The sequence below is a fragment of the Aethalodelphis obliquidens genome, unplaced genomic scaffold, assembly GCF_003676395.1.
Source record: "Aethalodelphis obliquidens isolate GAN/ISIS:26980383/991018 unplaced genomic scaffold, ASM367639v1 scaffold25, whole genome shotgun sequence".
In the NCBI taxonomy this organism is placed as follows: domain Eukaryota; kingdom Metazoa; phylum Chordata; class Mammalia; order Artiodactyla; family Delphinidae; genus Aethalodelphis; species Aethalodelphis obliquidens.
This window is the reverse complement of record NW_020837969.1, coordinates 23,098,507-23,151,648: the sequence shown is the minus strand read 5'-3', so window position 1 is coordinate 23,151,648 and position 53,142 is coordinate 23,098,507. Positions and strand designations below refer to the sequence as shown.

General features: G+C 44.4%; 2 long non-coding RNA genes across 2 annotated transcripts; one reads left to right on the top strand and one right to left on the bottom strand.

Moving 5' to 3' along the window:
• The first annotated feature begins 21,349 nt into the window (after window positions 1–21,349).
• Window positions 21,350–36,733, top strand: LOC113628827 (uncharacterized). Its single transcript, XR_003436269.1, has 3 exons — window positions 21,350–21,712; window positions 32,572–32,704; window positions 32,877–36,733. It is a non-coding gene; the product is annotated as an uncharacterized LOC113628827 (long non-coding RNA).
• Window positions 36,734–41,227: 4,494 nt separating this feature from the next.
• Window positions 41,228–50,986, bottom strand: LOC113628826 (uncharacterized). Its single transcript, XR_003436268.1, has 4 exons — window positions 49,443–50,986; window positions 45,873–46,071; window positions 44,306–44,527; window positions 41,228–41,566 (listed from the first exon to the last, which is right to left on the bottom strand). It is a non-coding gene; the product is annotated as an uncharacterized LOC113628826 (long non-coding RNA).
• Between the last annotated feature and the right edge of the window lie 2,156 nt (window positions 50,987–53,142).

Here is a 53,142-nt window from a genome sequence, read left to right as displayed (position 1 = left end):
TGGACCAAATGAGCTCTCAGATTTTTCTCCATCTCTTGCCATTTTATGGTTTTATGCAACACATTCTTGGAGAGTATACAGATACAAGGATATGGTGTGTACGAACTTTTTGTCCCAGGAACAGCGGTGTATTTTATAACTGTGATCCAAGTTGTTCCAAAAGTTCTGGGTAGTAAGCAGGGATGAAACAGTCCTGGTTTCCAATGAGCTATTTTTCTGATGGCCTCCAGTTTAACTTGTTGTTGTGGTTTAAAAATAAAAGTTGGAAGGGAGGTTGCAGTTCTTGGCTTTGATGAGAACTGTAGACACTCTCCATAAACAAAAGCAAACATTCACATATTCCAAATTTCATATAAAATTTCAGCCATTCATTGATCCCTAGAGGTCTGTCCACGGAGCCAAGTTAGAAAACCCTTCAACTTGGTGACGGGTGTTAGAATTTATTCATCTCAGTTTCTATTTACCTCCATTTCTGCTCTGTGTATCAATTATAGGCCAGAAAACAATATTGTTTCAAGATGCACACTGTCAGGTGAGTCTTTAGAGATATTATTTTGTATATACAAATTAAACACTGCTGGTTGGGGGATAAATTACCACATCGTTACTGGGTAATATAAAAATAAGGATCAAAATACTTAAAAATCTTTAAGAATTTTGACTTTTGTCCCAATATCCCTTTTTGGGGGGATTTACCTTAAAGATAAACAATTATGGATATGGCTATAATTTTATTTCTTCTCTAAAATCTTGACAAATTGGAAGTAATATATATGTGTAAAAATAATAGATTGGTTAATGAAAGTACAGGGTCTTCATTTGAAAGAATATTATGCAGTGATGAAAAGTCATACCAAAGTCTTTCATATTGCTCTCTTTGGGGTCCCTTTTGTTGGTGACTGGTGGGAAAGGGGGCAGAGGTGGAAGAACTGGAGAACATGTACACACGGCTCTGGACTCCATAAACCTGCTTTAATAAGATGAGCTCCACTGTTCTGTGCTGTAAATATTGTGAGTGTGCATAAGATTTTATTAGGAAAAAAGAAAGGATTTTGTAGCTTAGAAAGATTTTAAAAATACAAAGTAATAGAATATTTCATGATGTGGATAAAATGATATACTGATGTGGTAAAATGATATACTGATAAGTGAAAAGGCAGCTCTTAAAACAGCATTGTGAAATTCTAGCAAACTGAATTCAGCAGCATATCGAAAGAATTATACACCCTGACCAAATGCAATTTATCCCTGGAATTCAAGGATGGTTCAACATACAAAAAATCAATCAATGTCATATAATACATTAACAAAATGAAGGGGAAAAACCTACATGATCATCTCAATTGATGGAGAAAAAGCATTTGACAAAATTCAACATGCTATCCTGATAAAAACACTCCACCAACTAGGAATAAAGGGGAACTTTCTCAACATAATGAAGGCTATGTAGAAAAACCCCACAGCTAACATTATACTTAATGGTGAAAGACTGAAATCTTTTCCATGAATATTAGGAATAAACAAGGGTGCCTGCTTTCACCACTTCTTTTTTAACATAGTACTGGAAGTTTTAGCCAGAGCAATTAGGCAAGAAAAAGGAAAAAAGTATTCAAATTGGAAAGGAAGTAGTAAAATTATCTGTGATTGCAGATGATGTGATCTTACATGTAGAAAACCCTAAAGATTCCACCCAAAAAACCCTATTAGAGCTGATAAACAAATTCAGTGAAGTGGCAGGATACAAGGTCAACATAAAAATCAGTAGCATTTTTATATACTAGCAATGAACAATCTGAAAAGGAAGTTAAAAAAAACAATTTCATTTACAATAGTATCAAAAAGAATAAAATAGTTCAGAATAAATTTAACCATGGAGATGAAAGACTTATACACCGAAAACCACAAAATGTTGCTGAAAGAAATTAAAGACTTAAATAGAAAGACAGCCATTGTTCATGGGCTGGAAGACTTAATCTTGTTAAGATGACAATACTACCCAAAGCAGTCTACACATTCCCTATCAAAATTCAATAGTTTTTTTTGCAGAGATAGAAAAGTTTATTCTAATATTCATACAGAATCTCAAGAGGGACCTTGAGTAGCCAAAACAATCTTAAAAAAAAAGAACAAAGTTGGAGGACTCACACTTCCTGATTTCAAAGATTACTGCAGAGCTACCATAATCAAAACAGTGTGGTACTGGCATGAAGACAGACGTATAGATCAATGGACTAGAATAGAGAGTCCAGAAATGAGCCCTCACATCTATGGTTAATTGATTTTCAGCAGAGGTGTCAAGACCATTAAATGGGAAAAGGACAGTCTTTTCAACAAATAGTGCTGCAAAACTGGCTATCCACATTGAAAAGGATGAAGTGGGACCTTATCTTATACCACGTACAAAAATTAACACAAAGTGGATCAAAGACATAAACACAAAAGCTAAAACTATAAAGCTCTTAGAAGAAAATATAAGGGAAAATCTTCATAATATTGGATTTGGCCAATATTTCTTGGATACAACATCAAAAGCACAGGCAACAAAAGAAAAAATTAGATAAATTGGAGTTCAACAAAATTAAAAACTTTTGTACACTAAAGGACAATACCAAGAGAGTGAAAAGACAACAAACAGAGGGGGAAAAAATACTTGTAAATCATATATCTGCTAATGGATTGATATCCAGAATATATAAAGAACTCCTACAACTCAACAACAACAAAAACTAATAATTCAAAAATGGGCAAAGGGCTAGAATAGATATTTCTCCAAAAAAGATATTCAAATGGATAATTAGCACATGAAAAGATGCTAAACATCATTAGTCATTAGGGAAATGCAAATCAGTACCACAATGAGATACCATGCCACACCCATTAAAATGGCTAGTATCCAAAAAATGGAAAATAAGTGTTAGTGAGAATGTGAAGAAATTGGAATCCTTGATTATTGCTGGCGGGAATGTAAAATGGTACAGCCACTATGGAAAACAGCCTGGCTGTTTCTCAAAAAGTTAAACATAGAGCTACCATTTAATCCATCAATTTTATTCCTAGGTATAAACCCAAAATAATTGAAAGCAGGGACTGAAACAGATATCTGTAAACCAGCATTATTCACAACAGCCAAAAGGTGGAAGCAACCAATGTGTCCATCAACACATGAATAGGTGAACAAAATGTGCTGTATCCATACAATGGAGAATAGTATTCAGCCTTAAAAAGGAATGAAATTCTGACACGTTACAACAACGGTTGATCCTTGAAAACATTATGGTAAGTGAAATAAGCCATACAGAAAAGGACAAATCTTGTATAATTCCACCTATATGAGGTACCTAAAATAGGCAAATTCATAGAAATAGAAAGTAGAATAAATGTTACTAGGGTTTGGGGTAATGGAGGAATGCGGAGTTAGTGTTTAATGGTCACAGAGCTTCTGTTTGGGATGATGCAAAAGTTCTGGAAATAGATAGTGGTGATAATTCCACAACATTGTGAATGGACTTAATGCCACTTTATTATATACTTAAGCATGGTTAAAATGGTAAATTTTCTGTTATATATATATATATTTCAGCACAACAAATAAGCTTACAAAATAGCTTTGTGCAAAATAACTCTAAGTTTAAAAAATATGCCTGGAGAAAAGACTGGAACAATTTGGTACATCAAAATGTTAAAATAATACTAATTTTTTCTGAAGGTCAAACTATAATGATTTTTATTATGTTCTTTTCATTATTTTCCTTCTTGACCTCAATGAACCTTTCTGGCTTGGTGATCGCAATTTTTAAAATTATGAAATACATCATGTATAAAAAAGAATATATGTGTATAAGGTGTAAAGATTAATTTTAAAATATCACCAGGTTTTCACTTATAGCTATGATGGAGTAGCAGGAACCAGACTACCTTAGACAAGTAAACACCTGGGGAGAAAATATACGGGAAAAAAACCAATCAAACCAGTTTTCAGGCATTGGACAACAGACAGTGCATGACAGTGATTGCTGAGAGAATGCAAAGTCCTAAAATTGCCCACCTTATTACCTGGAGAGAATTTACAGGTCACAGCATAGAGTTGGACACAGCCTGGGTTGAGGAGACAGAATTGAGAATGTGGGGAGGCCAAGGCATCTGGAATGTTCAGAGGGGAGAGCTGAGTACTGTGAGGTCGCTCTGAGATTGGCAGATGGTTCTTCCTTAGGTTTCTCCTCTTTGCTAATCATGGGGAAACACTACCTTAGTCTGGGGGCAGGATACAGGGGAGTTCTTTTTATTATTCTTGCAGCTTCTCCTCAAATTTGAAATTGTCTCAAAACCGAAAGTTTTTTGTTTTTTTTTTTTAAGTAAATTGATGGTAAATGGTATATCACGCTAACATTCAGCAAAAGAAAGCTGGAGTGTCTGTATTAATATCACACAAAGTAGACTTCAGGACAAAGAATATTACTAGAGATAAAGAGTCTATTTTATAATAATAATAATGGGGTAGTTCAATAAGAGCATATAACTATCCTAATCATTTATGCACCTATAGATATTTCAGTGGTTCCCAATATTCTTAGAGCATGTTTCTAGAGGGTACAGATGTTTTTAGATGACAAAATTCACATGAGCAATAAAAGGCCACTTTATTTTTCTGTAGGTGAATTTTGTGTCTCACTTGTCTCCATTCTCTCAGATGTCAAGAGACAGTACACTCAAGTCTGGATGTTTTTAGTCATTTGAGATTTAAACTGAGTCATTTTACAATTTCCCTTCACTCCTCACCTCTACAGGGATGGTTCTAAGGTCTAGGGTGCTTGTGATATTGCCCTAAGGTTGATGTGATAGTGGCAGCTTAACCTTTGTCATGGGTCCACCCAGGTCCCTACTGAGGAGGAACATTGCCCAGCTGGTCTTGTTGTCAGCATCTATCTTCCTGGCATGCACTAAGCTGTCCATATCTTATCATGGTCTCTGATTGTTGGTCCACATACTCTACACCCTCATGGTCATGACCACAGGCCATTGGTGCTGGAGAAAAATTGAAGGGTTACCTCTGACTTTCTCTGCCTAATCCTCCCATACTGGCTTCCAAGGTTCTAATAGAAAGTGGGACAAAAGACTTGTCTATTCTTAGATCACCACATATATATATATGTGCATGCGTGTGTGTGTGTGTGTATATATATATGGGATTCTATTGTTGCTTGAGCATAAAACAGCAACCAGTTAAGAGATAAACAGCATCTTATTATCTTGTTGCCTCTCTAACTCTTTCCCTCTCCTAGGAAATCCTCATCAGGCCTCCCAGAGGACAAGGCAGTCCAATTCTTTATCTGTTCTCTTTTCACTCTATTGTTTATGACACAAATTTTATTATTCTTTCATGGTTTTGTTTTTGACACTGAAAAACCAAGCTTTTGGAACTAAAACCTCCTTTGTCTCTCAAAATGCCTGTCATTTAAAATTTTGGGTTTCCAAATTCGGTCATTGATTTAGTTTCCTATGACTGCTATAACAAATGACCACATGCATAGTGGCTGAAAACAATACACATGTATTATCTTACAGTTCTAGAGATCAGAAGTGCACCACGGTCTCACTGGACTAAAGTCGAGGTGTTGGCAGGGCTGTGTTTCTTCTGGAGGCTCTAGGGGAGAATTCCTTTCCTGTCTTTTGCAGCTTCTGGAAGCCACCCACACTCCTTGGCTTGTGGCCCCTTCCTCCATCTCCAAAGCCAGTGGCATGGAGCTGAGCCCTGCTCACTGCCATCTCCCTGGTTCTCTCTTTTGCCTCCCTCTTCCACTTGTACGGATCCTTGTGATTACATTGGGCCCACCAGGATAATCTCCTCATTCCAAGATCAACTCATCACAAACTTAATTCCATCTGTAACTTTACTTCCCCTTTGCTGTGTAATCTAACATGTTCACAGATTCCAGGAATTGGGATGTGGACATCTCTGGGCGGGGGCATAATTCTGCCCACAGTCACGCCTGGCTTCAGCCAATTAGCACCATCCATTCCCCTTACTACAGTCACAGGCAAATAGCCGAATCCAGTCCAATCATGTCAACTCGAGCTGGAAATGCTGGGACAGAAGGACTCTCCCTCTTCTCTAGATCTGACCTGTCCAGTGCAGGAGCCAATAGGCACATGAGGCTATTAGGCACTTGAAATGTGGCTACTGTGACTTAAGATGTTCTGCAAGCATAAAACACACACTGAATTTTGAAGACTTAGTACAAAAAAATGAATGCAAAATAGGTTATTAAGTTTTAAATGATTACACATTGAGATAATGTTATGCATATATTGGGTTAAATAGAGTATGTTGCTAGAATTAACTGCATCTTTTTCTTCTATTTTTTTAAATTAAAAAAAAAAATTATTTATTTGGCTGCACCGGGTCTTAGTTGCGGCATGCATGCGGGATCTAGTTCCCTGACCAGAGATCAAACCCAGGCCCCCTGCATTGGGACCACAGGGACTTAACTGCTGGACCACCAGGGAAGTTCCACCCTTTTCTTCTTGCTTTTTAAAAATGTCACTACTAGAAAATTTTCAATCACTCATAGGGCTTGCATTATATTTCTACTGGTCAGTGCTGTTCTAGATGGTGCAGGGAATAGGTATGAAGCCTGGAATCACTGTAGCAATTTGTGCCAGAAAGTGGGGAGTCAGCCTTGAATGAAGCTGAAACTGATGAAGACAGAACAGAGAGGAAGAAATCAGCTCCTTGATGATATCATTGAGCCACTGGTTCAAATAACCTAGACGTTTCCAACCATAATCTTTCCAGTCTAACATCCTCCCAGACTTGGTGTCCCCTCTTCTTCTTCCCCAGGCTGCATCTCCTCCCTTTAGTCTCAAATAGAATGTCTAAATACATCTTTGAGCAATAACAAACTTTTTTTTTTTTAAGTAGTGCTTTCTAAAATGTTAAAAGTAGCACTCATTCATTGTAGAGAGTTTGGTCAACACAGTAAAGTAAGAAGACAACATCCCTGACCTTACCGCTCAGAGATTGCCTCTGCTAATGTTTATTCTTCCTAAGTCAAGCAAATGTTCAATTCTGGAACGTGTAACTCAAATGGTGTTTAAGTCAGAAAAGATAACAATCATGACATCACCCAGTGACCAGCATCCAGAATGTGTCTGCTTGCAAGATGGAGCTGCAGAGAGGAGTGATTTCCCACTTCCGGCACCTTCTCCTTTTCATGGTCCCTCTCTTCATCTCCAAGACTTCTGAGGATTTGTGGTCTCTCTCCTCAAACCATGTCATTGCCAACTCATCCTCATGGTACACAGCTGCCACCTCCTCGAAGATAAAGCTCTGAGGGTCCTAGGGGCTTCCCTGGTGGCGCAGTGGTTAAGAATCCGCCTGCCAATGCAGGGGACATGGGTTCGAGCCCTGGTCTGGGAAGATCCCACGTGCGGAGGAAGAACTAAGCCCGAGCGTCACAACTACTGAGCCTGAGCTCTAGAGCCCGCAAGCCACAACTACTGAGCCTGCGTGCCACAATTATTGAAGCCCGTGCACCTAGAGCCCGTGCTCCGCAACAAGAGAAGCCACCATAGCAATGAGAAGCCCACGCACCACAACGAAGACCCAATGCAGACAAAAATAAAAAATAAAATTAAATTTAAAAAAAGCTCTGAGGGTCCCCTTGTCCTTCTGCCTTTCCTTGGCCGTTCAACCCTTTCAGGCCTGTTCTGCGACTCTCATCATGTAGAATTCCATTCGTTGCTACGGGACACGGCAAGTTCACCACCAGCATCAGCAGCTGAAGCTTCTCTGTAAACCTACTGTTATTGATGCCTCCTTCTATTCCAATGGCCGTAAAGCTGCGTCTGCTTGCACCTAAGCAAAGTTTAGGATGCCTTAGAAAATTGTAGCTGATTTTTCAAAATTGGAATAAAGTTTGCCAGTAATACAGAAATCCCATAGGCATAGTGTGAGAATCTCACAATAACAGAGACAGCATGAAGCTGAAAGCAAAATGCCCACTGGAGCCGCCTCCTGCTGTGTGCTCTTGCTTATAAGAGTTGTCCAAGCCCAGAAAGCTTCGTGTCTCCAACATAATGCAAAATTCTCTGTGTCTCTAAAATTGTATTATGCACCAGATTAACATTCACCCAGTTTACCAGATTTTCTAGAGTGGCTTTTTTATGTGGGTGAGGGCAGGGTGAATCACAGATCTGAAATAAGGATAATCTAGGACGTTTCTGTTCAATTGCATGCTACTTTTTACTAAACATTTTGAGTTACTTTTTAACAACTCAGAGGTTATTTCATTCAGAAATCAATTTAAAACTAAAATTATTCAAAGACTTTAGAAAGACTCTATATTACTTAAACAAAGGCAGTATTAGAAGTTGTTAGAAGTGGGAATTCCCTGACGGTCCAGTGGTTAGGACTCAGTGCTTTCACTGCCATGGGTCCGGGTTTGATCCCTGGTCAACTAAGGATCAACTAAGGGGAACTAAGATCCTGCAAGCCACATGGCGTGGCCAAAAATAAAAAAGAAATTAAAAAATAATAATAATATATTTTAAAAAAGAAGTTAGAAGTGAGATTTTTGCCAGTGTTTAATTGTATCATGGCCAGGAACATAGGACTACCTCAGTCCTGTGGCCTACACCTCCACGGGGTTATATGCAGGGAAGAATAGTTAATGGAAAACAAAGCCCAACTTGGTAATAGTTGGCCAAGCCCTCCTCCCCCCACATGTGGTTGCCTTGCGGGAAATGCAATGGGGACTGTGGCTGAGGCCAGAGACCACAGTGGGACTTCCTGCTCTCTGCCCTCTTGAATCCAGGAAGGCTGTCTGCAGAGCAACCTCAAGGTAGTTGATCCACCCCACTGCAGGCAGAGAGGAGTAAGAACAGAGACGTGGCCAGGCTTGACTGCTCAGAGGAACTGACCTTGACCCTTTCTGCTTATTATCTTAGGATGCAGAGGCAGAAAGGGCAGAAAGCTGCCTGGAAGATAAATCCCTGCAAGGGGTGCTCACTGCAAGGCAGCAGAAAGGGTGAAGGGGGCCACCACGGTACTGCCTTTGATCCTCACAAGTACCCCATGATAGAGAAAGTCCCAGTTAGAGGTGAAGAAACTGAAACACAGAGAGGTTAAGTAATGTGATTGTTAATTTTACGTGTGAACCTGACTGGGCTAAGGCATGAAGAGAGAGCAGGTAAACCATGATTTCTGGGTGTGTCTATGTGGATGGTTTCCCATCAACCGATGGGGATGAAAGGAATCAGGCTGAGGATGAGCTAAGTAGAAAGAAAGGTACCAGCATAGCATCTTATAAGGGAAACTTACACTACATGCAGAGACATAAGTCCATTGAGAAACCAATGATTCCTCTATATGTGTTTGGGGAGGGAAAATGAATTCAATTAAAAACATCTGCTCCAGGCTTCCCTGGTGGCACAGTGGTTAAGAATCCGCCTGACAACGCAGGGCACACGGGTTCGAGCCCTGGTTCAGGAAGAGCTCACATGCTGCGGAGCAACTAAACCCGTGCACCACAACTACTGAGCCTGCGCTCTAGAGCCTGAGAGCCACAACTACTGAGTCCGCGTGCCACAACTACTGAAGCCTGCGCACCTAGAGGCCGTGCTCCGCAACAACAGAATCCACTGCAGTGAGAAGCCCGCGCACCTCAATGAAGAGTAGCCTCCACTCACTGCAACTAGAGAAAGCCCGCACAGCAACGAAGACCCAACGCCATATATAAATAAATAAATAAAAATAAAGTTCCCTTTAAAAAAAAAGAAAAAATCTGCTCCTTTCTTCTGATGAGACTATGGAGGAAGAAAAGCAGGAAGCTTTCTGAGTAGGTGTATATAGGAACAACTTGTGATGTGTTATGCAATGGAACCTCTAGCCAAGTGCCATGGAGACATTATGCCTCTGGTGAGGGGATGCCAACACACTATTAGTTTGGAATCCCAAGTGTGACAGCAAGTTAGTTGTTCCCTCTGCCTATCGGTGGTCCTGTTTCTACCTTGCAGCAACCAGGATGCCCAGAGAACTCTAGTCATTTCAGTGAAAGCCTCAAGCTGCTTCATTCCTTTAAGGGTAGCGACTTTGGAAATTCAGTTTTTCGGTTGTTTCCCCTCTGCTTTTGAGATGACACGAGATGTATATTTCCTTCCCAGCTGTAAAGCATGTATCTCCAAAAGATCCCTAATTGGTGCTCCTAGCAGGAGGAGCTGTAGTATCTGGAAAGCTCCATGGGAGAATTATGAAATGGGATGTTAGGTAAGACCTTTCCTGTCAGACTGGAATTGTGGCTAAGGCTGAAAGCTGAGGACAGGAGGAGCTGATACTCAGAGAATTAACCGACAACTGGGACCAGACAGAGTCCCCGGGAGTTTAGAAGAAGCGGCAGAACGGGCTCTACTGCCTTCACCGTCCTGCTCCGAGAGATTCTATCCGAGAAGGCTGGGGAGGGGTCAGGGTTCAGATGAGTGATGATTCTCTCCCCACCCTCCAAGGGAAGGAGATGCTTGCGTTCTGTGAACCCAAGCAAAGAGAGGGTACCTCCTACAGCACCATTTACAGGCAATGAGGATGCCTGTGAGAAGCCCTGCTCTGGGCATCTCATTTCCCTGCTGGATACCAGCTTAGATGGCAGACTTGCTGGCCACTTGTGTTCTGGTGTGAGCAGCGACAAGAGAGTTGGAAAGAGATGGCTGGACTCGGGGGAGGTGTGGCAGCTGCAGGTCCACGCTGGGAGGTGGCACTGCTGCCATCCACAGAGCCATCCGTGTTGTGATAGGGCAGCTTTGCAGTGTCAACCTGGCAGAGCTGAACTAGATTTCCAGCCATTCCCTCTCTTACGTATTTCTGGCGAGGAGTGGCCACAAGAGGCATTTGCAGAAGCCTTGGAAGATGGAGGTGGAGTAGTAGCCATGACTATTCTCAGAAGGTCCAGATAGGTCAGGCCCTGTGACAACTCACGCTGGTATTCGCGGATCCAATGGCTCTGCTACTGGTGTGGGAAGCAAACAAGCTGAAGCTCCAGCTCTGTGGGGTCTCTTCCTCCAGCTCTTCCAGACCCTCTCCTGCAGGTCACAGCGGCAATGGAGGTGGGGAGGGGCTGACGTGCACTCCAGTGAGAGGCAGAGGTCGGCTGCCTCCCTGTCTCCCAGTTTGCGTGCATCTTACCTTCCCCATCCCCTACCCTGTGACTTTGCGCTTGGCCCCAAATCCAGGAGGAACAGCTGGACTGAGACTGTTTTGCGAGTTCTCTCAGTCGACTTAAACCCCTCATTCTACTTCATTCCTAGTGGTTCTGCTTCTCTACGCTAGCACTGATACATCTGGTTTCTTCTCAATACCAGTCATACGTCCAGATTATGGGGAGAAACTTGGTACAATAAAAAGAGCACAGTTCTGGGAGTCAGATACATCTTCCAATTTCATCTTTTCAATCGACTTGCTGTGTGACTTTGGTTACGTCACTTAACGCTCTGAGTCTCAATTTCATCACTGGTTTAAATAAGGGGGGTTTGGGGGCTGCCCTGGTGGCACAGTGGTTTAGAATCCACCTGCCGATGCAGGGGACACGCGTTCGAGCCCTGGTCCGGGAAGATCCCACATGCCACAGAGCAACTGAGCCCATGCGCCACAACTACTGAGCCGGCGCTTTAGAGCCCGCGTGCCACAACTACTGAAGCCTGTGCACCACAACTACTGAAGCCCGCATGCCTACAGCCTGTGCTCCGCAACGGGAGAAGCCGCTGCAATGAGAAGCCCACGCACCACAACGAAGAGTGGCCCCCACTCACTGCAACTGGAGAAAGGCCACACGCATCAACGAAGACTCAACAAGCCAAAAATAAATATAAATAAAATAAATAAATTAAAATGTATACATTTTAAAAATAATCATAAATAAATAAATAAGGGGGTTTGGAATAGGTGGTCTCTAAAGATGTTCCCAACTTTAAACATATAAGCAAACATATAACATTAAATTTGTGATTACCAGAGGCGGAGGAGGGGAAGAGGGAGAATTGGATGCAGGTGGTCAGAAGGTACAAACTTCCAGTTAGAAGATAAGTACTAGGGATGTAAAGTACAACATGATAACTATAATTAACACTGCTGGATGTTATATACGAACGTTAAGAGAGTAAATCCTAAGAGTTCCATCAGAAGGAAAAAAGTGTGTTTCTATTCCTTTAATTTTGTATTTATACGAGATGACGGATGTTCACTCCACTTACTGTGATAATCATTTCATGATGTACGAAGTCAAATCATTATGCTGTACACCTTAAACTTATACAGTGCTCTATGTCAATTACACCTCAATAAAACTGGAAGAAAAAAGATACTAAAGTTTATTTTTAAGAGTTTCTGAACTCTTTAAAAATAGTTGTGAAAATTAAGTCATAACAGAACTACCACTAACTGGTTAAGTCCAAACTTTAATAACAATTCTCCTGCTACTCAGTTATGGTAAATACTTCCGGGGGCACATCCAAAGTGCAAACCCCACAATTCCTCATCCTTTGGGAACGTCCCCTGGCAGCTGTGTTACTATTACATGACCACCCCCTTCCCTTGCTATTGCTAATTAGACCAGAGGAGACACCTGGCTCCAAGGTGGGTCCCAGGTTCTCTCTCCTGGGAATTGAGAATTGGGACCAGGAAGATTCTTGTCAATAGCCTCTCTTGGTATCTCAAGCTGTGGAAATATTGGGGCAGCCATATTCCCATATTCCTCCTTGAGGGCCAGAGAAGCAGAAAAACCGTGTCTGAATTGAGAAACAGAAAGAAGACTGAAGCACATGCTCAGAGAGAAGCAGACACAAGAGCTGGAGGGGAAAAGTCCTGTTGGTTTCTGGTCCTAGCCTGGCTGCATTCCTATCCCTTGGTTCCTTGAGACAACCTATGATTTTCTTTATTCCTCCTGTTGGTTTATGCTAGCCCAGATTCGTCTTTACTACCTGTTGCCAAAGAACTTCAGCTGATAAACCAGTAGGAAGATGTATCTTTTCTTGATAAAAACTAGTTAAAAACTGCTCATTGATTCTTTATTATTACGCTTCTTCATCCAAAACAGAAATTTTGGTTTTGAAAAATTGCCTAGCCCTGTTAGAAAATGGACATTCTCGAACTGCTAATATTATATTTGTCTGATAGCAAGAATAAAACTACTTCCTTAGCATCAGTCTTTCTATGGCAAACCCGAACATTCTCATACAAAAAGACAATGAGTCACCAATGGTCTCACACTGGGGCAGTGAGCTTGGCACATAAAGGTAGGGTTCAAGTCCCAGTACTGCCATTTCCTATCTGTGCACCCTTGGATAAATGTGTACACTCTCTGGCCCTCAATTACTCCATCTGTTAAACAGAAACAATTCCTTCTATACAAAGTTGTTGTGATGTTTACATGAACTGCTCTATTTCAAAGCACTTTATAAATTGTAAAGCTCTTTACCGATGTGAATTGTGAATACTGAATATTATGTCTGTGTTGAAATATAGAAGAAAACACACACAACAGAAGGAAGACAGAGGTAATACCGTCAGAGGAGGGGCTTCCAAGTGAACAGCCAAAAACTCATTGGAAAATTCTCTTTTCCCCCCAGTTAATCTAAAATAAGAGTGACTGAAATAACAGAAATGAACTCCTTCTTCACATTTACGCCAAGGCAGAGAAGTCATGTCATTCTGTCCCACAAGGCAATCGTGGGGACATGGGCATGAACAGAAACTCGAGCACACAGGCTCAAAAACACGTTCCTGCGGTTAGCTCCATGAGATGTGGCATGTCATCCAGATACACAAACACCTCTATGAATATACATAACACCCTATATAGGGTACACACATATTTACACAGAGAGTGGGGCTTCCAGAGTAACAGCCTAACTGGAACATCCAGTGGGAATTCAGACATGTTCAGGCATGAAAGAAGGGCCAGATGTGAGGCCACCCGGGATCTATTTACACGAGGGCCTGAGGTGATGCATGCAATGCTGGGACAGAGGGCAGACCTCCCAGGAATCAGATCACCTGCCTTTGGGAAACAGAGAAATGTAAGGTGCTTTGCCATTTGGTAATGAAATGAAGGGCAGAAGATTTAAAAAAGGACATGTACCCAAACCTACAAGAAACCCAAAATATAAACTCACGCCTAATGTGTGCAGTGGTCATAGTCAAAGAGATATGTTAAACCGTCCTTGCCCCAGACAAGCCTGTTGGTCCTGGCACTTTAGGGTACGAGGGAGAGCCAGCTCCCTGCAGCACGAATATTTTGTGTTGGTGTCACCCAGACGTCCTCAGGATCCCTCTCTTGTGACCAAGAACTAAGAAGACGGCTACAACCCTAGAGTCTGGGTGGGTCAAGGAAGAGTATAAGAAAATGCTGGTGGATGTCGTTGCCGTCCCTCCACTTCAATATGGTGCCTGATTATTAAAAGCAACGAAAACAAGAGATGCTTGGAAGCAGCACATGTGCACTGTGATGTGGCTCCACTGACCTCTCTAGTTCACACGCATCTCTCTCCTTGCACTGTATATCCGGCCTGTGCCCTCGGCAACTTCCTCCCCATCCAAGGGTGAGGCTGCTTGCACCCTCTACAAAACCCCTGTGACTCAACTCAAACGCAGAGATTTGCATTCACTGGGCCACAATGTCCTGATGTACCATGACCCCCTCACAGAGTGAAGCAGTCCTAACAGGACAGGTTATCCTTTACTGCCTGAGTCACGTCACCTCTCTGCTCAAAACACTCTGATGGCACCTGTAGAAAACAAAAACGCTAATTTGAAAAGATATATGCACATCAGTGTTCATTGCTGCATTATTTACAACAGCCGAGACATGGAAGCCATGTAAATGTCCATCGACAGAGGAATGGATAAAGAAGATGTGGTGCATATATACAATGGAATACGACTCAGCCATAGAAAAGAATGGCTGAGAAAGACTATTATAGTCTTGATCATATAGTGTATGATCTCACTTATATGTGGAATCTAAAACACAAAACAAACAAATAAACAAACAAAACAAAATGAAAACAGACTTACAGACACAGAGAACAAACGGGTGGTTGCCAGACTGCGTGTGGGACTGGGTGAGATAAGTGAAGGGGATTAAGAATTACAAACCTCCGGTTATAAAATAAATAAGCCACAGGGATGTAAAAGTATGCAGCATAAGGGATATGGTCAATAGTATTGTAATAACTTTATACGACGGATGGTTACTAGACTTACCGTGGTGATCATTTCCTAATGTATGCAAATGTCAGATCGCTATGTAGTACACCTGAAACTAACGTAATATTGTATGTCGACAATATTTCAATTAAAAAAAAAGAGTTACAGGGATGGGTGGTAGTGACGGGTGCACAACAACACAAACGTATTTAATATCCCTGAACTGCACACTTAAAAATTATTAAGAAGGTAAATTTTATGTTATTGTATTTTACCACAATAAAAGAGAGAAAGAATTTTTCCTAAAAAAACTCACAAACCACTCTAATGGCTTTCTAGCTCACTCAGAGGAGAGTCACTGCTGCCTTTCTGTCTTCACCTCCTACTTTTTTGGTCTCTAGGAGGGAATCCAGTTTTTGAGGGGCCTGAAGCTTATACGATTTGGAGGACTTTTTAAGAGCTGTAATACAAAGTTATGCATGAACATGAATATTTCTTTACAATGAGAAAACAAATCACAATCGATTAAAAATCTTCCCAAGTCAATTTCCCCTTCCGGATCCCCAAAATGTCAAATGTCAAAGGCCGACACCATCCAGCTTGGGAGGAAGTGTAATGGAAGGGAAACAGGGGAGAAGGAGACGGGAGTCCCAATCCGTCGCAGCTGAATTATCTCAATTGCGTAAATTACAAAGTGTGTGACAAGTGAACCCACTGCCAGGCTACTCTCAGGGCTTGGAGGGGACACCTGAGCCAGTGGGGGCCCTGATGCTCCACGGCGGCCCCAGCCCTGCCCATCCCCTATCCTGTCTTGCTCCGGCCATATGGGTCCCCTTTGTTCGAACACAAGTCAGCCCCCTTCTCAAGCCTTTGCCTCTGCCGGTCTCTCAGCCTGGAACTCTCTTCCCTCAGATACCTGTATGGTTTCCTTCTGCATTTCCTTCAGGTCTCTGCTCAAATATCACTGTGTCAGAGAGGCTTTCGCAAACATCCCGTATGAAAGATAACCTCTGCCGTTTCTATCCCTCTCACCTGCTCTATTCCTCTCCCTGATATGATATCTACTTGCTTGCTATCTCCCCCACTAGATGTGACAGAAGAGACCCTGTTGCATCCACTGCTTTATCCCCAGTACCTATCACAGTGCCTGGCACATGGTAAAATGTCAGAAAATACTTGTTGAACCAGTAAATATTTTAATAACTGCGGGTATTACATTGCAGATACTTGTTGACAGGCTCTACTAGGTGGTATGATTCTTGAGAACAGGGGACTTATTTATTCTTTTTTTAAAAAAGTGATTAATTTTTAAAAATTTTTATTGGAGTATAGTTGATTTACAATGTTGTGTTCGTTTCTGCTGTACAGCAAAGTGAATCAGTTAGACACATACACAGAGCTATTCTTTTTTAGAGTCTATTCCCATATAGGTCATTACAGAGTATTGAGATGGTTTGATTTTTTAAAATATTTATTTATTTATTTATTTGGTTGCGCTGGGCCTTAGTTGCAGCTCTCAGGCTCCTTAGCTGCAGCAGGCGAACTCTTAGTTGCGGCATGCATGTGGGATCTAGTTCCCTGACCAGGGATTGAACCCTAGCCCCCTGCACTGGGAGCACAGAGTCTTAACCACTGGACCACCAGGGAAGTTCTGGGACTTATTTATTCTTTCACTTATTTTTTTTCCACAGAAGTTTCTGAGCACTCCACATGTACTAGTCTGCTATAGGACTGCTATAACAAAATACCATGGACAACAGAAATTGTGGCTTAAACAACAGAAATTTAATTTCTCACAGTTCTGGAGGCTAGAAGTTCAGGATAAATCAGCCATCAGGGTTGGTTTCTAGTGAGAGCTCTTTCTGACTTGCACATGGCTACTTTCTCCCCGTGCCCTCATGTGGTCTTTCCTTTGTGTACACACATGGGAGAGATCTCTGTTTCCCGGGGTGTCTCTTACTCTTCTTACAAGGATACCAGTCCCATTGGATCAGGGCCCCACCCTTATGACTTCATTTATGACTTCACCCTTAATTACCTTCCTAAAGGCCTTAGCTCCAAATACAGTCACATGGAAGATTAGGGCTTCAACATAAGACTTTTTGGAGGGACGCAATTCAGCCCATAACACCATGTTAGTCAGTAGAGATACAGCAACCACCAAAACAGTTCTGACTCCAACCTGCAGGGAGTCCATAGCATTTACTACAAATAGTAAAATTTGACAAAAATGTTCCTAGTTGGGGCGTTGCTGAAGGTAGTGTCAGAAAGCACTGTAGGGGGACTTTCCTGGTGGCACAGTGGTTTAGAATCCACCTGGCAATGCAGGGGACACGGGTTCGAGCCCTGGTCCAGGAAGATCCCACGTGCCGCGGAGCAACTAAGCGCGTGAGCCACAACTACTGAAGCCTGTGCACCCTAGAGCCCACATGCCGCAACTACTGAGCCTGCATGCTGCAACTACTGAAACCCATGCTCCTAGAGCTCGTGCTCCACAACAAGAGAAGCCACCGCAATGAGAAGCCAGCACACTGCAACGAAGAGTAACCCATGCTTGCCACAACTAGAGAAAGCCCACATGCAGCAACAAAGACCCAACACAGCCCAAGAAAGGAAGGAAGGAAGGGAGGAAGGAAGGGAGGGAAGAAGGGAGGGAGGATTGCAGGAAGCAGATGATACCAACAACAGCACTAATAACAATAGCTGATGTTTATTCTGTACTTCCTATGGGCCAAGCAATGTTATAAACAAGAAACGACAGAGCGAGGTAGACACCACTATCCTTTGTCTACAGCAAAGGTGCAGAGAGGATACACACCTTGCCAAGTTCATACAACTAGTACTTGGCTGAGATGGGATTCAAACCCAGTCAGCTGGACCCCAGAGCCACGTCTTTAACAATTGTGTTATAGAAGCTTTGAGAACCATCCTGCCTCCTTCACCATATAGATGAAAACCACATGGTTCTTTTTCCATCTCCAGCGTCGGACGTGTATCTCTGTTGGCTGAGTTGTGGCAATATCCCTACATGGTGCATAATCTACAAGCTCAGATACGGCCCCTCTTGCACCATTTGGTTACTTTTTATTCATAATAATAACTGGTATTAGTTCAGTACTAACCAGTTTACAAAGCATTTTCATATGCCTTAGCTGAGTTAATCTTCATAATAATACTAGTCGGTAGGTATTGTGACCCCATTTTATAGGAGAAGAAACTGAGAGTAAGAACGAGAGGATAAAGATGCCAGAAAAAAAAAAGGTTTTTCCTTGAAGGAGTGAGGGCTTCGGAACAACCTCACTGGAATCCCTGGCCTTAGGCTTGGATTTCACTAGCTGTGAGGTCTTAAGCAAGTTGCTCCGTCAAGGGAGTGCTTTCCTAGCCCCGGCTTCTTACCTTAAAGCAGGGCATCTCAGCCTTGGCACCGCTAACATCTCAGGGCTGTCCTGTGTGTTGTAGGATATACAGCAGCATTCCTAGTCTCTACCCACTAGATGCTAGATGCTAGTCTCTACCCACTAGATGTCACGCCAGCTGTGACAACCCAGAATGCCTCTAAACATTGCCAAATGTCCCCTGAGGATAAAATTGCTCCTGGTTGAGAACCACCTTAGTGACAGGCCAGGGAGAGCCAAGAGTCGTAGAAGCTCATCCCCTGAAACACGGTCATATGTAGAGAGGGGGCCCCCAGGTCCCCGCAGCCCATCAAAGTCTGCCTTGATCTCCGAGGCAGGAATCTATCCTCTGTGCTCAGTATATGTCTTATTAATGTGTAACTTTATAGATAATTTATACGCGGTCTGCCACAGTCCCCTGCACCCCTTGCCAACAGCGAGGGGTCTGTCGTGGCAGCTGGGAGGGAGGTGAGGGATGTGACCAGGCATGGAGTTCACAGAGCCAGCGATGGGCTGAAGGCCTGATCAACTGGGGGCTCCAGGGATACTTGAATAGTTGAAGACCTGGGTTCTAGTCCTGGATTTGCCTCCAGTGTGGCCGTCATGAAGTCCTAGTTTGGTCTTCTCTAACCTCGGGCCAGTGACACCTGTCTTACTTGCTCAGTTAAGATGAAGCATATGGAGGCTCTTTTAAGCTAAGTGTGCTGTGTGTCAGCTCTCAGTATAAAGAACACCTGCTCTGGTCCCACAGGCCTCTGACTGTCGCCAGAAATTGCGCCATAGAGACATTCCTTTGTGTGAAGGCAAGTCCAGAACTAACCTGAAATCCGTGCCAGCTTCCTGGAATTCTCTCCCAGCCTCCCAGAATTCATGACCATTCAGCTCTGCCTTTACCGACTGCTGGTCTACCTGCCAAAGTTTCCCAGGGAGAAAATCCACACGAGCTGCATGCAGATCCTTCTAAAAGAAGGTCAGGAAAATTTGGAACCAGGACTGGTTCCTGCCACCATAACCGGCCCAGGTGATCAGGAGACGGGGGACAGCCCTTACTGGCTTTCCTTAGGACAACTGGGGAAACTAAAGAAGCAGCACTGTCTGTTTGTGAATGAGCATACGTGGCATGAACTTAAGAAATGGTTCTAAACACACTTCTACTCTCTCTCTATTTCACATGGATGTTAAATTACCCCTTTAAATCTTAGTGTTCTTTTCAGAATAGTCAATATGAATCTGCCCTTCCTTCCTTTCTTTGCAGATTCGTTCTTCTTTTCTTAGAAAACTCTACCAACACCACTTAAATATACCATTTGAAAACGGCTGGGGTGCCACATTCAGTGAGTGGACTTACACTTACTTTTTTAAAGTTAATTTTTTAATTTAATTGTTGCTTCACCCCTGTCCTTCACTGGGCCTGGTATCACCAGAGTGCAAACGCTTCATGGTTCAATATCTCTAGAGATGAAATCTCCCAACTCTTGCATTTTTAAACAAATTTTCTTTGGGACGATTTACTGCCAACTGGAGAAGAAAATTTAAATTCTTGAAATCAATGCTGAAAGTAGTAGAACAAGCAAGAGGAGAGAATCTGTGCTGTGGGGTAGGACTCCTCCCTGGGGACTTTTGAAATTGTTGGTAAAAAACTATGGAAAAAAATCAACAAAGCAAAATGAAACTAACAAGTGGAATAGGCTGAAATGAATGAGAAATTTTCTAAGTGAAAAATATGACAAAGTTTTTAAAAGCACAAATTGATTTTAAGATTAGTCTTTAATTTCTTGAATTTTGACCTATTTGTTTAACCAAAACATCTGCTTCTATGAACTCCTGCTTGTTATTCAGGTAATACACAGTTCATTGTTCATCACATTTAATGCTTCACTCCCTGGATAGCCATTGATTCTCTTCAGAGTCCCTGGCAAAGTGTGAAAGAGTTCATCTTTGGCCTCCCTGACCTCTGCTCCCTCATTCATTCATTCAACAAACGTTTGTTGAGAGTCTGCTGTGCTTCAGACACTATACAAGGGAAAGTGGACCCAGACCAAGAAGAGCTCATAATAAATGGGGAACACCAAACAGTACACAGGAAAGAGCTACAGTTGAGAATTATGTATGAAATATTGAGTGACCACAGCTGAGGAACCATAAAACTTCCACTGAGAGCATGGGATGGTTTGGCCATCGAGGTCACAAATGAACTATTTTAACATCTCCTCCACCCATATTATCTGACTCATTCATCTTCTCCATTACTTGCAAACAAAAATAAAGCTTACTTTCTTCCCATTGTAATAAAAGCATGGGGTGGAATTCTCTAATGAGTTGCATCTGTTCTTGTACTCCAGGTCTTCCCAGGAGGAGCCTGTAATTGAGTGGAAGGTCACAGACTTTGGAATCAGAAATTAGAATTTCCCACCACTTAATTGCTATGGACCTTGGGCAAGTATAAGTTACTTGACCTCTCTGGACCTTAGATCCTTGTCTGTAAAAAGAGATGACAAGAAGAACTAGGTGGCAGCCTGCTGTCTGTCAGGATAGCAATAATGTATATAAAATTACAGACAGGGGCTTGCTTCTCTGGTGGTGCAGTGGTTGAGAGTCCGCCTGCCAATGCAGGGGACATGGGTTCATGCCCCGGTCTGGGAAGATCCCACATGCCGCGGAGCGGCTGGGCCCATGAGCCATGGCTGCTGAGCCTGGGTGTCTGGAGCCTGTGCTCCGCAACGGGAGAGGCCACAACAGTGAGAGGCCTGCGTACCACAAAAAAAAAAAAAAAAAAAAATTCCAGACAGTTACACTGATTGCTTCCAGTGATTCAAGCCCACTGGTATTCATGGCATTTACGTCCTTGGGTAGAGTCTCCTCCTAAACTGACTTTGGGCTCGTCCTTATGAATCGCTTGGCTCATGGGACCTGTGACACAGCAGAGGCTGGATAAGCACGCACACACTGGGGCTTACATTCTCAGAATCCAGATGCCCAGTAAAAAGAGAGGTCCCAGCTTCCCATCTACCTCCACCAAGTGAGACCTTCCAGCTCCAGGCAACCCACCTGCCGAATGCAGCTTCTTGATCAAGCCCAGGCAAGACCAGCAAAAGAACCACCCAGCCAAGCCACAAAATCATGAGAAGTAACAAATGTGTTTTTTTGTTTTTTTTTTTTTTCTTTTCCTTTTTTTTTTTTTTTGTGGGTTCTTTTTGTGTGTGTGTTTTGTTTTTTATTTTTTAATATTTATTTATTTGGCTGCTTTGGGTCTTAGTTGCGGCACGTGGGATCTTTAGCTGTGGTATGAGTTGTGGCATGCATGTGGGATCTAGTTCTCTGACCAGGGATCAAACCTGGGGCCCCTGCATTGGAGCATGGAGTCTTAACCACTGGACCACCAGGGAAGTCCCTAAATGGTTTTGTTATAAGCCACTAAGTTTTGGGATGGCTCGTTAAGCAGGAATACACAATGGATAAGTTAATTCCTACGACTACGACCTGTTTTTACTCAGAAGACTTCTGATACCAAATATGTGAGGGTTTTCCCCACACCAATAAATTTTCCAACTCCCTGGACCCCAACTGCGTGTTTTATAATTTGATTCTGACACTAACTACCTGGGTTTAGCACACACCTGATGGGTTAAAGGCTCAGTCCCAAAGAATGCCCCCACTTCAGAGACCAACTGCAAGTCCAGGCCTCCCAAACTTCTGACCAACCATCTGTAAAGTTGGGGGGTGGGGTCCCACACCCCCTCCTCAGGCTCAATAATTTGCTAGAATGGCTCACAGAACTCAGGATACAACTCAGGAATGGCCAAATGGGAGATGCATTGGTAGCACACCCTCTTAGCATCTTGATGTGCTCACCAAGCTGGAAGTTCTCCAAACCCTGTAGTCTAGGGGTTTTATGGAGGTTTCATTATATAGGCATGATTGATTAAATCATTTGCCCTTGGTGATTAACTCAGTCTCCCCAGAGGTCCAACCTTCTAATCACAAGATTTGTTCCTCTGCCATTCGGCTATCTAGGAACGAGCAAGAGTTACCTCATTAGCATAAACTCAGATTTGGTTGAAAGAGTCTTGTTATGAATAACAAAAAACACTCCTCTCACACCTACCACTCAGAAAATTTCAAAGAATGTGTTATTTAATTTCTTTCCATTTGTAAATGTTCCAAATTTCCTTCTGTTATTAATTTACAATTTCATTCCATTGTGGTCAGAGAACACAAAGGTATATAGGTATTTTTAATGGTGTTCTTTATTTGTGTAGATTAGAGTTACTGTCTAGAGTCCTTTTATTTCAACTTGAGAACCTCCTTGAGCATTTCTTTTTTTTTATAGTAATCTTTTATTCATTTTTTTTTAATATTTATTTTTGGCTGTGTTGGGTCTTCGTTTGCTGTGCAAGGGCTTTCTCTAGTTGCCGCAAGCAGGGGCCACTCTTCATTGCGGTGCGCGAGCCTCTTCACTATGGCGGCCTCTCTTGTTGCGGAGCACAGGCTCCAGACGCGCAGGCTCAGTAGCTGTGGCCCATGGGCCCAGCTGCTCTGCGGCATGTGGGATCCTCCCAGACCAGGGCTCGAACCCGCGTCCCCAGCATTAGAGGCAGATTCTCAACCACTGCGCCACCAGGGAAGCCCCTCCTTGAGCATTTCTTGTAATACAGGTTTGCTAACAATTCTCTTACTTAAAAAAATCTGTGAATGTCCTCATTTCACTTTCATTTTAAAGTATAGCTTTGCTGAGTATAGAATTCTTGGTCGACAGTCCTTTTTCTCCCCCAGGACTTTGAATATGTCACTCCACTGCCATCTGGTCTCCATGGTTTCTGATGAGAAATTGTCTGTTAATCTTACTGATGATTCTTTGAGATGAGCCACTTCTCTCTTGCTATGTTCAAGATTCTTTCTTTGTCTTTAGCTTTCAATTGTTGGATTATGTGTCTAGGTGTTGATCTCTTTGAGGTATCCCACTTGGAGTTTGCTTAGGTTCTTGGATGTATAGACACCCAAGGGACAGTTTTTATGAACTGCTTTTCCTCCTGTGTATAGGCCATACTTTTCTGTTTCTTTCAAATCATGTAATTTTTTGTCAAAAACTGGACATTTTAAAGAATATAATTAGCAATGCTGGAAATCAGATTCTCCCCTCCAAGGTTTTTGAATTTGTTTTTTCCTCTCTCTTTCTGTTTTGCTACTTGTTTGCTTAGTGGCTTTCCTGAACTAATTCCGTAGAGTTTGTATTTTTTGGTCATGTGTGGCCGCCGAATGCTTTGTTCATTTAGCTTAGTGGTCAGCTAGTGATTGCATAGATATTTTCTTAAACTCCCTGAACCAGTACATCTCCCAGCTTTGCTGAGCGTTTCTATGTGCATGTTGGGGTCACAATCAATGCTCCAGCAGTTTACAACTCTGCCTCATTTCCTGCTTGCGCAGAGCCTCAAGTTCAGCCAGAGTGAGAGATTAGGGTCTTTTCCACCATCTCCTGGGCATGCGCACAGCCCTGCACATGCCTCTGGACTTTTAGATTTTTATTAGTATGTCAGAGCTTTTAAAATCTTCTTATGGACATCTCATTTTACAGCTTTTCCTTTTAAGATTTTGGTCAGCCTTTTGTTTCTTCCAACTGTATTGCCACTTCAAGCAGCTGTGATATTAAACAATTGCTGTTGATTGCTTTTTTGTTTTTTGGGGTTTCTTTTGGCTGCATTGGGTCTTCCTTGCTGTGTGCAGGTTTTCTCTAGTTGTGGCGAGCGGGGGCTACTCTTCGTTGTGGTGCACAGGCTTCTCATTGTGGTGGCTGCTCTTGTTATGGAGCACGGGCTCTAGGCACGCAGGCTTCAGTAGTTGGGGCTCACTGGCTCTAGAGCACAGGCTCAGTAGCTGTGGCGCACAGGCTTAGTTGCTCTGCGGCTTGTGGGATCTTCCCAGACCAGGGCTTGAACCCGTGTCCCCTGCATTGGTAGGCGGATTCTTAACCACTGTGCCACCAGGGATGTCCCCTGCTGATTGTTTTTGACAAATGCCCCTGGAAAAATCTGTTCACATTTAGTGAGCTCTGAATTGGTGAACTAAAGACAAGCCCTGAATTTGGTGGTTTCCAGGGAGCTACCAGAGAAGTCAAATAAAGACAATTCTCTGGGAATGGGGATTTAAGAGACCTCTAAACTCCTTGTGCCCCCTCCACTTGCTGTTATGCTGCTGGTTTTCACAAACAACTACAACAGTTACAAAGTTCTTGGTTTTCAAGACTATTACAAAGCTAGAAATAAGGAATGGAAATTGAGCAAGTTAAAAATGCCATAAAGTTCATTGCTCTTACCAATATTCAGTTGTTTTTCTTGAATAAATGCTCTTAGGATTGTTGCAAGATTTTATTTAATTTCCAAACTTGTGACAAAGTTGATTTTGAAAGAATTTTTTTAGTGTTCTCATTGCCTTTATGGAAGAGTGGATTTTCAAAGTCCTTACTCCACCATCCCAAAAGCTGACTGCCACTCTACCACTTTTTATAACCTAGCGTCATAAATCAAGTAGCATCATTTTGTTGAGGCAGTCACAGAGGTGTGCCCAATTTCAAGTGAGAGGCAATAGATTCTATCACTTGATAGGACAGCGTCAAGTCTCTGGAAGAGCACGTGGGAAAAGAAATGGGCCATTTTTGGAAAATATAATCTGCTACATTTACTATTTTGGAAAAATCAAGCCACCAATGGCAGTTCTGCTTGTACTATCCAAGTTACCAGTTCAACAGACTAGAGTCAGTTTACATTTGTGCTATCACATATATGGAGATGATTTTTCTAAGCAACTAATCAAGTCTTCTGGATTTGTAATGGCCACGAATTTTTATATTAAACTACTGTTCAGGGCTTCCCTGGTGGCGCAGTGGTTGAGAGTCCGCCTGCCGATGCAGGGGACACGGGTTCATGCCCCGGTCCGGGAAGATCCCACATGCCGCGGAGTGGCTAGGCCCATGAGCCGTGGCCACTGAGCCTGCGCGTCTGGAGCCTGTGCTCCTCAACGGGAGAGGCCACAGCAGTGAGAGGCCCGCGTACCAAAAAAAGCAAAAGACAAAAAACAAAAACCTACTGTTCATATTTTTCCTTTTATTTATTTTATGTTATAATTAATACATTCTATTATTATTCTGAATTAAGTTGATTATTAAATTTAAAACTTTGTTATTGCGGTATCACTTATATATGGTAAAGTGCACAAATCATCAGTGTACAGCTCAGTAAATTTTTTTAAGCAATTGTACTCACTTATTATTTCTCACAGTTTCTATTAGTCAAGAATTCAGAAAAGTACCAATGGCATTTTTCACAGAAAGAGAGAAAACAATCCTAAAATTTGAATGGAACCATAAAAAAACCCTGAATAGCCAAAGCAATCTTGAGAAAGAAGAACAAACCTGGAGTCATCATGCTCCATGATTTAAAACTATATTACAAAGCTATAGTAATTAAAACAGTATGGTGGGACTTCCTTGGTGGTGCAGTGGTTGAGAATCCGTCTGCCAATGCAGGGGACATGGGTTCGTGCCCCGGTCCGGGAAGATCCCACATGCCGCGGAGCGGCTGGGCCCGTGAGCCATGGCCGCTGAGCCTGCGCGTCCGGAGCTTGTGCTCCGCAATGGGAGAGGCCACAACAGTGAGAGGCCCAAGTACAGCAAAAAAACAAAACAAAACAAAAAAACAGTATGGTGGGGCTTCCTTGGTGGTGCAGTGGTTGAGAATCTGCCTGCCAATGCAGGGGACATGGGTTTGAGCCCTGGTCCGGGAAGATCCCACATGCCGCAGAGCAACTAAGCCCGTGTGCCACAACTACTGAGCCTGCGCTCTAGAGCCTGCGAGCCACAACTACTGAGCCCACATGCTGCAACTACTGAAGCCCACGTGCCTAGAGCCTGTGCTCTGCAACAAGAGAAGCCATCACAATGAAAAGCCCGCACACCACAACAAAGAGTAGCCCCCGCTTGCTGCAATTAGAGAAAGCCCATGTGCAGCAACGAAGACCGAACACAGCCAAAAATAAAATACATAAATTTATATAAAAATAAATAAATAAATAAAACAGTATGGTATTGGCATAAAAACAGACATATAGATCAATGGAACAGAATAGAGAGCCCAGAAATAAATCTACACAGGTATGGTCAATTAATTTATGATAAAAGATACAAGAATAGACAATGAGGAAAGGAAGGTCTCTTTAATAACTGGTGTTGGGAAAATTGGACAGCCACATGCAAAAGAATGAAACTAGAGCATTATCTTATACTATACAAAAAATTAACTCAAAATGAATTAAAGACTTGAACATAAAATTTGAAAAAAATCTTAGAGGAAAACATAGACAGTAAGCTCCTTGACATAGGTCTTGGCAATGATTTTTTTAATCTGATGTCCAAAGCAAAAGAAACAAAAGCAAAAATAAGTGGGACTACACCAAACTAAACATTTTCTGCACAGCAAAGGAAACCATCAACAAAATGAAAAGGCAACATACTGAATGAGAGAAAATGTTCGCAAATCATATATCTGATAAGGGGCTAACGTCCAAAATATATAAAGAATTCATACAACTCAATAGCAAAAAATAAACAGTCTGATTTAAAAATAAGCAGAAGACCTGAAAAGACATTTCTCCAAAAAATACATACAGATGGCCAACAGGAACATGAGAAATGCTCTACATCATTAATCATCAGGGAAACATAAATCAAAACCACAATGAGATACCACCTCACACATTTTAGAATGGCTATTACCTAAAAGACTTGAAATAGCAATTGTTGGCTAGGATGTGGAGAAAAGGGAACCTTTGTGTACCGTTGGTGAGGATGTAAATTGGTGCAGCCACTATGAAAATAATATGGAGTTTCCTCAAAAAAATTAAAACTAGAACTACCATATAATCCAGCAATTCCACTTCTGAGTATGTATCCAAAGAAAATGAAAACACTAACCCTTTCTTTCTCTTCCTTCCTTCCTTCCTTCCTTCTTTCCTTCCTATTCAGCTTTGTTGAGGTATAATTGGTATACAAAACACTGAACATAATGTATACAGTTTGGTGAGAGGATTCACTTTCACTGTGGCTCATACATTGAGCTAAGATGGTGCTGACTGGCAGCTGGGAGCCCCAGTTCTTCTCTCTATGGACCTCTCCATGGGGCTGCTTGAGCATCCTCACAACATGGTGGATGGATCTCCCAGAGATCCAGGAGACCAAAGTGGAATCTGCGATACCATTTATGATCTAGCCTTGAAAGCCACATGATGTCATTTTCACCATATTGCACTGGCCCCACAGGACCAGCTGTGATTCACTGTGGGAGGGGACCACATAAGGGCATGAATACCAGGGGACTAGGATTCCTGGGGGATGGCTACCACATTGCTGCATTGATGGGTTCAATTCCTGGTTCCACAATTGTGCCAGTGCCACATCACCTCTTAACTTCCTGAGTCTTGAGTGTTGCATTGGTATTTTTCAACAGTCACCCCTGGCTCCTCAGGGCTGGGCCTTCCTAAGTGTCTTTAAGAGTTCTGAGAACAGTGTTTATTATTAGCAAAGCACTGACCCCCATCACTGAGCTAACTCCAAGGCTCATCTGCTTGCTTCTCTAGAGGTTTTTTAATAGACAGAAATGTGTTAATGGCCTAGTACATCATCTGTCTGCTACAGTTTTGACAGGCAACATGGAAATGTGATTTTTTTTAAAGAAAAAATAATATTTTGATTTTATTCTTAAATAACCACAATTACTTGCTAATGGTATGTGTGTGTCTGTTGGGCACTGCACAGTCTCTCAAACCACGGAAACAAATTCAACACTTCCATCCATGTTTCCTGTTCCATGTTGACTTTTGCACAGTATTTTTTATTTTTAAAATTTTAGTTATTTATTCATTCATTTATTTATTTTTGGCCACACTGCATAGCTTGCAAGATCTTGGTTCCCTGACCAGGGATTGAACCTGGGCCCACAGCAGTGAAAACGCCAAATCCTAACCACTGGACTGCCAGGGAATTCCCTTTATTTATTTTTAAAATATTTATTTATTTATTTGGCTGTGCCGAGTCTTAGTTGCGGCATGCGGGATCTTCGTTGCAGCACGTGGGCTCTTTAGTTGTGGCATGCAAACTCTTAGTTGTGGCATGTGGGATCTAGTTCCTGGACCAGGGGTCGAACCCAGGCCCCCTGCATTGGGAGCTCAGAGTCTTAGCCACTGGACCACCAGGGAAGTCCCTCCCTTTATTTTTAAATAAAAGAAAAAAACAGATGAACACTTTGTTTTCAATATTGTACCAGTACTAACAATACCTCAAAGAATGTCTCGTACATATATTCTTATTCATGTGTGAGAGTAGAACTGCTGGCTCCCAGGGCATCTACATTGCCAGTCTTAGCAGGTAACACTGAACTGTCCTCCACAGCCATTGTACTAATTTATGCCCCTAGCAGCACTGAAGAATTTCCCTTTTCTCCACATCCTTGATGAAATGAATATTATTAAACTCCATTTCTGCCAATCTGATGGGTGTGAAATGCACCTCGTTTTTTAAAAATTATGGCAAAATACACATTTAAAACTTTACCTGGATCTCGCTTTTAATTTAAATTTTAATAGAGATAATTATAGATTCATATAAATTTGTAAAAAATAATACAGAGAGATCCCTTGTTCAGTGAATGTTTATATATGAATACAGTAATGTAACTACCACCCAAATCAATATATAAAATATTTCCAACAACCCAGAAGTCTCCCTTGTGTCCTCGCCCATCAATACTCCATCAAAGGCAAGTTAGAGTGGTTTACATCTTTATTTCATGATAAGAATATAGTGTATTCATTATAAAAAGGGGGAGTTGTATCCGGTGAGGTTGAGAACCATTGTGTCTAGAAGGACTTCCTATAGCTGGTGGGTTAGAGATAGCGGGAGATGCCCCTCCCATCCTTTACTTATTCCCATTGCCTGTCCTAGACTTTTGTCTCTGGCACTGTGCCCGGTAAGCACCATGTTAAAATGCAACGTTGAAGTGGTTTTTGACAATAATTGATGACGGCCTTGGAACCCCACCCTATCCCCACCACGACCACAATGCTGTTCCGCATTCACGCAGCTTTTGTGTTTCTACTGGGAAAGGAGACAGAAGAGGCGCATGGTGGCCTGCGGAGGCCACCTCTGAGCACCAAACAGCAGGCAGGCACCATGTGATAACACAGGGCGGCACACAGGCTGTCTGCGGCCCAGGACCAGCCACCCTGTGTTCTCTATATTGTGGTGTAGCAGTGGTTGGTCACTGTTGGTTAAAGAGAGAAGAGGTAACTATGGCTACAGAGAGAAGACTTTCTGGGAGTGAAAATGTAGAATTATGCACAGGGAGTTCTGCTGGACACCTTGTGTTGATTTTCTCATTTAATTCTCACAACTATAAAGCAGGTGTTACTATTCCCTTTCTCTGGGTAAAAGAAGAGCAGTTATTCTGAAATCAGGCAGACGGGGATTTGCATCCTAGCTCTGCCAGTTAACTAGCCGTGCCTGTGACCTCAGCCGAGCCAGCCACCTTCCCCGAGACATGGCTCATTCACAACTCACCGAGTCGTCTCCCATCTCAAACTGGATAACAAATGTGAGGGGGTTTTACTCCATGAAGTGACTATATGTAATGTTATTAATCATTTATAAATATCTAAAACACAGCTTGCTAGAGGCCTAGCAAGGGCATTTTGGGTTCTGGACTCAATATGTGAGCAGAATCCCTGGATCCAGAAACGAAAGGAAGCCTCCAGAGTGAGAAGCAACATGGGGCAAACCTGTCCTCACCAACACAACCTAAATGTGAAAAGAAACTCTCTGCCGAGCAGAGCTGCCCCACCAGCAACCCCACCTTGGTGGCCCGTCGCCACTAGCTGATGAGAAAGGCTGCCGCTAATTAGCATACGAACACTCCAGGCTTAGCTACACTTGGGGGGCCTGGTGCCCCCTTCCTCTGTGGAGTCACCTGTCCAGCCCTGACTAGGTGTCCCTGATGGGGAGAGAGCATGTATGCAGTAGAAATATCTTCAGAGCCAAACAGGACGAAATGGTGAAATGAGCTTCCTCATCTCTGTCCATGACTCCCCTTCCCTTCCACTCTGCCCGCTCCCCCTGCTTGCTCTCTGGTGGCCCCAGGGCTCTCGAGTCAGAGGAGAATGTCCAAACTCACTTTACATGAGAGGATTTTGGTCTCATCCCCTCAAGGACCTGCTCACTCTCCATTGGTTGGTTCATGTCACTCTTCCCTCTGTGCCCTCAGAGCCTTCTCTTAATTACAGTGCATTCTTCTCTCCCATGACCTAAAGCAGCTAGCCCTTAACCAGGGCCTCAAACTTTCACGTTAGCCCTTTGAGTTCACTGATAAAGGCACTCCCTCTGGGCACATGTAGCCCATTTGCTGTGGGACGTGCCTAGCGAAGCATCAACTGGATTTCAGCTTAAGCTCCTTCCCTTACTGGCATGTTTGGGCAGTGCACAACTTGTACAACCGTATGGGGAAGCCCTGTCATCAGCTGCTGTGTTTTACTCATCTCTGCATTTCACACTGCCTACCATTCTGCTTGATCTCAGTGAACATTTGTTGACTGAATACGTGCATAAATTGACGACCTACTGAGTACCACTACTAGGCTTTGCCGGTCCACTCACTCTCTTACTCTCACAAGCATGGTTTTGAACCCTCTCTACTCTCCTCAGATTTCTTCACTCAGGAGGCGATCTTGCTCCTACTATACAGAGAAATAGAAAGGGTTGAGACAGCAATTGCCCCCTCTTCTTCCTAATACCAGATGAAAGCCTGCCTTTTCTTCTCTGTGTTCTCTTGTTATGGCAGGGATGCCGTCCCTCCTACAAAAGCAAAGTCCTTCATTCCTGCCTTGAATCTTGGCCAAGAGTCCTTCGGAGGAACATAAAACTGTCCATTATCCCTTCTCTCTCCTGTTCTCAACCTCTGGCTTCTGGATCCTTCCTATTGATTCCATAACATACACAAGTCTTTTCCAACAAGAACAAAGCAACATACACACACGCACACACACATACACACACCCTTACCATCTTATCTCCGCTCACTGTCTCGTGAACGAGACAGTGAGGTCAAGTACTGTACACTGGCTGCCTGGAGCCCACCCACATACAGCGACAGAAAGTTTGGGACCTGACCTTGGCTCCTAGACTGGGAAGTACCCCCCAAGCATCTGCTCTGCCAGGTAAAATCCAAGTTCCTTAGTTTGGAGTGAGAAACTTAGCACAATCTTATTCTACTCTATTTTCCCAGTTTCTCTCCTGTCTTCCTTCCCCACACACATACCCGCACCTAATAACCAACATACCAATAGAGCTGGCCTTGCCATGACTACAGGCCTCTACAGATGCTAGTCACATTCTAGAATGTTCTTCCTCCTTTCCCACCTGGCCAGCCTCAAGAAGCCGACTCAAATGTCATATTCTCATGAGTAAAAAATAAACTGGATTCTAAGTTGCATTTCACTGAGTTTTATCAACTCAGTTGTCATTGTGATAAGATTTTATCATCTCTGATGGGCAGTAATAGATATGTCTCACAAATATGAAATGTGCATAGTAAATTGCTATTAGTCACCACAAATTTCTATGAACCGGCATCCCTAAACCCTGACAGTGCAATTACCATTGACAGCAATGTAGAAGACACAAAAATTGTTTCTCGAATCCATTAAAAGTAAAGTTAGGTTGTATGAAAAAAAGAGATGCTTTCTGACCAGACTGGTAGTTGCAACTCATTGCTAGCTGGGCACGCTGCCGCCTAGATAAAGACTACACTTCCCAGCCTTCCTTGCAGCTAGATGTGGCCACATGACTAGGTCCCTGCCCTGGAATGTGAATCAAAGGGTAGGTGCAGCTTCTGTGTTTCCTGCTTAAAAGGAAATTGCCTGCCCTCCTCTTTTTCTCTTCCCCTTTCCCAGGCTGAAGCTTGGATATGGTCATGACCCAGCTTTGACAGTGCAACTAAGGACAACATCCTACGGATGATGACGCACAACGAGATGGGAAGCGGCCAGATCCCCAGCTGACCAGTCTGGACCACTCTGGTTTCTGGTGTGAGAAATAAATAAATTTAATTTTCTTTAAGCCACTGTGTGTGTGTACGTGAGTGTAGATAGATGTCTCTTTAACATAGCAGCTTAGCCCTAAACTGTTTTCCTAGGTGGGGTAGGCAGTGAGCTTCTCCAGAGCAGAGATGAAATCTCTGTTATCTTTTTATTTCCAGGTCCCAGAAAAGCACCTGATAAAAAAACAAGTGTTCAATAAGCCTTTCCTGATTGATTGAATGGGTGCCTGAATTGGTAAGAACTAAAGCCATAAAAAGTGAATTGGATTAAATCTGAAGGGCCTGGGGTGTCCTGGATAGGAATTTGGACTTTACACTGCCCACATTAAGGCTCCATGGAAAGTTTTCAAGCAGAGAGAATGAACTTTGCGTTTTCTGGCTGCTCAGAATCGTGTTAGCTGGCGACGCCTGCTGGCCGTTTGGAACACTGCAGCCTAGCGCAGGCTGTGACTCCAGGGAAGAAGAGATGAAGCAGTTGTTAAATACTGAAAGTTACAAATTAGAGGGCTAACACCTTGTGATAAATAACCTTTTGGAACTACTCTGGACCATTCAGTGTGATGGGTGCTGTAGTGGGGATGGAGCAAACTTTAGACATGGCTCCTGGTGTGGAAATTTTAGGTTTCTTTTTTTAGCGTTTCTGTCCCTTGCTCTTAAGTTTATAAAAAATGCCTCTTCAACAGCTGGCCCAGCTGACACAACAGCTGGCCCAGACAGAGCAACACCTGAACAGTCTGATGGCCCAGCTGGACCCCCTTTTTGAGCGTGTGACTACCCTGGCTGGAGCCCAGCAGGAGTTTCTGCACATTGAAGCTGCAGAACGTGCACCAGCTGCTACAAGAGAGCAAGACAAAGCAAGGGCGTGGAAGTTCCGGAACCAGAGGCCAGCATACTCTTTCCTAAGGTCTTATGTATAGAGGAGGGAGAGGAAGGGGCTGGTGACAGTCAGACCCCAGAGGACCCCCTAACCTGGAGCACAGGGACAAGAAACCTAGCAACACCCAGGGAAATGGTGCGGGGGGCTAAGGAGCAAATGCAGGAAGGCGGCAGCAAGGGCCCCGTCACAGACCCCAACTGGGAAGGAGGGACAACAGCTGACGGTTTAGTAAAACAATCTGTTCTTATGAAAAAAAAAGAAAAAAGCCTCTTGCACCCTCTGCTTCCTTCTGTAATTCTTTCTCGTCCATTTGCATCGACTTAACGCCTTTCTCATTTCTACCAAAGGAGTAAGTTATTTGAGCCAACTTGTGATTTTGATTTAAAAAAAAAAAAAGAACCACAACCAAACCAAAAACCGCACACTGTGTGCACCACAACGAAGAGCAGCCCCGCTCACCTCAACTAGAGGAAGCCCGCGCGCAGCGGCGGAGACCCAACGCGGCCAAAACAAACAAGCAAGCAAACAAGACCCCCCACTGTCGTAAGAGATGAGCCATTTTCTCGGATGAGACGGTACACCGAGGTCTTTGGCTTGACCCGCTGGGGAGATTTTTCTCCGTTCTCAGTGTTGAGAGAATATGTTCTATTCCTAAAAACCAGTTAGATTGCACCTAAAGACGCTGTGCAGTCCCTGCAATGATCCTTTGCCCTTTAACTTCGGCCTCCGGAAAGAGACTTAGAGAAACTTTCTGGCCCCCTTTTAGCAACTGGATAAGACTGTGCTTTTCTCTGTGCCAATATCATACCTGAGTTTTAAAAATCTTCTTTATGTTTTTGTAAGCCACTACAGATCTCTAACACAACATATGACTAACCATTGGAATGACTGGCCCAGATAAAAAGTGTCTAGGAAACCACAGGACTGGAGAGGTGAAGGAGGAGGGCCTTAGGAGAGGGTCTGTACCTGGAGGGGTGGGGGGAGGAGGGCAAGGTTAAGCCTTGAAGGGAAGATGGTACATGGTAGGCTCTCCCCATTCCTAGCAATTCTCTCACACTTTCCTTATAACTCTTGTCCTGGCTACTGCAGATGACAAAAGAGCCGGTGTCTGAGATGATTTTTAAAATACTTGATGAACTGGTAACTAGCCACTCCCATCCTCCGCCCCGAGTGGGCAGGTCTAACCGGGGCACCTGCGTCCTCCCCAGGTTGCCGTGGGGACGCCCAGCAGTACTGGAGGCAAGAGGGTGGCCTTCCCTGAGCGGACTGTGCAGAGCTGCTTTTTGTGGGTTGGTTGTTGTTTGTTTGCGTCGGGGGAGCTCATGTAGGAGTTAAGTGAATTAAGCTACAAAGAGCTGGCGGTTCCAGCAGAAAGGGGCCTTAGTTTTCTGCCAGCAAAGTGTTGCAATCTGTTTTGACGGCCGTGCATCTCTGTGCACGGAAAAGGTGCTTTTCCTTGCTTCCAGCTGCTAGAAAAAGGAGGGGAAGGAGCTGTCGGCCCTCGTTCCCGAGGCCAGGCTTTCAGACCTGGGCGGGAAGCAAGGCCAGGATAAGTCCTCCAGGTCTATGTCCCGCTCCTTTTGCGTCCTCCCAGACCGTTCCTGGGCCGGGCTCGCTGGGGTCCGAGGCTGCCCCACCGGCTCGGCCAGGCCTTCAGCTCATCACTGGCTCTGTGGCCCCAACACCGGGCCACATCCCTCACCTCCCTCCCCACGGCGGCGAGAGGCTCCCCACTTCGGGCTGGCAGCCCCCTGATGCAGAAGACTGGCAGAATCGACTCTAAAGATTCAGAGTGACCGGTAATGAGGACGATGGACTTCTGCCTAGAGCAAAGTGTCTATCTCTGCCCTGAGGCCTAGCGAGCAGTGGGGCTGGGGGGACAGCTGGGGGCTTGGGGTCGGGGAGGAGGCCCCTTGAGCCTTCCAAGGGCTCAGCGCAATGAGGCTGCAGAGCTGGGAGGGCTGTGGATTTGCATCTGAAGCTAGCATTGCCCCGGGTGGGCCTCCATAGCCCCTAGCTACCTCACCCCATGGACACTCAGAGGGTCGGGAAGGTGTAGGAGAGAATCAGGCCTGAGCGGGGGGCTTCTGGGTCCGGGCCTGGCGAGCAACCACTACTCCTCTCCTGAAGTCCTTACCCACATTAACTCCGAGGTAAGAAACGTGCATCGTTGTGTTAAGACAGTTTCGAAGTGACACAGCAGTTGATGACCAACACGTAAAATGAAGCTGGGACCTTCAGAGGACACGAAGGTGCCTCTCGGCAGGTGTGGCCCGCCTTCCTGCGGCGAACCACAGGAACTTTCTCTCCTGCCCACAAACCTCCCTCTCCCTCCGTGTTTTCATTCACAGCAGCCCAGGGAGAGACTGAGATGTATTTCCTCCTGCCCTTCTGACCCCATAGTTGTAGGAAAAGTCATCAAACTCCTTCAAGACTCTGCGCTCCAGCACCACCGCTACCCCAGCCCTTCAGGAGGAACTTATTCCTCACCACACACCCACCTCAGGATCTCCTGGCAGCTCCTAGCCCCATAAAGACAGTCACTCCCTGGACCCCTGAGAGGTCCCCAGGTCTGCACATTGAAAAGTTGGTGACAACATCCCGCTCACATTTTCCCCCGCCAACCTTGAGCCTCAGCCTCTTATCTGAGGAGAATCTCTCCATCAGCAATCAGTGTTTTATGGCAGATACAACACCACTCTTTTAAAGGAGGTTTTATAAAAATATTTTCTTTATGAGAGTAATATAAGCTCAATTTCGAAAAAGTGGAGAATCCATAGGGCGATCACGGTTAAGGCGTGCGTGTGCTGTCCAACCAAATTCACTATAAATAACGTATAAGCAACGAAGTGCTGAGTCATTTATCTCGCTGTGGCCAAAGCTCTGAAATGGAACGGTTTGCACCTGGAGGCCTTGTGTATTGATATTTAAGGCATATTCTGGCAGACAGCTACTTACATCTTCTAGAAAAATAATGGATGCAGATATAAGGGAGGAAAGGGATTTCTGTGGGCCTCTTTCTGTCTGACCAGAAAGAAATGGCCATCAGGTGGGGAGGATGGTGGAGAAAGGAAATGACACAAAACACCTGTGTTTCAATTCGAACTTTGCTCAATGCCTGACACCTGTGATCTCTGTGGCTCTCTCTCTCTCTCCCCCCCGCCACCAAATACCTCACTGCCCCTCACAGCGACAGCCACTGTCCCTTCCCCCCACTCGAGTGCCAGAGCTCTGCCCATACCCGTGGCCCTCTGAGGCCACAGCTTCCTGTAATTAGTTTGCAAGCACTGCCGTAACAAACACCAGCACCTGGGTGGTTAAAACAACAGAAATTTACTCTCTTACCTTTGCGGAGACTAGAAGTCCCAAATGAAGGTGTCAGCAGGGTTTGTTCCTTCATGGGGGCTCCGGGGAGCATCTGTCCAGGCCTCTCTCCCAGCGGCTGCCAGCAGTCTCTGGCGTTCCTTGGCTCGTAGACGCATCCCTCCAATCTGTCTCCGCCCTCACGTGGCATTCTCCTCTCTGTGTATCTTTGTCTTCACGTGGCTTTCTTACAAGGATGACAGTGATTGGATTTAGGGCACACCTGATTCTAGTATGACCTCATCTTACCGAATTGCATCTGCAAAGACCCTGCTTTGAAATGAGGTCTTGTTCTGGGGTTCCAGGTGGGTTTGAATTTGGGAGGGATGCTCTTCAATCCCGTACATTAATGCCCAAACAGTCCACATTGTAGTCATCAGCCATGACAGTGCCTGGGTTATCCCCATTGGATTATAAATTGTGAGAAATAAAAGTAAAAGAAGAGATTGTGAAAAAGAAAGTCTTGAAACCCGAACTCTGCTGAAACATGTTGGACTAAACAAGTTTTCTGAAGGTCCCAGGAGAGTCTGGATGAAGATTTTGCTGTCTTCCTTGTTGCTTGGAGAAAGCAGGGAGCAGTTCTTTGCACGAGGAAACTCTAAAACATGGGTAATGAAAGCAAATCTCCTGGAAACATAAGGGCTGGATCACAGCTACCTTAGGCAAGAAAACAGTGCAATGAATGTCACACAACCTATAAAATTGTCTTTAAGAAGAGTTCTTAAGGACATGGGAAAATGCTCATGCTGTAACACTAAACAACAAAGCCAGGATCCAGAACTGCACTGCGGCGTGAGCTCGACTGTGCAATAAAGAGGAAGTACTTCCAGAAAATAAGGCTGGTGCCAACCGTGAGGTGAGGAGATGGAAGCAGGGAGCTATTGCCTTTTGTTTTACACACTTCCATGTTGTCTGAATTTTTTTTCCCAAAACATGGATGAAAATGATCAAAAGGTACAGACTTCCAGCTATATGATAAATAAGTACTAGGGATGTAATGTAGTATATGATTAATATAATTAACCCTGCTGTATGTTATATATGAAAGTTGTTCTATACGAACATTGTTAGGAGAGTACATCCTGAGTTCTCATCACAAGGAAAAAACATTTTCTTTTTCTTTTGTATCTATATGAGTTGATGGATGTTCACTAAACTTACTGTGATAATTATTTCATGACATATGTAAGTCAAATCATTATGCTGTACACCTTAAACTTTTATAGTGCTGAATGTCAATTATATCTCAGTAAAACTGGAAGAAAAAAATAAACTTTAAGTTTGAAAATAGGTTCAGATTTACAGAAAAGCTACAAAGATAATGCAGAGAGTTCCCATATGTCAAGTACCCAGTTTCCTCTATTATTAACTTATTTGTCACAATTAACCATTTTTATTAATGAGCGTCCATTCCTTTATGGGATTTTTAAAGTTTTTAATCTAATGTCATTTTCCTTTTCCAGGAGCCCATCCAGGACACCGCATTACGTTTAATGATCATGTCTCCCTAGACTCCTCTAGACTGTTAGGCTAGGCTTTCCTTGTTTTTGATGATCTTGACGGTTTTGAGGAGTCCCGGTCAGATATTCTGTAGAGTGTCCCTCAGTTTGGGTTTGTCTGAAGTCTACCCTCATGACTAGACTGAGGTTATGAATTTTGGGGGAAAAGACCACAAAAGTTAAGTGCCATTCTCATCACATCATATCAAGAGATATATTACTTTAAAAAAAAGTATTTTTTATTTATATAAAAATAAAATATTTATTTATTTATTTTATTTTTATATATTTTTAAATTTATATAAAAATGAAATAAAATATTTTTATTTTATTTTTTAATTTATTATTTGTTGCTTGGTTTTTATTTTGGCTGTCCCACACGGCTTGCAGGATCTTCGTTCCCTGACCAAGGACTGAACCTGGGCCACGGCAGTGAGAGTGCCCAATCCTAACCACTAGACTGCCAGGGAACTCCCTGTATTACTTTCTGAATGAAACATAGAATAAAATATATTTTAAATAAGGATTATGCTAGAAAAATAGCGGTGTCTGACTCTGAGCGTAGATCATGAGGGTTTTCTTAATATCTTTCTTTATAGTTCTCTATAAGAAGCATAAAATATATTTTATAATTAGAAAAAGGACAACAACAACAACAAATCCAACTGTAAATACACAGGAAGGGCGGCAGAGGTGCTTGGCTGTGAGGACAGGATTAGAGAGCAGGAGTCGGGCCCGGGTCTGGTGCGGGAACAGTGTCAGCGTGATGGGGAACACGCCAGGCCTGGCTGCTGGGAGCAGTCAAGATTACTAATGGCAGGACAGACAGTAACAGCAACAAAAGGAGAGCGAGGTCCAGGGCTGGGAAGACAGCGCTAATGAGAACACTGAGAAACATTCCAGGCAAAAGGGTCACCCAAAAATGTAAGCAAGCCTAGAGCCAAGATTAGTTATAGCCAAATAAGTCTCGCAGGATTCAGGGGGTGCCGGCAGCTGGGTGAACGCTCGGGCACCTCTGCGTCTCTGAATCCGGCAACGCAACGCTTTGTGTAAATACTGACTTTTTAGGGAAGACAGAGAGGAGCCTCTTTCTTTTTCCACTGCAGGGATTAAGAAAAGTTTATTGATTTTTAAACAGGCTGTTTCTAATCTGGGCTTATTTTAGATCTAATAAGACTGTTATCATTATTTTTTAATTGGGTACAGGGAAGGGAATTCAACGTCAATCTGTGGGTAAAGTATTTTTAATTGCTTTGGAAGAGTTACATTAAAACTGAGATTGTAGGTCACACGTGAGTCCCAGGGCACTGGTCCCACAAGGATATTCTACTGGAAGCAGTACGTCGCCCCTGCTCTCAGCCCAGCATTAAAATGGCTGGGCAGACGAGCTGGCAACCTTCGAAAGAAGCAACCTTTCAGTTATGCTGGGCAAACTTCTATTCCTCCTTCCAAGACCCAAGTCAAGTGTTGTATGACATCTTCTCAAATTCTCTCAGGCATCAAAATCTCTCTGAGGTGATAAAAATCACCTCCCTTTCTACCTCACAGGTTATTCTAAGGAATGAGTGAGCCCAGTTTTTATGGAAGTGCTTTGGAGTCTGCAAGGCACCATGTAAATGATGGATGATGTTATTATAAAATATCTGCAGGGAATGCCCTGGCGGTCCAGTGGTTAGGACTCTGTGCTCTCACTGCCGAGGGCCCGGGTTCAATCCCTGGTTGGGGAACTAAGATCCCACAAGCTGTGAGGTACAGCCAAAATAAATAAATAAAAATTTTTTTAATTAAAAAAATAAAAATAAATAAATAAAAATATCTGCAAGTTAATGGTATGTGCCTGTCAGTGGGCTAGGTAACTGTACCTTGGTACAAAGACGCTTCTGGGTGGAAAAAAGTCGACCAACATTGACGATGGATAATTCAACCTATCTGAGTTCGGCAGGACATGTGGCTTGCATCCCATATTCCTGACTCTTTCTCCACCAGCTGCTCAGAGCTGGGACCGCTGGCTTCACTGATGCTCACCCCTCAGTGCAGGTTCCTTTGGCGCTCAGGCAGGAAAGGATTACAGAGTTTAAGCACCAACCCCCATACCTGTGGGTTTAGGGACCCTGGACCCCCAGCTGACCCCTGGGCTCACATCGTGGTCCCAGCTGTGCTTGGCGGCCAGTCCCATGGGGTGTCCAGAGCCTCAGAGAAGCCCAGGGCTTCATCACCACTGGACAGGGCATCTGTGTGGCTCCAGGTGTAATTCTGGACAGGGCATCTAAGATCCAGACTCAGGACCGCCTGATCCCTGGATTTCCTGGGCTGCTTCCCCCTCTCCAGGTGGGAACTTGCTGCCACCAGGGACCTAAATGAGGTTTGAGACCCGAGACCCTGTCAGTGGCCGGACATGCCTTCCCTGTCCTTTTCCACGTGGCGGGCCGAGCTGGACCCCCCTCCTCCCCACCTGCCCTGTTTTGCCAAGGAAGCGCCCTGCTTAGTGCCGGTCTTAGGTTTTAACAAGTTTCTTAACTAATTTGTTGTTTGTCTCTACATATATTCAGGTGTGATCTCTCCCATTATACCTCTCCAAACTGCCAAACCTCTACCAATATTTGAATAGTGTCCTGCTCTAATTTAGAATCCCTGCTCTCATTTCAAATATACTGAGGACCCACATAACAATAACAACCACAACAATCAAATAGCGACTGTTTATAGAGCACATCCTATGTGCCTGGCACCGAGCTGAGTGCTGGACCCTCCCTGTGAGGTGTGTCATCGTCTCTTTACAGGTGAGGACCCTGAGCCCCAGGGTGGAGAGCTGGTGGGTGACAGAATTGGGATCCCGCCCAGAGCTGTGTGGTCCCAAAGCCTGTGCTCGTGGCCGTGATGTGACACAGGTGAGCAGACGACTCAGGTGCATAAACTGTGTGGAATGGATAGAAACACAGCCGAGTTCCTGCAATGGACATAGGTTGTGGTACGTACTTTTGAAGGTTTTATTACATTTCCAAGTTACACGTTATTTTTTTCCTCTGGCAAATCCAAAGGGCCCACGTCCATCCTATCCTGTCTTCTCCTCCAGTGCTTTGCCCTTCATATCCAAAGCATCCTGCTAGGAGCTGTGGGAAACAGGAAGAGTAATCAGATGTAGCTTCCGCGTTCAAAAGGTTTTAATGTAGGAGATGAATAGGAAACGACGTGAGAGCTGAATGAAGCTTTAAGTCAGTCTCTTTTCTGTTTCCTTTCGGCTACCTAGAAATGGCTCGATTTCTTCTGTGGAATATCTCAAATTGGGGAAAGGCCTTGAATTCAACAGCGAGTGGCTGAGTTTTAGGAGTCCAATTTTTTTTTTTTTTTTTTTTTTTTTTCCGGCACGTGGGCCTCTCACTGCTGCGGCCTCTCCCGTCGCGGAGCACAGGCTCCGGACGCGCAGGCTCAGCGGCCACGGCCCACAGGCCCAGCCGCTCCGCGGCACGTGGGATCTTCCCGGACTGGGGCACGAACCCGTGTCCCCTGCAACGGTAGGCGGACTCTCAACCACTGCGCCACCAGGGAAGCCCAAGGAGTCCAATTTTTATGTGTGCTTTAAGGGGCAAGGATAAGACTTGAAGGGTGAGGGTATGTGATACTGTCCATTGCTGTGAAAGGTTGCAGTCTGCCCAGGGATTCGGAGAGGGGAATCAATTTTACATTCGGTCACCCTGGAAGCCATTCCGTTTCCCAGTCCCTCCAGCCTGCCTTGAATTATGGTTGGGTTCAGTTAGCAAAGCTTTATTGACGGCCCACTCTGAACCAGATAGAGCGTGGGGAAAGCAGGGTGCTAAAGTTGCGAAGGACATGGTCTTTGACCCGGAAGGGTTTATCATCGAGATAGGAGGACAGATTTGTCAGTAAAAGCTGGTCAGTTCAGTGACAGAGGTTGGGTGCTAGGAGAGCCCGGGGAAGGGATTTAGCCCAGTCTTACAGTATGGTGCAGTATGGGCTGTGTGTGTATGTCTCTGTGTGTGTCTATATGTGTGTCTGAGAGTGTCTATATGTGTGTCTGAGTGTGTCTGTGTGTGTCGATGTTGTAAAAATTAATAAACAGAAACCTCAATTTCTTTTATTTCCTTTTTTTTGGCGGCACTGTGTGCCATGTGGGATCATAGTTCCCGGACCAGGGAGCTAACCCGTGCCCCCTGCAGTGGAAGCTTGGAGTCTTAACCACTGAACCGCCAGGGAAGTCCCCCTCAATTTATTTTAAATGGAGTTGGGAGACCAGAAAGGGGAGATCTCAGGGTCTGTGATGACAGCAGAGCCCACCAGGAAGAAGAAAGACTCCTTTCCTGGTTAGCACTCAGCCAATGAAAAGCCATAGACTCTTTGTTTACTGTAGCTCCCCAACTTCTCTCCTCCCTGCCCCATAAAAGCAATCTCCTTCCCTTGCCCCTGGCTCACCATGGCTGCAGACCCCAAACTGCAATTGCTGGGGAGTAAGAAATTTTCCTCTGCCCCTCTAGGTTCTTCTGGCTAAGAATTAAATGCACATGAGACAGATTAACAAGAGAAAATCAAACAGAAGTCCAGTAACATGTATACATGGGAGAGACCCAGGAAAACTGAGTAACTCATGAAAATGACCCAAGCCCTCACCTTAAGTACCATCTTCAGCTAAAGCCAAAAAAGGATGTTAGGGGTAGTGGTTTGGGACTTCAAAGGGGAGGAAGGCAATGCACATGGAGATGGAAAAGCAAATGTTTAGTAAATAAATGTTTGCTGGGCCTGCAGAGACAGTGGGACCCAGCGTGGACTCGGGTCTCTAGGCATTTCCCCCACCACTCGAGCCCATACTCTCTGCTGATGTCTCTGGTGACAGCTCTGTTCCGGGAACAGGCCCGCTATGCAAACTCCTTTAGGCAGTTAGGGAGAAGGTCAAAGGTTCTGAGCTTTGGGGCCCTTGACTGTTCTCAGCTTGAAATAATCTGCCTGACAAAGAGGCATTTTGGGGTGGCGTCTTGCTCCCCTCCACAATTCTTTGCTGATCCCAAATAAACCCATCTTTGTTGGAGAAATATCTGGCACTCTATTTGTTTTAGGTCAACAGTGTATATACATCTTCCTTGAAGACAAGACACATGACCTAAATCTTGAAAAGGAGATTCCAAGCAAAGAGAAGGACAGAGCCAGTCAGTACACAGAGGCAACAGTTGACTTGCCGAGACCCATCAACAGGGTTGGGAGGTGAAGAGGGGCAGGGATTATGACTGGGAAGCACGTGGGTTAATCCTGTAATAGCAGAGGGCCCTGGGAAGCAAGGGAGAGACAAGGTTACATTAGCCCCTTGGAGACACTGCTCTGGTGGCAGCCTGGCGACCAGAGTGATGGCGAGCACAGGTGGCGGTGGGACACTGAGCTTAGTCACCAGGGAAAGCAGTCCAGGAGAGAGGCAACCAGAGCCCAGATTCCAGCAGGGGAGAAAGCGATGGAGAGAAGGTGCCACATTATCCTGCTGTCCCACAAGCCAAATGACATTTCCGTCTCTTCCTCACTGGCCTCTCTGCCCGCTCCAGCCCTTCCCCAGCCTTCCATGGCCTTCCGTGATCCAGCCTCTGCCAGGCTCCCCTTAAACAGTGGGGAAGCCGGCAGTCGGGGAGGCGGAGAGACCGATCAGAGAGGGGGCAGAGCAGAGTCAGCCCAGCCTGCCCACCCCCAGAGTCCTTATCTGATCATCACGTAGTGTCATTTGCTCTTTGCAGTTTATTAAGTCCATTACTTCTCTATCGGTCTAATAGAATTGTACACCTAGACACATAAGAGGAGTTCTTATGCTGTTACGGGGATAGGGGTTCTAACCCTGGGAGTTTTTACAGCACCGGTACCTTTTAATGGAAACAAATTTTCCTTCTTCCTCCTTTCATTGCCCTCCCCTGCCATGCTCCGGGTTATCCAGGTAAAGACTGACCCCTCCCGGGGGACGGCTGGTGTCTGTTACCTCCCGAACAGGCTTCCATGGTGAGAGTTTCCTCATAAGAGCTTGTTCTTTGCTTCTAGAAATCTCTTCAATAAATACCCAGCAGATTAGATTCTCACGTAAACAGTATCTGTTGTGAGGACAGGAGAGAATGACAATGTAATGAGACTGTTAGGAAACCGATCTGTGACTCCAGCTTTCTTTTTCTGGTGGAATCAAAGGCAGCGGGCATTTTTGAGCACCTGGCCATTGAAGCACCGCACTTGGGAGTCGGGTAGGTAGTTAGTGAGGAAGGGAACAGCCCTGAGCTCCAGGAGGTAGGTCCACGGGCCCATGGAGCTGTTGACTCTGCCCAAGGGACTGGGGGTGCTTGTGATGAACTGGGTTTTTCAACGGTGAGTGGGTGTTTGACAGGCAGAGACAAGAGCATTCCGAGCTGAGGAGACAGTGTGACTGACGGCATGCAGGGGGGTGGGGTGCTGGGGCAGGAGACACGGGGTGTGGCTGGAGACTGGAAGTCATCGAACATGTGGAGGCGTGGTGGATTCTGTGTTTTGGGAAGATAACTAGAGACGGGGGAGTGATGAAAAGCAATCTGGAAGCCGTTACAGGATGAAGGTGATGAAGCCTGCTTCAGGCGGTGGGTGGGACGGAGAGAAAGGGACAGTGTCTCGAGATACTTAGGATGTAGGATTGAGCTGAGCTGGCTGGTGACTGTGTAGGAAGGAATAACGCATGACAGAAAGTTTGCTAGTTTGGGAGAACAGGTCCTTGAAGCCATGCACTTGGATACCTGAGAAGAGGTAATGCTTCATAAACTGGTATCATCTCAGGTGCCTCTAAGGATGCAGCTGCCGGGGATTTGGCAGAAGGTATAAGCAGGACCTACAGGAGGCACATGAAGAGAGGCTTGCTCTTCGTGCCCAGATGGAATCTGCTAGTTTTCCTAACGTCTGCAATAGTGCCACTGGTGGCAGCCGCTGTATAAACTGGGACGGAATCAAGCGGGACTCACTCCAGACCCCCCACGTGAGGCACCTCTGGGAGGCTGGTCAGGTGGAAGCACACGTTGAATGCAGGGCTAGGAGGCCATCGGGTGGTGCTCTCTAGAAGACGGCCGGAGCTTGGATATCAGGTGATAGCCAGGTTGGAAATCCGGGCCACAATTAGCAGACTGGAGGCAGCTGAAGCCAGGGGCATGGGTGAGATGACTCACGGAGGGCCCCGGACAGAGCAGTCGAGGAGGAGGTGCCAGTGGAAACAGGTATGAAGAGGACGAGGAGAGGGCAGAGGCTGGGAGTCTGCTGTGGGACGGACTGGGCTGGCTAAAGGGCAAGTAAAACCAGTGAAACCAGTGAGGGGAGGCTGGCAGAGCGGGAGCAAGGGGAATGGGGTGGGCGGGGTGGGGAGGAGGGCGGGGGACGGGGTGTCAGCCCTAGCAACCTGGACTGTCGTGCCCTGACCCGTGTACTAACTTCTCTGCATCCAGGCCCAGCTTAGTTTGCTCCGGGCCCATCCTTCACGGCTCTAAGGGAGGCCACCATCTTGACCTTTGGGGGTTCAAGCCTCTGGGATCAGAGGTAAAACAAGGAGGGTCTTAGAACCTCCCTTCACTCATCTCTTGGATAAGAGCTTCTGGACTACTGGGCCAACGCCACTCTTCCTTGCTTTGCACTGAAAAAAAAAAAAAAAATCAGCGTAGATAGCATGTAGCGATATTTCTGAGCGTGGCTTTGATCTTGGGGTAGGAACATTCCAGGAGAAAAGCAAGAAAAAACTTCTTAAGAATCTGTCGATTGTAAGCTGAGAGATTGGGTGTTGGGCTGATTGATGGAGGTCCTGCCGCTCAGCAGTCAGGGGAAAAAGGCTCTCCCCTCGCTCTCTGAAGACCAGCGTGGCGCGTTCTAATCCTGGCCGCCAGCTGCTGCCCTCATGGTTAAGCACCTCTAACATCTACCATGTGTCAGCTGGAAATTTTACTTAAAGAAACAAACAAAAATCCTAATAGTGAAATAGGGTTTGTGTATCTAGGCTCACATCACAGGTGGAATCATGTTCTATAAATGCAAACAAACTTTTTAAAATACATGTATGAAGTTTGATAATCACCTCTGAAGATTTTTAGTGTGGGGATGTGATGGGACAGGGTTGGAGAATTTAACAATGATGTAAAGACTCTACAAATCAAATTGTTCTTTTACTTTCTCCGCTTTGCATAATCACAGTGTAAACAACACATATATTAGTATTAATGCTTATTCCTTTGGTTAAATAAAAATTCCAATAGACAGGAGGTAGCTTTTAGAGGTTCTTAACTGTGAACGAAGCGAGATAGGGTAGTTTTTCGCCTGAGATAAATCCAAGAAAATTACATTCACCTTGGTGGGTTGGGACCAAATGCAGATTTTTTGAGAAAAAGTAAAGAGACATCGAACCCACAAATTTTCTTTTCAGGAAATTAGTATTTTCAATTTGATTAATGATGGAAATTGACCATGTCTACATTGCCTTTCTCTTCTTATCAATTCAGAAAATAGAATATATTCCATCTGCTGTCCCTCCTCTCACCCCCAATCTTCTTAATCTCATTAAGACAGAATTGCTAAATAGTAATAGCTGATGACAGTTTCTGATCAGATGAGGAGAGGTGGATGATCATAGAGATGAAGGGGCATCAGGTAGGTCTGACTGAGGCAGGAGGCTGCCTATGTGGTGAAATCTAGGGGGTCTCATTTTGACAATTTTATTCGACAACTCATTCTCTTCTTTAAATGCCGTGGGGTTGTTTTGTTTTTCTGGACTGAACTGGAAACTATTAGGGTCATTTTTGTTTGGATGTTGTTTGGTTCTCATTCATTTACCTACTGAGTGTGCACCATGCACTGTGCTAGGTACCTGGGGAGAGGTAATGCTTTTATAAACCTCCTTCTGGTATCATCTCAGGTGAAACAGGATGGACTCACCTAAGGATTTGGCAGAAGGCAAAAAGGAAGAGCTATAGGAGGCATATGAAGAGAGACTTGGCCTTTGTGCCCAGGTGGAATCAACTAGTTTTCCTTATGTCTGCAATGGTGCCACTGGTGCCAGCCACCGTCTGCTGTATAAAGTGCGACACTCACTCCAGACCCCGACATGAGGCATTTCTGGGAGACTCGCAGGGACTGCACTAGGGCCGTTGGCTATACAAGTTGGTTCTTGAGGGCAGCATCTCAGATCCAGATGACAGATAACAGAAAAATCCTGTTTGGTTCGATTCTGTGTCTCTCTGACCTGCACTAGAAATATTTCTTGAGAGTCTTATTATAGTTGAAACCTTCCATTATATGTGATGGGAACAATGGAAGTTACTCTTTTTTCTTATTTGTCATGGCTACCAAGAATCACAGAGATGTTTTGCAGACCAAAATACTGGGGACCTTGTTGCCTCCAAATTTTCCAGTCAGAGATGGAAGAGCTAAACGTATGGGAAAAGGACATTGCTAGTTTAATCTTTTTTTTTTTTTTTTTTGGCCGTGCTGCTTGGCTGGTGGAATCTTAGTTCCCCGGCCAAGGATCAAACTCGTGCTCCCTGCAGGGAAGCATGGAGTTCCAACCACTGGACTGCCAGGGAGTTCCCAATCATTCTTTTTTAATTGCTGAAATGCAAGGCTCAGATGATCCTGAGTTAGAAGAGCAAGCTTGGTGCTGCACTGTACCAGAAGATTCCAATGCAATGGCATCTTGTTCCAAAATTATTTTAAAGCCTTAAAAATGAATGTAGCTGCAACTTCATGAGATGAAATAAAATGGGTATTTGAGAAATGTAATACTGGTTATGAATTATAATAATACTGTCTATGACTTATTAGCCCTTATCACGTTCCAGGTTTCCTGCTAACTGCCTTGTATACTTGCTCTTGAAGCCAAGTCTGACCGGCAGTCACAGTGGTTAGCTAGTTCTCGGGGTTAGGATGTCTGCTTCGCCTCATTTTCCCACTTGCTCTGTTCATGTCTACTTTGTTAATCTTTTTTTTTTTTTTTTGGCTACGTTGGGTCTTCATTGCTGCACACGGGCTTTCTCTAGTTGTGGCGAGTGGGGGCTACTCTTCGTTGTGGCACGTGGGTGTCTTATTGCGGTGGCTTCTCCTGTTGCGGAGCACGGGCTCTAGGCACGCGGGCTTCAGTAGTTGTGGTACACGGGCTCAGTAGTTGTGGCTTGTGGGCTCTAGAGCACAGGCTCAGTAGTTGTGGCGCACGGGCTTAGTTGCTCCATGGCATGTGGGATCTTCCTGGACCAGGGCTCGAACCCGTGTCCCCTGTATTGGCAGGCGGATTCTTAACCAATGTGCCACCAGGGAAGTCCCTACTTTGTTAATCTTTTTTTTTTTTTTTTAAAATAGGGTAACTCTGTGGGTCTCTGTGAGGTTTTTCAAGACAGGGTATTAATTAATTAATTAATTTTTGCTGTGTTGGGTCTTTGTTTCTGTGCAAGGGCTTTCTCTAGTTGTGGCAAGCGGGGGCCACTCTTCATCGTGGCGCGCGGGCCTCTCACTTATCGCGGCCTCTCTCGTTGCGGAGCACAGGCTCCAGACGCGCAGGCTCAGTAGTTGTGGCTTACGGGCCTAGTTGCTCTGCAGCATGTGGGATCCTCCCAGACCAGGGCTCGAACCCGTGTCCCCTGCATTAGCAGGCAGATTCTCAACCACTGCGCCACCAGGGAAGCCCCCCTACTTTGTTAATCTTAATGTGTACACATTCTTTACCTTAACCCACTTCAAATTTCTTTTGGAAAAAGGCAGCATTCTGATGAATGAAGTACATTTTTGGAATGATTTTTTTAGAGAGTGATTGATCGTGAAGGCTTTAGTTTGTCTCAACTTCTAAAGAATCTATGGTTTACCTGAAAGACAACAGCCATTCTTGTTAAACTACTCTGCTCACATTTACTTTGTAAGACAGCGGTATTTTACGCAAAGTTGGAAAGCCTTGACTTGGGCTCTGCAGGGGCAAAGGCCTTTCCTCTGCTACCAAGTACAGAATATGGTCCCCAGCTTAGTTTGACTTACAATTTTTCGACTTTAGGATGGCGTGAAAGTGATAGGCAGTGAGCAGAAACCGTACTTCGATTTTGAAGTTTAATCTTTTCCTGGGCTGGCGGCATGCTCTCCGGTGACACTGGGCAGTGGCAGCGAGTCTCAGCTTCGGGTCAGCCCTGCGATCATGAGGGTAAACAGTCAATACACTGACAGTCATTCTGGACCCAGACAACCATCCTGTTTTCCGCTTTCAGTACAGTATTCAATAAATGACATGAGATATTCAACACTTTATTATAAAGTAGGCTTTGTGTTAGATGATTTTGCCCAACAGTAAGCTAACGTAAGTGTTCTGAGCATGTTTAATGTAGGCTAGGCAAAGCTATGACGTTCTGTAGGTTAGGTGTATTAAATGCATTTCCAACTTACAGTATTTTCAACTTATGATAGGTGTATCAGGAGGTAACCCCACTGTAAGTTGAAAACGATCTGTACTGTCTGGTGGGGCTTCAGAGGGAGGCTGTCATTTCCACACCTGCCCATGGATCATAAGGGACAGGTGGGGTGATTGTCATCTAGAATGAAGTCTGGCTCGCTCTCCTTTATAGTATGTTTTCACGTACACATACTCTTTACACTTGTACTTTATGGACAGTCTACGTGTGTGCATATAAATATAGTATAGATGTGATCATTTCTCTAAGCTGTTTCATCTCTCCGTGAGTCACCCTCCGTAATTATGCACAGTAACCTAATTGAAATATAAACTATTCAAAGAGAATTTACAGATTTCCAGAGAGGACAGGTGCCCATTGACAAGGACTCCTGCCCTTGGCAAGCAGTTTTTGAGGGAGCTGTCAGAAGTCTGAGGGGGTCAACGAACACCTTCACTCAAGGGCAGGAAAAGCCACCTCCAGCTGGCAGCTCCCTTCTGGCACTTGGGTGGTGGTAAGTCGGGATGGGCGCTCCCTCCGGGGCTGGGATCCCATTATCACCCCAGGCAGACTGCCTTTGGAAGAGGCTTCGGGGAGGCAGGGAGGGGACGTCAGTTCTGGTCAAGGCTCAGAAATCTGTATTGTTGACTTAAAGATCTTCTCAGGAATTTCCAGGTGCCTAACAAGCAAGGTTTAAAGGGAACTGCACATCGAAGCAAGTGGCCCATAGACTCTGAAGGGGAAGGCAGTTCAGTATCCCTAAATGGAAGCTTTGTTATTAAAAGAGCCCTTATCCCGTAGGCTCTGAGGTAAAATCAGTTAAGGCTTGACTACCTGTTTTTGTGTTTTAACTGTGGTGAGTTCTTGTTTTGACCTAGTGAGGCTAAGGTGGGTGGGAGGGATGGACCTTAAAGTGATGGGAGGATTTTTACTTCTAATTTTCTGATAACCATACTGCCTGCCTTGCCTGGAAAATGCTTCCTTACAGTGCCAAGTAGTACAAAATAAAACCAAATAGTCTTTGTGTATTTACACTGGGGCCTTAGTTATATAAAATATATGGATAGGAAACATTAGTAGAAAATACGATTAAATGGTACCAGTGGTTTTCTCCTTATTTTGAGGTTGTGAATGTTTTTTTCCCCCAAAATTTTATGTACTGAATGAGACATATTTATAACGAAACTGAAATATGGGAAAACAAAACAGAAAAAACAACCCTACCCTTGGTTTGCAATTTATGCCACAGATTTTGTCTGAAAATTCCATCAAATGTAACAGTCTTCAAACTTGGGGGCTGTGTGTCACCTGGAAAGCTTTTAAATTTTTCAGAGACTATGAGGTCTGGCCTGGGGGGCTGACGAACAGCCAAGGTAGAGGACCTATGAGCTTGTAAGCAGATAGGTTAGGGGATCCCGGGAGAAAGAGAACCAGGAATGGCTTTCCTGACGTGAGAAGAAGCCTTTTTAGCCATTTTGGCCTGAGCCATTTTGGGATCTAAGTCTGGCCACAGGCTCGCCCTTGAACATGTCTCAGTAATTAATGATGCTAAGGGAACAAAGGAATATAGGAACAGAGAAAAGGCAGTCAAACAACAGTGAAACGATAAAGCAGAGTCCTAGTTCTTCCTCAAGGGATATACATAATAATGTCTTTGAGTTCTGCAGGAACGAAGGCTCCCCCGCAGGTAGAGGAGGAATGACCTGACACTCCTGACTTGAATCAACCAAAGCTTGGACTCCGTTGACCTCTGCCCCAATTCTGTGCTGAATTCTCCTCTGCTCGAGCCCCTTCATGAATATGCATGTACACTTAGCTTAAAGCTTCCCCAATTTTGTGGTTCAGAGAGACACTGCTTTGGGAAAGATCCCCAGTGTTCCCCTTACTTGCTGCAAGTAATAATAAACCCTTCCTTCTCTGGATCTGTGGCTTGGTTGTGTCTTTTGGCTCGATGCCCAAAAAGAGGCAAATCCAGTTTTCAGGTAACAAGCTGATGGTTTCCAGACTTCCTCACTAATCGGGGGGGATGATGACCCTCCTGTGAAGTCCATGACAGCAAGACTCTGGCTGGAATCAGAAGCTGAAGGGAGTGTCGGCAGCCACCACTACTGTGAATGGTGGATAACGGGGTGGGTATCCTGCGTTCGTCCAATTGAACAGATTCCCCATGGGGGCTTCCACGTCCATTATTAGCCTACTGGGTACTGGAAAATGGTCAAACTTAATTCTCAAAGCAATATTCATTTAAATTCATTAAAAAAAAAACATACAAATCTCACAGCACTCTTGGAAACAGGAGAGAGTTTGTGAAATAAAATATATATGCAACACTGCAGGTTGGGATTCACCTCTTCAGATGGTTGATATCAATCAACAGGCCAACCGTGACAACTTTTAAGCTAATATTCAAGGAGGCATCTGTCTTTTTAGCTAGTGAGTGTGCGGGTGTGGGTGGCAGTGGTGGTGATGGTGGCCAGGATCTGAAACTGTAACATGGGAAGTGACACAAATCCCTCAAGGCTTGGTTTGCAATAAAGATAACATAATGGAGATTTTGATCTAAAAGATCAATAAGTTTTCTCTCTTAATTATCATGTCCATAGGAAATGAGAGTATTTCATTTCAGATTCTAGCGACTCATACAAATGAAAAGTTCCTGAAGTTCAGGCATACGGACAAGCAAGTTCATGTTCAGTTGAGTGGAGCGGGAGACACAGATGGGGTATCTCTCCGCCTCTGCTCCCCTTTCCAGGGGCAGCATCACACTTGCTCCACAGGATGCTGCCTTCCTGGCTAGAGCTGATGGGATTAGCAGTGGGACTAACAAGAGTCTCAATCCTGAGAGTTTTGAATTGGGGCTGTGAGGCACTATTTAGTCATTCCTGCAGGGCAGTGAACGGAGGACGCGGAAACTAGGGAGTGAGGGCAGGCACGCCGGGTCAGGGGCACGCATGAGCAGTGGTGGTTGCTTCGCTGAGAGATCAGCAGAGCGGATAATTTGAGAGAACTCGAGCGAGGGAAGCTGGCTGCCGGCTTCCTGGGCCAGTCCTCTGTTGGTCCCAGCCAGGCTGGATGCCCTTGGATTCCATTAGCCACATCGAGAGCCTTCCATAAAGTCTTTTTCCCTTAAACTAGTGTGAAGTGATATCTTTATCTTGTGACCCAGAAAGCCTTGACTAGAAAAAAATGGTAACCAAAGCAAAATGCATAACTTAACCAGTAACTAACATTGAGAAAGAAATGTTAATGGAAGCAGACATTAAGAATGCATTAGTCATTTTTTCCCCAATGAAAAT